Source organism: Hoplias malabaricus, chromosome 10 (genome assembly GCF_029633855.1).
Source record: "Hoplias malabaricus isolate fHopMal1 chromosome 10, fHopMal1.hap1, whole genome shotgun sequence".
NCBI classification, from domain to species: Eukaryota; Metazoa; Chordata; class Actinopteri; order Characiformes; family Erythrinidae; genus Hoplias; species Hoplias malabaricus.
In genome coordinates this window covers 21,808,026-21,880,114 of record NC_089809.1, presented here as the reverse complement: position 1 = coordinate 21,880,114, position 72,089 = coordinate 21,808,026, and the positions used below count along the sequence as shown (strand labels likewise).

Below are 72,089 nucleotides of genomic sequence, written 5' to 3'. Positions count from 1 at the left end.
ACTGGCACACACTGAATATGTGATGTATGGACTTCATTTCCACATGAATAAAATATATTACTTCGGCACAATTCCACAAACTGAAAAGCTAAATTGTTTGAAGTGGTATATATTATTCGTGTGGAAATGATATAGCCTAAGTTTGCAGGCACCTGTTTGCCCAGTGTTTCTTCTGGAATCAAAGAAATCAACAGATTTCTTATTGCAGCATCAGCTTGTCCTTTTTTGGGAACACTTTAAACTAGATGTTTTACAATTTGAGGAGTTGACTGAGTACAGCCATATAAACATTAACGAGGTCAGGTACTGATGGTGGATGATTAGTTCTGGATCTCAAACACCAATCTAACTCATCCTAGAGGCTTGAGATTGGGCTCATCATTCCACAAAACACAGTCCTGCTTTGAACCCCTCTGTCCAGTGCTTTGACATCAGCCATGGTAACCTTAAGCTCCTCTGTGGCTACTCCAAAATGACCTGATTTATTAGATAATGTTTGTCCACTAAAATTAAACTAGCAAATGATCACCTATGTTCACAGTTGTGGAATTCCCTAATTATTAGAGGTGTTTACAAACCTTGAACAAATAAGCACTACATTTTCACTGCAGGACTGCAGCCAGATTTGATGCTGCTTTCAGCAGGTCCTGGCCTCAGCAAACAACATCTTGCACGTCCAGGTGAACTTTCTCCTTCCTCTGCAGCCAGGAGAGAGAAACAAAAACATTCTCATTATTTTCTAAGTGGGTGATAGAGTCTATCACTGTCTGTGGGCAGCCATCAGATGGAGAGGAATGAACAGGCACTGCTCTTTTAGACTGATAAGCTCACTTAGAGAGTGATGGCGGCCCACAGCTGATGCCTTATCACCACGGACTGGCTCAATGATTTCTATCTCCTCTGAGAGTATCGTCTCATCAAGGGTAACACCAGATGAAGAGTTTAGGGGCAATAAAGACAAATGCTCCACTCTATGAAGGAAGCCACAGTGAAACAGAGTTAAGTTTGTTTGTTAGCGTTTGTGGTCGCAGTAGTGAAACCCCTCAATGAGCCTCAGTGAATCCCCCCAGAGAACCACTCACTTACAGTATTGTCTTAAACTGCAGTGTAAGGGTCACTGCACTCATGGGTCAGTGCTATGGCAACCCCATATGGGACAAGCCTGCAGTTAACAGTGTAACAGAGGCTCAATTTAGCCCTCACTGAGATTCATTCATCCATTGTCTGAAACCGCTTCTCCCTGAACGTTTGATTCCAGGGCACAAGGCCCTTCACAGGTCCTTCACAGGGCGACATGCACTCACACTTTCACTCACACACTTACACCTGTGGCCACTTTTGAATAGCCAATCTGCCTAATGTGTGATTTTAGAGTTGGGGGAAACTGTAGCACCCAAAGGAAACCCATGTGGACACTGAGTACACACCAAACTTCTCACAGTCACCTGGAGTGGGGCTCAAACCCATAACAAGGAGATGTGTGACAGTGACAGTGATACCTCACTGAGATTTTTTCCATTAAGGTTTCTGTACAGTTTTGTGGCAAAAAGAAGTGGCATTTACTTTTATAACATTACGCTACAATTTCTTCAGCTAAAAGGGATTTTTTTTTGCCTCTAGGGCTGTGCCATATTAATTATATACATTTTAATAATATTTAAAATGATTTAAAAAATCTATATTGCAGTAAAAGCAGTATTCTGAATTGTTTTTGTAATTATGTCATGCAGTTATGCATTATATGGAGAATGTTCATTACATGAGTTATTGATGGTGCTTTTCCACTACATTGGCTTGACTCGGCTCAACATGCTTTTTTCCCTGGTCACTTTTCCACCAGCACAGTTCCTCCACAGTGATGTGGCAAAAGCCAGTCTATAATGGGAACTGCGGGCTTTGAACAACGGTTGCGGTAATGTTAGGCGCTGTTTACTTATCATGTATTAACGTGTTTGTTTGTTTTTTTGTTTCTTTTTTTGACTAAACACAGCTCCACATCCCTGTTTTCATATCAGTTTTCCTTAATGCACGTCCGGCTTTTGTTTGAGTTTTCTGTTTGGCCACCAATCCAATTAGTGTTTCACATGTATGGCACTTTTCCACAGCATGGAGTCGTACCAGGAACAAGCATGGACTAAACAAGTACCCAGTTCCAGGGACCAGATGGAACAACACCTTTGGACAGAGCAACAAGTACTGTGGAAAGTGGCTCTGCAGTGGAAGTGTCTGTTCCAGAAAGAGGAGCAACTTTAGTAGTGTGGCGGTGGTTTGGTATTAAAATATAATCTGTACGACAAACCGTGGTAATATTTAAGATGTTTCACCACCTCAAGCAGAAGCACACAGAAAGTCAAAAATGCTGCAAAAAGTACAAAAGGCAGAGGTTTCTGGCTTTGCAGGTTTTTGAAACATAGCAGCATGACCTGACATCAGATTCAGACAACTAAGAGAGAGGGTAGAGATCTACATTTTGTTTTCTTAGATTTAGCAAATGCATTTAGCTCAGTGCCACATAAACCTATGTGGGAAGCCTTTGAATTTTTCCAGGTACCAGATAAAGTTACTAGACTTGTTAAAGCATATTCTGAGGACTTTCAGTTTTGATTTACTCTCAGTTTGTTATGTCATGGCAGTGGTTAGAAATAGGAATTGCTGGATGTATGATTTCACCATTAACATTTATGATGGTGATGGAGGTAGTAATCAGTGCCTCTAAGTGGGTCGTAGACAGGGAGAGGTTGCATGATGGTACTCGGCTTCTCCCAATCAGTGCTTACATGGACGACATGATGACACTGACGACTAGAATGCCTTGCACACGGTGGTTGCTGGGGAAGTTGAATGATAATCTATGGTTGGCTAGGCTGAAAGTTAAACCAAGCAAGTCTAGAAGTCTGTTGATTGTCAAAGGAAAACTTGTACAGAAACATTTTAGGGTGAAAAGAGAAATGATTCCTACAGTACTTGAGAGACTTCAGTAAAGAGTTTATGTAGATGGTATAGTGCAGCGCTAAATGATACAGACCAAGCTGTGGGGATAAAGGCTGAATTGGTGAAGGCTATTAATAGCATTGATAGATCATGTCTGCCAGGGAAGTTGAAATTGTGGTGCCTGCAGTTTGGCTTACTGCCTTGTATTAGATGGCTGTTTATGATGTTTCGATCACAGAAGTAGAGAGGATGGAAAGGGTTATGAACAAGTATATAAGGAAGTGGCTAGGGGTGCCACAGTGTTTATGTAGTGTGGCATGGTATGGGAGAGGGGTACTGGAGCTTCCACTCAAGTTTAGTTGAGGAATTTAAATGTGGAATAGTGAGCCGTGAGATGATTTTGTCAGGATTGAAGGATACAGTGGTTAAAGCAACAGCGATAGTCACAAAGCAGGAAGGAAGTGGAACCTATTAGTGGCAGTGCAAGTAGCCAGGAGCTCATTGGAGCTAAGGGATGTGATTGGCCAAGTGCAATGTGGAAGAGCATCAGGTGATGTCAGGAAAGTAAGGCCACATCACCAGAGAGAAGGCAAATGATGACTAGCTATATTTGTGATCAGGAAGAGGAGGCACAGTGTATAACAGCAGCTTCACAAGCAAAACAAGGCCAGTGGCTTGGCTGGCAGAATCTAGAGAAGCGGAAGATCACTTGACAAGAATTGTGGGCGATGGAGTAAACTCCACAAAATCTTGGACAGTGAGTAGGTGAAGACTAGTTGTAGATTATGTACAGGGGATGGCACACTGAAACATATTCTATCAAGCTTGTAAGGTTAGTTTGTCGCAGTGGAAGTATACATGGAAGCATAATCAGGTGCTAAGGGTTTTAGCATGTTTGTTGGACAGCAAACACTTAGAGGTAAATGTATTAACCAGTGGTTGTAGTAATAAAGTGATTAGGTTTGTGCTTGAGGGGGAACATATGCAAGAGTGTGCATAGGCTATAAATATTGGTAGATGGAGCGAAGCAAGAGATTGGAAATTGCTGGTGTATGTAGGCAAAAAAAACTGCAGATCCCAGAGTGCATTGCATTAACTACACTGAGGCCAGATATGGTGCTGTACTCTGAAAGTAAACGGATAGTTTATATCATAGAGTTAACAGTTCCATTTGTGGATGCAGTAGATGAAGCATTTGAAAGGAAGAAGCTGAAGAATGCGGACTTGGCGGCTGAGGTGAGGAAGCACAGGTGGCAAGCATGTGTAAGACCGGTGGAGATAGGTGTTAGGGTATTTGTAGTCAAGTCTGCCTCATCCCTGCTTGTGCAGTTCGGCATCATGGGCCAGAAACTATGGGCAGCTGTGAAGGAGAAACAGCTGAAAGGTCTAGTCAGTGGTTGTAGATAAGGAGAACACAGACTAGTTAGGGAAATGCACTGTAGAGGTGTGGTTGTGGTGGTTGGTGATGTAGCACGAAAAGACTACATTGAACTGGTGGCACTGAGCATACATTAACAGTGCCAGTGGGGCTAGGTACAGCCTTAGTCACCAGGGAGGCCAGTGTGGATTCACGTTTGTTGATGGTTAAAGGTAAAGAATGACTGTAAAGCTGGCTTGGAGGGGGAGGGGGGTGGGGGGTCTGTGATGCCAGACTTCACTGTTGAGACTTCTGGAGGTGTCGTGGGCTTAATTCAGCAAAACACTGACGAGGGGAGGTGACTACCTGATGACCCCTGTGAAGACCTAGTAATGCAGTGGGTTGTTTGGGTACTCGTGATGGGCGCAATGAGTAGATGTTAAGGGTAACTGGTAGCTGATTGGATCATAAACGGCCACAGCAAGCTTAGGGTGTAGCTTTAGGATTGGAACAAAAGAAATTATGTGGTTGCCAGTAGGAAGAGAGTAGGGTGGGCCCTATGTGAAGCTCTAATGAATTGGCATAGGATATTTTAAATCTTGTGTATGATTATAATAATCAGAATACAAACCAGCATCTTGGAAAGTTATTAATATTATTTTACAAAATAACCAAATATTTACAGAATGTTTTCTACTGAAAATTTGACACGATTACATTTATACATAAATAAAACTTCCACATTTATTTTGTTGCATTCGTATTTTCTTGGAATTAATTAAATATCTTTTACTGCTTTATCATATCTTCAAAATATCATTATCAGAAAAATACCCTGAAATATTTTATTATTATATTAGGGCCGTATTGCCCACCCCTATTTGGCAGCATTTGATAAAGCATGTCCAAACTACTAGCTATGAAACAAATCATTTGTTGGCAGAGCATGCATGGATCAGTAGAAATCTGAAGTCTTGGCATCATTCTGTAATTATGTCTAGATTAGGTACTCTGCCCCTGGTAAAAAACAAAACAAAACAAAAAAATTCTATACATGTATGTTTTTTTTCTCTGAATAATGTGAATCTTGATGCCTGCAAGGTAAAGTTGATGGGCATTAAATGTACATAAACAAGATATTTTGGCTGTAGTAATGCACAGTATGAGTAGATGTCATATCCGGTGACTGTGAGGGATGTACATAAAACATCTTAGGTCATTTTCAGAACTGATTTTCAAAAACAGTATTATTTTTACACAGACATGATATACCATATATGGATAAGACTGGCCACTAAAGAATGAAGCCCATGTAATATGCAATGAATTGCTATTTTAGGAGTAGTGTTGGTCGTAACACTGGAAGATTGTAAGTTTAACCCTGTTTGTTTTCACACCCATCCAAGACCAGAAGTCCCAGAGAGCTTAATTGGCCTCACTTTCTCTGGGTGAGTAGGAAGGCCCTCCCTTTCCCTCCATCATTAACTGTGATGCCAACACAGGCATGTTTGCTAAGACTGCAGAATTGGCAGTTAGTGTCCTCCATAAAGCATGTTGAGCTGTCCAATCACACTGTGTAAGAAATAGTTTGAAACAGTGTAGTGGTTTGAAAGCATCAGAAAGAAAATACATGTCCTCACCTTTTAAAATCTCTGTGATCTTGTAGCCTTATGGTGATTGAGGAGAGAAGCATGTGTGAGACTGACCAAGACTACAGTGGAAAAAAATTGGGTTAAAATGTTATAGAGAAAACATATAAAACTATATGTTTCAAATATTGTCTCCCTTGAATTAGAGTTGTTACCTTCATTCACATTCACTATAAATTCCGTTTCACCAGTGGCTTCACTCCTAAGAACCCGTTTTTGTGTTTTTTGTTGTTGTTTTTTTTTAATATTTGAGAGAAACTGGAGAAATTCAGGGTTTTCCATATTTTCCCTCTTTTTGATACTCACGCTTTCTGTGCTGTGGTGGCCCGTTGTCCCTGTTGCCATAAACAATCAGCATTTGGACTGAGAGAGCATGCTGCGTTTGTCTGCATGTGATTTGCCTAATGAATGATTGCCTTGATTATGCATGGAATATAATGAATAAACAGAGGGTGAATATGGATGATGAAATTAGTCGTGATAACGGCAAGAAAAACATGTATCCAAGAATAAATGTTGCAATATGCTCATAGATTTTTCCTTGCTGCCTTTAGAAGATAAATAAGCTCTTTATAAAAACGTGTTACCGACTTTGGAAGCAGAAATCCTGAAGTGTTATGATAAACATTAATATCAAACTGCATGTGTTGTCAACAACAGTTTAACAAAATATAAAACTTTATTTAAACTAAGTTTGCCATATTAGGGAAAGTTATTAGGACAGTTGTAAGGTCCTTTGACTGACAGGGCAAAAAAAATGTAAATATATAAATGAATATGTGTGTAAATAAATAAATTACAAATATTTTAAAATATTTGTATACATATTATACATATTTAGAAACTTAGACCCAAAATACAGAAATTTTCAATGGATAATTCCTTACTACAGATAAACCTTTTAGCTGGTCTATCCAGTTTTGCAAAGAACTGTTACAAAGAAAAGCTACAGATGACGCTGGCACGAAGTCCATTCATCCTAATGCAAAATCATCACGCTTTCTTTTTTTTCCCCTGTTTTAAACAGTCCACATACAGGCTGATTTATGTTTTTATGTAGCTATTACAAATTCCAACAAATCATTTTCCACCATACATATGGAATAAGATACAGATCGTGTTAATTTAAATTTTTTTTAAATGCCACTGTCCTGTAAAACTAGACACATTTACTATGCCAGTATACAGTGCTTGTCTCACATATACAATGCAGAAGAAAAGTTGTTTTAATAAGGATAACAATACAGCAGCAGTGTTAAATGAGAATGTAGAGGAATTTTTAAGGTAAATGGTTAAGTTTTGTTTAACACATGGCATTAACTTCATTAAGCCACTAGAAAAGGTACAATATAACCTTAACAACATACAGAAAACATACAAAAACTGTAGTTAAATCACATCATATGAGCAAATTATAACTTTACTCCCTACCTGTGCAACAGTAACTATACTGTAAAGTATATGTTATATTGTCAAAAGTATTTACTTTACCATCCAAATAATTGAATTCAGGTCTTCTAATCACTTCCATGACCACATGTGTATAAAACGAAGCACCTAAGCATGCAGACTGCTTCTACAACCATTTGTGAAAGTAGGGGTCACTCTTAGGATGTCACAAGTCCAGTCGTGAAATTTCCTCACTGCTAAATATTCCACAGTCAACTGTCAGTGGTACTATAAGTGGAAAAGATTGGGAATGATAGAAACTCAGCCACAAAATGATAGGCCATGTAAAATGGCAGAGCAGGGTCAGTGGATGCTGAGTCGCATAGTGCGCAGAGGTCTGCAACTTTCTGTGGAGTCAATCACGGTATGTTACACATACTTTGTGGAATGGGTTTCCATGACCGAGCAGCTACATCCAAGCCTTACATCACCAAGTGCAAAGCAAAGTATCAACATTCAGTTCACTGTAGAGTCATGCTCTGGGTTTGGCAGTTGCCAGAAGAATGGAATTAGTCTGACCGCATTTTGCAAAGTATAAAATTTGATGAAGGGGGTATTATGGTGCAGGGTTGTTTTTCAGGAGTTGGGTTTAGCCCCTTGGTTCCAGTGAAAGGAACAGCTTCAGCATACCAAGCAATTTTGAACAATTACAAGCTCCCAACTTTGTGGGGGCAGTTTGGGGATGGCCCTTTCTTGTTTGATCATAACTGTGCACCAGTGCACAAAGCAAGGTTCATAAAGCCATGGATGAGTGAGTTTGTTGTGGAAGAACTTGACTGGCTTGCAGAGTCCTGACATCAACTCAATAGAACACCTTTGGGATAAATTAAAGTAGAGACTGCGAGGCAGGCCTTCTTGTCCAACATCAGTGCCAGACCTCTCAAATGTGCTTCTGGAAGAATGGTCAAAATGTTTATAAACTCCCATAAACAAACTCTTAACCCTGTGGAAATCCTTCCCAGAAGGTTTAAAGTTATTATAGCTGCAAAGGCTGGGCCAACATTGTATTAAAACCTTTGAATTAAGAATGGAATTTCGCTCAAGTTCATATGCATGTGAAGGCAGATGAGCGAATACTTTTGGCAATATAGTATAGATTAAACAGCTAACATTAGCTTTTTCTTGAGGTTGTAAATTACCTATGTAAACATGCAAGTCAATCCTGAAAAAAAGCTTTTAGCCATTTTCTGTTTACAAATTTACAATTGGCAATTGATGGACGTTTAAAAAAAACAAGTACACAATGTGTCACTGATGCCTATAAAAATAGCTCCTGTTTTGGTACCAGCTCTCTGTGGTATTTTGCATCTACAAATTGGTAAATATTCTGATAAGGGCATAAAGTACATCTACATTAGAGTCATTGTAAGAGTCATTCATAAATGCTGTACAGTTTTCTCTACTATGACTGTCTAAATAAGGAATTGTAAGAAAGTTCTTTTTTTCTGTATGGATCTAAATCCAACATTTTTCATACATGAAAAATATTTTGAAAGTGTACAAAAGATCACTAATATCACTTGTTTGAAAAATGTTTTAATGGTTTGCAAATATGACATAAGTCTCTATTATCCCTGACAAAAACACGGGTGCTAGGATCCATTCAGCTGCATCGCTACAAGCTCATCAGTGTCTCATCAGCCTGACTGATGAGAAAGCCTTGCTGATGAGGAATTAAAACTGGATTTTCTGCAAGCTCTCCTTGACAATGGTGCTTAAAGAGAGTTTGGACAGATGATAGTGGTTTGGGACTAATTAATACGAGAAGTCTGTTAGGTGTGATGGGCCATTGCGGAAGGCAGACCTCATGCATTAAAAAGGTCAAGCCCACGCTCGTCCATCAGCACTCTCACACAGTGCCGCTCGGCAGATGTGTAGTATAGTGTGTGTGGTGGTGCTGGGGGTGGGTGGGGTGGGGGTTTGAATGGGGGAAGCCTGGGAGTTGGCAAAGCCTGTCTTCAGCAGAGCTACATTAACAGCACTGATTAACATGTGTGTCAGCATGAGGCTGCTAGAGAATTCCCTAATGCTCTTTGAATGGGAGCATGCTGAGAGGAGCCTGTGCTTTGTGGCTTCCTGAGCACTCCTTCCACTCAGGTGATGAGAGAGAAAACACTTTGATGCACCTTGATTCTAAAATGTGTCGACGTATTGGGAATGTGACGTACATGAATAATTTTTGAGAAAATGTATTAAACCAAGGCCAAGTAAAGCAGAGGTGTAAGTGGGGATGGGGGGAGGGAGGTGTTGTGGGCTGAGGGGTGGATAATGGTTAGGGATAGGTTTAGGAGGGCAAATGAATGAATATATATATATATATATATATATATATATATATATATATATATATATATATATGAAATAATTCCCACTATGAACTTTATTTTGGGGGGGAGTGGGGCTCAAAAATATCCTCATCTACAAAAGGGCAGGGCTGCAGAAAATGCTTGGGAACCACTTATATAATCATACAAAATATCTAGGACACAGCTTGCTCTATGTTGAGCTGCTAGTGAGCAAAGAGGGCTGAAAGGATATTATGTGAATAAAACCACACATCTCAAGAAAGACATCCATGCTGAGATTAAATCGATTACACCACTACACCAGACAGCAAAATTATTCTGGTCCAGGTCTGGTTCACATCCTCCATTGTCACTGGCCCACTTGCAATATGGATTGTTGCCACTTTGGTGATATCACCATATCACATATACACCAAAATTACAGCTCCATGTCAGCCAGACATCATTTTTGATCATTTTTAGCTCATGTCCAGTTTACCATGACCAGCAGAGAACATATCTTTGACAGAAGTGGATCAGATCATATGAATGAGCATTTTTAATTTGGGCCACTTTTGGTTTACAACAGTGGGCCTGCAGTAGATACTGCAGCTTTGCCAGAATTGGCTTACATCCACATACTGTCTAAAACTCTGAGACTTCAGAGCTTCTCTGAAATCTTCCAAAATGAAATTGCATTTTATAGCGATAAACTTTTGCAAGCTACTTCACACTGGTGCAGCTCACTACAAAAATAATCATTTATTAAAAGGTTTTCTCAGTGTTTTTCTGTTTCATATGAGTACTCTGAGAGAAAACTTTATGAGAAGATCTATAAAAGTGTTTTAACAAAGAACCTGTATTTGTTCAACCACCTCCTCTGTGGATCCTGTAAGAAATGACTGCAGAAGACGAGTGAATATGAATAAAAGTGTTCATGTTTCCATTAATAAACATCAGATGACATGATCAGGGAAAACACAACTACCAACCAGGGCAAAGATTACAAGCAAAGATAATAAACACAGGGACAGAGAAGATGCAGACAATCCAGAAATTAGCTTTTAGCCTAAATCTCTTGCATTGCTTAATAATTAACATGAAATTACATTATGCTTCTATTACTAATGACAACAACTGCCACTTACAGCAGACAAAAATGATACAAGTAATGATGATGATCAGGAGTGGAGACAAATCTGATTTTCTTCTTCTAAATAGCTCAATTATTCCTTTGTGCGTCCGGAGTCTACCCAGAATCATTGGGCACAAGGCACACCCTGGAGGGGGCGCAAGTCCTTCAAAGGGCAACACACATTCACTCACACACTCACACCTACAGACACTTTTGAGTCACCAATCCACCTACCAACGTGTGTTTTTGGACCAGGGGAGGAAACTGGAGCACCCAGAGGAAACCCACAATGACACAATGACACACCAAACTTCCTACAGACAGTCACCCAGATAGGGACTTGAACCCACAACCTCCAGGTCCCTGGAGCTGCGATTCCTCACTCTGCTGTAAGAGAGCACAGGTTTTAACAGAGCAAATAGGTAACATAGTTTGGAGCAGAATTGCCCACCTTTGTTCAAACTGGTGGCATCATGACACTTTGTATAACAGCAAGGACATAGGTGTAATCTCCATGAAGTCACCTTGCTGTGATTTGCATTGACTGCAGGGGCCTTGATCAGTTGAGCTCAAGCTAATTATCGGGATTCTAGGCAAAGCAACGCATTACTGCACCTCCTCATGAAGCGGGCAGCATGGCCCATACTAATTCGCTCTCCATCCGGCCCGCTGAGTGCTGCTGGTGATGAGGTTGCGGCCTCAAGATTTCGCCTTATTATGCAAAGCTTTGTGAGGTGACATGGATTAAGTCTAGATAGCGTACGACTGAGTAACCAACATGGGCTCTACGAGAGATGCAGATCTAATCTGACTGTGTGTCTATGGCAAGGACATTACAGTGTTGTATCTGTGAATCAAACTGAGTTGCAACATGAAAGAAAGAACAAGGTAATGACATGTGTTTCTGGGGAGACAGCAGTAATCAAAAAAAAAAAAAAGGATATAATCACTTTTTGGACAAAGGTTTTTAGATATCTGCTAATTTCTTATAAAACCTAAGGTACTAAAACATTTTTTTCATTAACCACCAGCACAACCACCACATCAAAGGTGTTGAATAGCACTCAATCACTCCATAGAATATAGGTCCACTGGTTCACAACATTGAAGGATGTTGGGAGGCTTTAGACTGCCCTCTAGTTAGAGGCATGATGACTTGAGGTTCATGCGTGCTGCCTCAGAGTGCTTTTGTATCGAGGTCAAAGGAGCTATGCACACCTTGGTTAACAACTGGTTCACACTGACATAGCAAATATTTCACATATACACGGTAGTATCGGTATCCGTAAAGTGATTAACTATTTTTCACCTAGAGGTGTCCTCAGAACACTACATATCTGTTCTTCAGGCACACTAGTTGAAGCCTTGAGAATGAGTTCTGTGAGCAATATCTGCAGTAGCTGATGATTGTGAGTGTGATTTCCCACAGTGTTGACCATCAGGTCCTGCACTATCATCAACACCTTGTACAGCAGCTTCACAACCAGCTCGGAGATTGCTCTTTATCTGATCCGCCTCCTGCTTGCACTTTTTTTTGTACCTTTCATTCTATTCACCCTCCCCCATATCTTTTTTCTCTCTCCTTCCATCTTTTCAAGGTGGTGTGACAAGCTGCCAGGATGAAAGAGAAGTGGAATGGGAGGAGAAAGGGGGCAGAATTGAGCAGAGCGCTGAATCTCCACACACCCAATCGCTCCTCCCAAGGTGCTGAATATCATCATCCCGCTCTGCTTCTGGGATTGATTTTAGCCATCGGGCACAAGCCCAGGGACATGAACAAAACTTCAGCGGCAAGGAGAGGGCATTTCCTCCTGATGTAATAAACTGAGAGACAAAGCCATTAAAATGACAGAAAAACCAGATTGCCTTCAGCACAGCCTATCCATTATAGCTCCCATGATGTCATTTTGGCTGAGGTGTTCCAAACAGAGACATCACAGTAAACTGCACCAAGAAAATAACACAGACAGGAACAACCTCAGCCCAACTTTAGCAGATCCGTTTATTTAGACAGGTTCTTGTCCTCAAACATGTCTGAGCATTAAAGACACACATGAAGCATCTGCAGCCTTGGACTTTGTGGCTCACTGAAGGTCCAGACCATGGAAATGTCCCATCGAAATACACAACAGTGTTCTTATGGTCCAGCTGCATACTGCGAGCATCTGTTGGTCCTACTTTTTATTAAGTGTCTCTAATAACAGAGTTGTTACACATGAACAACATATGCAACAACAGTGTAACTACTGATGAATTAGTACCTGTTACAGGTGGATTACAGTAGTAAAGTTTATGTAATTACATATGTGTATCAACTTCAGTTTTGAAGTAACACAAGCGGATCTTCATAGTGGTAACAGCATATTCTCTCTCATGTAATTACACAAGGAAAAACTGAAGTTGATACACATATGTAATTACGTAAGCTTTACTACTGTAATTCATCTTTAACAGGTACTAATTCATCAGTAGTTACACGGTTGTTGCATATAGGGGGCAGTGAGCACACATGCCTGGAGCAGTGGGCAGCCCTAGTCACACAGGAAGTAGTTGGGTGTTAGGTGCCTTGCTCAAGGGCACTTCAGTCATTACCTGCCGGCTCAGGGGATCGAACTGGCAACATTCTGGTTACAAGCCCAGTTCCCTTAGCACCAGGCCACGACTGCCCCAGCCATAGTTTCCCTGCCATAAAAAAGTTTACATTTACATCCCATTTTGGCTCCTGTTTTAACTCCCCTGAGTCAGGTTATCAATGAGCAGAGCTGGCTGGATCATCCCACTGAGCTGTGAACAGAAACTCAACAAAAATATAAACCACCTGGGGATCCTTCTAGAATGAGATGGGAACCTTTGCCCTAAGGCATGACTAAAGAACAACAGAGTTCCTCCCAGCACTCTCTTTTGTTTTGTCCCAGTGAGCATCCTCAGGGTGTGTATCCCAGCCCAGTATTCACACAGCAGGGCAGTCAGCTGGGGAGTGTGAGGAGGGAGAAATGCCTGGTGTGTCTGATACAGGCCACCTGCTGCCGTTGGACCGTTCTCACCCGGCTTATCTCCTTCTCCACTGTCTACAGGCTTAAGGGGGCTTTCACTGCTATTACACAGCAAGGCTGCAGCAGCGGTCTCAATTTATATTTGGCATTTGTTTGCAAATTCAGCTACATTTTCTTGGGGTAATGCAAGGTCTTTTTTAATTCTATGAAAAAAAGATGGCTACCAAGCATAACTTTAGGGATTAAAAAAGCGTCAGGAAGCATCTCATAGGCCCTAAGGCAATACAGCACATTCGTACAGCCACCTAATTACATAGTATACAGTAGCGCTGAACCTGCAGGATTTAACATGAGGGACAACTGCATCATAGAGGGCTGCCACTGGCGTCTTTGTGCTCTCCTCACTGCTGTTCTTTTGGCACCATTATTCAAGTGCACAGCCGTGGCAAGGAGAGAGCTAAATCCCTTTCCCATTGTTCACACACACACACATGCACCAGATTTTCTGTGTACTCCTTCCTTGTCATGTCTACCCCTCCCCCACAGCCCCCACCCCCCAAAAAATATTACAAGGTGATGGGCTTTGTGAATATGCATGAGTGTTTTGAGCAGAATAAATCCATGACATCACAAATCAAGACACGGTTTATGCTTTCTGACACTTATTTTCTTTGTAAGCCTGCACAAGTCTGATTTAAATTTGCACTATTCAATTAATGTTAAAAATTCAAGCAGTAAAAAGAGACGCTCATGGACGAAAACCCACTGAGACAGAGCTTACTTTGCTAATCATTTTGCAGCATAACTACAGTTGCATTGCATTTTATGGCACATTTACACAGCCTAGTAAAATTTACAGTACTGCATGCCCCATCATTTTGAATAAATCCCTGCTAGCTTTCCATTTAGTGTACCCTGTATGACTGTAGCTCATTATCCTGTTCTCCCTACTCTTTACACACTCCTCAAGAGCTCTCAGGCCAAATTGCACTGAAGTGCCTATTCAACATCTTAATGTTGTGATAGACCTACAAAGCAGAGAGGTACAAAGGCAGAGCAAGAGCCTCTTACACGTGCTTAATGACAAAAAGGCCGGCATGCTTTAAAAGCAGGCTGGCCTCAAAGCCACAAACAGGCAGCTTGGCACTTTAAAAGCAAGTCTCTTCACTTCCAGAGACCAATTACTTTCAAGACAAAAAAAAAATACGTGGGGAGATTTGAAGATGGGCTTCAGGCAACAGGGCTAGTACCAACCAAGCGAGGCTGCATTTTTCCCCCCCTCACAAATCATCTTCTTATGGGAAGAGGTAGTGGGCATTAACTCTGCCGATTATTGGCACCACGAGGTGAATATTTGTTGGGGAATCTAGATTTAATTTAGTCGCTATATCAAGCCCAAACAAATTTGCAGCCCTAGAGGTCTGACTTTGGCTGATAAGCTCTCCGCTAATCCTGATTACGGAGCCCCCTCATGTTCACACACACGTGCATGTACATCCACACACTCGCACTGAGACTAGTCTAGTATGAGGGTTTGGATATGAAAGTTGAAGATATACTGTACTGGGGATAAATCAGAGACCACCCACTTTTATTTAATGACCAGTTAGAACTTGCAGTTTTCAGGATCAGGAACAAAACGAAGAGCACAACATAAAATTGCTTTAAAGTCTAAATGTATATAAGCAGTTGCTCTGTGAAGGACTGGCGTCCCCTCCAGGGTGTATTCCCGCCTTGCGACCAATGATTCCAGGTAGGCTCTGAACCCACCGCGACCCTGAACTGGATGAGCGGTTACAGATAATGAATGAATGAATGAATAAAAGCACTTGTAAGACTAACTTATAAGTGTATTCTTAGATGTTGGTGGCATCTTCTCTTTTTCTAGATTCAATTATTGCATAACCATTCAGACCCAGAGTAGTGAAAGGTTCTCTCACAAGGATGGACAGAAGCACCTGTGGATAATTGTTTCAAATCTAAAATGAGGAATTTTAGTTAATTACACCTCTCAGAGAAAGATGAGAGCTTTAAGTTTTTTTGTTTTTTTTTTGGATGGTGATTGTGTTTTTGGTTTGCCAGGTCTTGCATTGTTCTTAAAAGTATCATTTTCTCTTTTTCTTTCTTTTTTTTCTATTTTATACTGAATTAGTTTGTATTGACTGGGAACTAAATGAATGAATGGTGGTCTGTAAATTTTACAGAGTACTGCATATCTCAGAAAAACAAGAAAGCCCAATAGTGTGTCTAAAATAAAGCCAAGGAAACAAAAGTGAAAAACAAACACCCAAACAATGCTTAGATTTCTATTAAAGAGGAAAAACTAAGAGACAATTATTCCAAAGAATAGATGAAGAGCCTTTTAGTTCTTCTGTGCTGGAGCTGGGTGTGTTGGGCTGATGGTTTAGAGTGACAGGGAAACATCAGGCATCCACTGCTCATTATCAGACGTGTGTGTGTGTGTTTGTGTTTGTGTGTGTCTTAATGTATTCATTCTGCCATGTGGATGAGTGTGACTGTGCATCTGCAGTCTAATGTATTTCAGCAGCCGATCTGAGTTTGTGTGTGTATGCGTGTTTGCATTAGGGTGATAGTGTGTGTGTGTGTGTGTGTGTGTGTGTGTGTCTGTTTGTGAGCATGAGTTTGTTTGGGCATGTGTGTGTATGTGTGTGTGAGGACCCTGATGTATTCCAGTTGCCATGTGGAAAGCTGAAGCACTTAGCATGCGCTACAGGTTCCTTTTGTCCCCAGAGACAGTGATGAACGAGCAGTTCACTCACATAAAGATCTGTGTGTCACATGCGCGTACACACACACACACACACACACACACAGTTGAACAAAGGTCTAAGCTCTAATTAAAATGGCTTTTAGACATCCATAAAGAATACAAGCCATCTACCTACAGAGACGTGGAGCAGTGGGTATGCACTCTCTATATTCTACCTGTCTCTCAGAGCACACATGTGTAACAATGAGACATACTGAAGTATATAAAAATTACACATTCCTATACATCGGCAAATAATATTTCAGCCCTGTTGATACTGTGCTCCACTATGCTATGATACATTAATAACCACGACAAGGTCTTTACTAACAGTGGTACTTCCATACAATCCTCAGTGACCACTGATGACCTCAGACACCTAAAGCAGACCATTAGGACAGTCTAGGCCCTCATCAAGGGAAGCAATTACTTATAGTCAGCTGTTCTGTTCACAGCAGTCTGTCTGTTCACTCTCTCCCTCTCACTCACTCCCTGGTTAGAGGTCTCTGCTGTAGCTGGTGAGGAGCAAAAAGCTGTGTGTTTTCATAATTAGCATGTGTGTTGTGGACATTATTGCAGAGCTGGGGGATGTTTTAATACCTGTGGTGGCGCTAACACACTCGAGTCTGCTAATAAGCTCTCCTCTGGCACAACATCTGGACGCACATTTATTTTTGTCTACAGCAGAGACACCGCTCTCACTAATTTGATCTCCCTTCCCATAGGAAAAAAAAAATCAAGGAAGCAATCTCCTTAATATCTCTATAGTTTCTCAGAGATGGAAAAAGAAAAATCTGAACAAGAAACACAAACAAGCTTTTAGCTGAAGACGCCCTCTGTTCAGAGAAGTCTCCTGAGAAAAAGAGCCCAGGACTCAAGTCTACTCTTCAGTTTCACCTGAAATCTCTGTTAATACTCAGAGTGTAATCAGATTTGTTGAGATGAACTAAACTCTCTTTTCCCTGTTGTATGTTTCTCCTTGTTTAATGCTGCCTCTCTTAATAATTTTTTATTTCTCCTCAGTAGAATTTGTCATTGCTAATTCTACCTGTTTCTATCTATACAAATTACACACAACACCACCCACCTGGGAGAAACAACAATAATACACCAGTGCATAGCTCAACACATTAGGAGAAGAATGCTAACTGCCCAGATCTGCTATGGCAGCTAACAAACAACTACATTGGCTAGCCTGATGCTTATTGGGTGATAAGGAGGGCTGTGCTACTAAAATGTGATTTGTATCTTGTATTCATTCATCAGATGTTGGTTCTATCAGTTTTTAATACTGTACCTAAAAATCTAAATGAAAAATGAGAATAACAGGATAAGGACTAGTATTGTTCTGTGTTGAGTAAATTTGTCCATAGTTTTGAAAGGGTTCAGTTTTGGTGGGTCATGAAAAGGGCCTACAATACTATTACAAGGGGATTCCACCCCGTTTTAATACACTTATTATTACTATTTTGGCAATAATTTAGTGATGTACATGTGAAGAGTTGATGAAGAGGATATTATCGTGGAAATCCTTAATAAGATTTTTGTACAGTGGTAGTGATCGAAACCAGGGGTCATGATTGATCAGGCCAGAGGTAATAAATAATTCATTCATTCATTATCTGTAACCGCTTATCCAGTTCAGGGTCGCGGTGGGTCCAGAGCCTACCTGGAGTCATTGGGCGCAAAGCAATACACCCTGGAGGGGGCGCCAGTCCTTCACAGGGCAACACACACACATTCACTCACACCTACGGACACTTTTGAGTCGCCAATCCACCTACCAACGTGTGTTTTTGGACTGTGGGAGGAAACCTGAGCACCCGGAGGAAACCCACGCGGACACAGGGAGAACACACCAACTCCTCACAGACAGTCACCCGGAGCAGGACTTGAACCCACACCCTCCAGATCCCTGGAGCTGTGTGACTGCGACACTAGCTGCTGCGCCACCGTGCCGCCCTAATAAATAATTTTAAATATATATTGATGAATTTATAAACCATTTCTAAAAACCACTGTAAACAGCATTTGAGGTATCAGGAAGCAACCTTATATTCATCCTGTGTAAAAGCTTTCTGTGAAGTAGCTAGAGTGGCATTAAATGTTTACAACATCTAGTTCCTATCTATAATATTGTGTACATTGCTGACACTGAAAGTTCTCTACAACACAGAATTTCACATCAGGCGACTGAATGACTTTCCCTTCTGTAGATTTGTATGTACAAGCTATGAACCACTGAAAAAAGTATATATTTAAGAGCTGTTCACTTATGATCTATGATCACCTTAAGACTACATGTATTTGACAGACTGATTTGAGCTACTTTCAGATGAATTTATAAATCAGATCAAGGTATTAAAAAAAAACAGCTCTCATTAGTCTTTAGTTAAGTGGGCTCTTAGAATCTTTTGATGTGATAGACAATTAAATGATGCGTGTGTGTTCTGCAGCCTTTCTGCCACCACTCCTCTCTCCACAGGATATCCTTTACTCCTGTTCTCACGCAAGATTCCGGGCAATTATTCCAATTAGTGCCAGTGTGAAGTGATTAAACATATGCAGCTATCACTGAGGGACGATTTCACCAGGTGTTCTTCCTTCTATACATACCTCTTTCTCTCACTCTCCAGCCAGTCTGTGTTGAAAAAGAAGTGGAATTCAGCGACTCCAACCTGTCTGTCTGAGGCTCTCAGGGAAAGCAGATGCTCCTGCTGTAATTATTTCCTGTTTGGAGGCTGATGGCTGACAGGGCAGATATGCATCAGTCTAAATTGGCGTGGAGTGACCTGTGGCCATGGAGGAGCACCAAGGGCCGACAGAGAGGGAAAGAGGGAGAGAGAGGGAGAAGGAGAGAGTGGGAGAAGGAGAGAGAGAGAGAGAGAGAGAGAGAGAGAGAGAGAGAGAGAGAGAGAGAGAGAGAGAGGGAGAAGGAGAGAGAGAAAGAGAGAGAGAGGGAGAGAGAGAGAGAGGGAGAAGGAGAGAGAGAGGGAGAGAAGGAGAGAGAGAGTGTGAGAGAGAGAGAGAGAGAGAGAGAGAGAGAGAGAGAGAATGGGAGACTGAGGTCTTAGTGCACTAACAAGCAGGCAGACTGGGACATGCAAAGCTGTTGGCACTGGCCAGACCGAGATGGGATTTATTCACTCTTGTTCTTTTCCTCATCTCTATTTCTCTAACAAGCAAGTCGACTGCAAAGGCAGGTTAGCCAGTATGGGAAGCACCAGGCCTGACCTTATATCCCCCCAATCTCATAGTGTCACAGGCCTAGTGTGTGTCTCTCTATGTCCTTTTCTCAGACTAATGACCATCAGATGTGAACACCAAAGGCCGTTTGCATCAGCCTGACCAGGCCTGACTTCCACTCATTCAACACATTCACACACATTCTCTCTCTCTCTGGCTATCACTGGGAGGATGGCTGATGCTGGAGAAGATCTGATATGACCGCTCTGTCGTCCACACTGTCTCTTCGCCACTATGACTAGTGAACAGCTACAGCCACACTAGGCCTCTTGCATCAGCGAGAACAAGCCAGGCTTCACTAACTCATTCCCTTTCCTCTCCACCTCATTCCCCCTTCAAGCTGGTTATAAGAAAGCACATAGAGCAGCTGGAATCATCCACACCAACTTCTTATAGTCTTTTCTGAATTCCTCCCCCACTTTTGCAATGATGCTTCTCTGTAATAGCACTCTTTCCACTAGATAGTGCCGTATGCTGCAGTATAGTAGCTAATCCAAATCAGCCTTAGCATCAGGAGACCATTTAGTGGAGCAATCATCATGCCCCACTAAACAGACTGGAATAAACAGCATAGAAATCAGAATAGCATTTAAATGTAAATAGCTTTAAATGTCAGTTATTTAAATGTATTATGCCTATGAAATTAATTAATTATATATATATATATATATATATATATATATATATATATATATATATATATATATATATATATATATATATATATTAGAAAATGACCTCAAATGGAGGTGGCTGGAACACCATGGCAGACATATTTTATGCACTATTTAATCACAGTTACTGGCTGGTACACAATTCGGTTATGCCTCTGACCAAATCAAAGCTTCACTGATATCACTGATATTTTAAAGTAGTCTGGTAGCAGTTAAGCTTTATGTACTGGTCAATGTAATAACAATGAACTTAGGCTTTCAATGGAGGAGAGACTTGTGGCTGCAATTATGAGTTAAACTTATTAATTTCATTATATTAAAAAAAAAAAAAGACAAATACTACACATCCAAATGATAGCTACGTTAGTTATTAACTATGAGGGACAACATTATCCAGCTAGATTCTAGTACATATGTCCATCCTCCTCTTACACATTCACATACATTGGCAAATAATATTTCAGCCCTGTTCATTTTAGTCTAGTTCATTTACTTCTGGCAAGAAGTTAAGGGCAATGAGTACAAGTACTCATTTGTGTTCATTAGTGAGTTCATTCTACATTCTATGGACAAAAGTATCAAGACACAGGGGCTTTTATGAATTCCTATTCTAAATCCAATTTAATTTGGAGTTAGTCCCACCTTTGTTGCTATAACAGCTTCCATTCTTCTGGGAAGACTTTTGACAGGATTTTGGAGTGTGTCAAACTTTTGTAGGAATTCTTGCCCTTTCATTCAGAAGAGCATTTGTGAGGTCAGATAGTGAAGTTGAACAAAGGATCCGGCTTACAATACCCATTCTAACTCCTCCTAAAAGTGTTAGATTTTGTTGAGGTCATGGCTCTGTGTGGGTCAGTCAAAATCTTTCACACCAAACTCACTGAAACAAGTCTTATGGAACTTGCTTTGTGCACTGGGGCACAGTAATGTGTCAAAAAAAGGACCTTAATCAAACTGTCCCTACAAATTTGGAAAAATACAATTACCTAATACATCTTGGTATCCTGAAGCATTCAGATTTCCTTTCACTAGAATCAAGGGACCTAGACAAATCCTCTGAAAAACACCCCCATAGCATTATCCCTCCTCTCTCAAACTTACTTATTCTGACATTCTCTTCTATCATACTGCCAGATAGAGAAGTGTGATCCATCACTCCAGAGAACACTTTTCCACTGCTGCAGAGTTCAGTGGCACAGTGCTTTACACCACTCCATCTGACGTTTGGCATTGTACTAGTGATGCAAGACTAGTCTAAAGAATGATGACGACTTTATACACACCATGTGCCTCTCTATAATTTTACATGTCCACCACTTCATAACTGAGTTGCTGTGGTTCTTAAATGCTTCACTTTTCAATAATACCACTCTGTGAAATACACTATAATGCCAAAAGTATTCACTTGTCTGCCTTTGCATGCAAATTAACTTGAGTGAATTCCCATTCCTAATCTATAGGGTTTAATATGATGTCAGCCTACCCTTTGCAGCTATAACAGCATCATTTTTTGGGAAGACTTTCCACAAAGTTTAGGAGTGTGTTTATGGGAATTTTTGACCATTCTTCCTGAATCACATTTGTGAGGTCAGTCACTGATGTTTTGACGAGCAAGCCTGGTTTGCAATCTCAGCTTAAATTCATCCCAAAATTTGAGGTAAGGGCTCTGGCAGGGCAGTCAATTTCTTCCACACCAAACTCGCTCATCCATGTCTTCATGGACCTTGCTTTATGCTCTCGTACACAATCATGTTAAAATGTCAAGTGGCCATTCCTAAACTGTTCCCACAAGTTTGGAGCAAGAAATTACCCAAAATCTCATGATATGCTGAAACATTAAGGGTTCCATTCACTGATAAAAATAAATTCCACAACATAATCTCAACCTAGCACAAATGCAGTCAAACTAGTACCACCAAACCCAGAGCCATCCATTGGATTGCCAGATGGAGAAGTGTGATTCATCACTACAGAGAACACATCTCCACTGCTCTAGTGCCCAGGACTGGAAATTTCAGGCCTGGACTTGTTTCACAGGTGGCATCTTATCATGGTACCACACTGGAATTCACTGAGATCCTGAGATCCACATTCTTTCACAAATGTTTGTAGAAGCCGTCTCCATGCTTAGGTGCTTGATATTTTAAACCTGTGGCAATGGGATGGAATCAAACACCTGATATCAATAGTTTAGTCTATGTGGAGTTGTGTGAAAATAATCACATGATCAAATTAAGGAGATCCTACAGACTTCAGTGCTTTAGCAGCATAATGCCAATACTGAAAATGGTACATTGGAACTTGAAAGAAGATGGCAAGAAGAACTTTTAATGTAAGTTAATGTAATTAAAGTAATGGCATCTGGGGAATTGTTACTGGTCTATTAATCATGAAAATTTTGCACTGTGTAAAAGACAGCTGCCAAGTTCAATAAAGTAAAGACATTAAAATAAAGGAATTGATAAACCGGGAGAAAGGAGGGTGTGAATGGGCCTGAACAATGAGAGTAAGCACTTATTCTGAGTTTTGTCATGGACATGCCTCAATAAACAATGGTGGATTTTGCGGTACTCTCTGTGCCACTTTAATAATGAAGTGAGGGCTCCCCTGTAGTTATTAGGCTGCTTCTCTGTCTGTTGGCTGGTCTCGGAAAGTCTAGTCATTCTCAAAGATGTGATCTGAGGGCACTCGTCCAAGCGAGAGAACAACAATCCTATCATCCTTAAGACACACACCCAATGAAGCTTCAATGCTCCCATTAAGGCAATTTTGCAGCTACTAATTTCTGTCACATCTGATGTGGATTTAAGACACATTTATGACTAGCCCTCCTCAGATCTTGACATCATTAGTATTAATGATAGATGATGAGGCAACACTCCTGAACTGTGATGAGTGTGGCCATCTGAGAGCAGAATTCATTAAATGACAGTTATTAACAAGCAGCGGCATGTCCTCTACTGCAATGACACTTTAAATTGATTCTGAGTGGATCAAGCAGACATTTAATTTGGAGAAGCAGACTAATTCTGCGAATGTCCTCTTGACAAAATAATTCCCCACTCTCCCGGAGGGACAGTACTTTTCTCCATCCACTAAAAACAATTTAAGAGCCGTTACGATTAAATGGTTCAAGTGGCGTTTAATTAGTTTAAAGAAGTGGGTGATTGGTAGTTAATTAAGACAGCATTAACAGCCAGTGATTCCTCATTAAGAACAGGACATTTTTAACCAGATAAGGCCAAGTACAGATGCAGTCGATTTAATACTAAGCTACAGCTCATAATGAATATGGATCAACTAATTATTCAAACAGAAAAAGTACCACAGGTCCCAAACTTTCTACAAACACACAGTGGCCTTTTATTCATTTATTCAGGAGGCAGGAGGCTTTCATTACTAACCTTCACGATGTCAATTAGATTAGCCAAGAAACGCCCTTGTTCATTTGGAGTGTATAAATGTAGCAGTCAGTGCAAGTGGTGGCAGCAGAAAGAACAAAGTTACTTTATAGGCAGCCAAATTCCAACTGTTCTGAAAGTGTGCACTCGAAATAGATTTCCCATTCTGGAAGAGAGGACAATCTGTTCTGGCCTGGGATTCCAGCCTCACGACAAGCAGTAAAGCAGCAGCATCAAACACAATGCAACTGGGGCTGAGGAGTGGATGTTCTCCCATCGCAGCCTGGCCTATCAACTGATGGGCACCATCACATGTGAGCCAAAGCAATCGAGCTCTAGATTAGACCCATATGTCCTCACACAGCCAGGTCAACTCCACATACACTCACACTCAGTCACATGCGCCTCCACTGACACACATGGCAATGAATAAGTGCAGTTTCATCAGAAGAGAAAGAGAGCGAGAGAGAGAAACTCTAATAGCACTTTTAAATGTATATATTCCGTAATGTATTATACCCTGTAGTGTATAGTGTAAATATTTTGAAGCGTATGAGATTACATTGCTGGAGAACAAACAGAAAAAGCAAGCAAGTATGTTTACATGAATTAAGTAGTGTTATAAGTGCAATTAAATACCAACAGGATCTGAGCTACAATTAGAGCCCTACAGTTTGTCATTTGTTTATTTGTTACTGTAAAGATGGCTACTGCGTTTCTTAGATCACAAAGGGTTGCAATACTAAAAGCATCAGAAGAGGAAACACTTGGTCATAAAGGCACGAAAGGGGGGAGGTGCAAAAAAAAAATCAATGAATGACAAATAGGAAGAAAATGGAAGCAAGAGTTCCATGGTTCTCCCATATATCTCTTAGATTTCGTTCATTTCATAATTGTTTCATCCTCTTAAGGTCTGGTATGTCTGAACTTCTTGGGCACATTGTAAGAACACACCCTGGACAGTGTGCCAGGGCATCACAGATAGGAGAATACAACCTACCAAAAGAGGAAACATAAAGCCGAATATCTTTTGTTACCATCTATGATTTAAAACGTCTTTAACCCAGACCAAGTTCGAAGATGGGGAAGTCTCCATTCCACAAAGTGTCCTCGAAGCTGCTTATTGAAACAGGTCATTCCCAACAGCCTTTAAAAAAGACTTGGACAAGCCCAACCCACTGTAATTCTCTTTGATTTCATAACTTCTTTCAGTTTAGGAACATGAAGCATTTAAGTTTGAAAATTAAGCATTTAAGAAGCAAGTTTTCCAGACAGCAGCGATGTCACCCTGATGTAATGTTGGTGAGACCTGAGCCTATTTCTGCCTGAATGAGTCAGTGCATTTGTATAGAGTGTTCCTAGACATGAGTTTGTTTCTACAGGTAATAAGGAGAGGGCTGGGGAAGCTTGGTCATGCCATGGTGTGCCACAGTGTGTCTGTCTCCAGCTATGAGAGGCTAATAAGGGCCAAAGTGAGAAGCATGGCCAGGATGTCGAGGTTAACACACCTATGCTTAGTGAAAAATGTCCAGGCGTTTTTAATGACCTCAGAGGATCAGCATCTTGCTTCAGACTGACAGTGAGCTTCACTGTTAACCCAACATTTAGCTCCAAGTTTGACAAGAGAAGATAGATGATCTGTTTTTCAGCACTTAGTATATCTTAACTTTCCTTTCTTTCTCCAGAGGTGGAGAAAAAAAAATACCTGAAATCTTCTACAGTTTTTTTTATCACCTTATTACTGTTTGTTTGCTGAATTTAACACAGTGGAGAAAAAGAAAACACAGTGTGGTCAGTCCAAAATATTAAAGTGACCTCTTTGTTTCTACACTCAGCCCCATTTCCCATATAGCTCTATATTTGAAGTTCTACAAATATAGATTGTTGTCCATCTGTTGCTCTGCTAACATTTTTAGCCCCCTTTCACCCTGTTTTAATGGTTAGGACACTGGTTAGGATATTACTTGTGTGGTGGATCATTATCTGTACTAGTGACACTAGTGTGTGGTGTGCTGGTACAAGTGGATCAGACACAGCAGTGCTGCTAGAGCTTCTGAACAAATCAAAGTCATTACTGGACTGAGAAAATGTCCACCAGTCAAAAACGTCTAGTAGGAAGTATTCTCTGACCACAGCTGAAAAACTAATCTGAACAACAGATGAGCTACTCTGCGTGTGTCTAATATAGTGGACACCGTTTATAAAAACTCTAGCAGCACTGCTGTGTTTGATCCATTCACGCCAGCCCAGCACACACTAACACACCACCACAAATACATCAGTGTCACTCCAGCTCTGTGAATAATCAACCACCCTAATAATACCTGCTCTGTGGTGGTCCTGTGGGTGTACTGACAATGGAAGAATAGGGTACATGGGGTCTTACAAAGTATGCAGAGCAACAACTGGACTACAGTTTGTAACTGTAGATTATACGCCCAGTGAAAAAGTAAAAACAAAAATCATTTATATATTTTTGACACATCTGTGCATTCTATGTAAATAACTGCAAAAATATGAAGTAATTTTAGTGTAAAAATGCAATTCCTACAGAGGACATTAAATCAATAAAACATGTTATTTGACCATGAATGTGCAAATAAAAATTGACAATAACTCAAAAGATCCATTTGGGTTTAAGCTAAAATTATAAGCGGTGGATTAAACGTAACTATATAAATATGAGGAATCTCATGAATATGCAATTAGTCCTCACCTCTATTTCCAACCTCATTTTCACCATGCACTTGTAGCTCAAGCGTCAACTGGAAAGCCCCACGTTAAAGGGATTGATCCCTAAGGTTTATGAAGTATGAAACTTTAGCTGCCTCTGTTTGAACACTAAAGTGGAAATGTTCAGCCATGGTGTTAACTGCTTATCTCACTCATGATACGCCTTCTCTTAAATAAACATCACCACACAGACGTTAACAGGTAAACACTTGTTTTTTTACTTTAGATAGTTACGTCTCAAGAAATTTATGAACAAATACCAGAGACTTTGCTGATTCTATTAAGGGGTGCGTAATTAAATCTCTATCAAGGTGCAAAACAAAATGAGCGCTAATCTCTGTGCTACAGAGAAGAGCAGTGGATATGATGCTGAGGGGAAGATGAGCTTAAGTGGAGAGTTGGGCAGTGAGACAGCAGCAGAGAAGTTTCCCCAGAAGCCCACTCTGCAGTCAGGCCTCACGTAGAGATCTGTTCCCATCCACCCTCTAATCTTCACTACGCCTTCATTTAGGATTAAAAAGCCTTCACTATTTGCCTACAAACGATAATGGCTTTGAATAAGGACAATCTGTGCCTAATCATTTAAAGCTTGACCTCTCGGCCCAGTGCGTTACTGCTGGATAAGTGATCTGATTCACGTTAATAACAGTCGCATTTAGAGCTATTCAACGCTCTTTAAAAGAACATTGAGGAAAAGTGCAGAGCAAGAGAAAAACAAAGACTGAAGGGTGAGCTTTAGGTCCATCTAGTGGTCAGAGCTCGCTGTTGAAGTTTTTGGTCCCTGGGAAGAACTTGGGCACCTCTAATTTAAACATTTCATCTGTTGCCTTTCTCAAGTTAGTGCATGGCTAAGTGCATGTCTTTTAGCCTCAAAAACTATTTACAAAGGTTATTAGTTCATGGGAATGGCATTAAGAATTGAGTATGAGCTTCAGAATTTACAATACACAACACATGAGCTACAATACCGTGAAGAATTCAGCGACCACCCTTATACATTTAATTTCACAGTACATTTCAAAGTACAAGTGGATAATTTTTTAACTTTAAAGATGAACAGAAAATTAGAAAATGTATTCAACAATAATTCCGGATTTACTGCAACCACTCTTTGCCTTTGTCAATCTGCCTCCTCCTCCCCTCCCCCCTCTTAGGTTTCATTGTTGGTGGACTACAATGCAAGGTTTGGAAGAGTCTAATTTCTTTTATATGTTACATTATTTTTGTAATTTCTCTTTTCTTTATACAAGAGTTATTGTATATCTGATCTCGGAGAAATATCCGATGTGTCCATTTTAAATGCAGATGAGAAAGAAGCCTTCAAGGTGGCAGTGGTGTGTTTGGGTAGTTATTTACATTAATGTACTCTGTTTGATGAAGAACAAAGTCACATATGGGAAGAGTTTTTGTAGAGGATAAAGCTGTAAATTCATTGATTTAAGACTGGAAGCATACACTGACACCAGGGGCACTAAAGTAAAGAGTGGACTAATGAAGCAGAGATGTGCAAAGCATTTTGTGTAAATTTCAGATAAACATTATTCTGGCTTTTTCCTGATGCAAAATGGGGTTCTCTAATTTCTTCACAGTAATGTATACTCTGTAATTACTCTCCTATCTAATCAACTCTAAGCTTTAATATTCCTCATCACACCCCATCTACAAACTCTGCATGTCAAATCTACTTTACTGAAGTGCTTTTCAGTGATCAAAATAACCCTCAATGACATTATGTAAAGAGGGTCAACTGAGAATTGAAATCACCCACATTTCCATATAAACGCTTGCAGGCTAAGCCTTTGTGAGACTCAGACAAAAAACTGTGTCCTTCAGGTCTATTTGGGTATGGGTTTGGCCTATTAGGCTGTTCCATTCTAACAGGTCGGACCGAAAGGCATGAGTTTATTATGCAGTTCTGTGATGCTGTAAAAACATTATTCATCTGGGATTTCACTAAATGCGTTTCATTAAATGTCATTACAATAAAATGACAATTCTTGTACCAAAGCATCTCCCAACTTGAGGCTTGAACAAACACACTGACTAGGAAAAGACAGTCTAAGACTAGCTTATAAATGTATAATAATGAAAAACTTTGTAAATCATTTCCAAAGTGTGCTGAACAATTTTTATTATTGTAACATCCCTGCAGGGAACATCATTATGAAATGCTGACAAATGACACTTGTTAACACAGAAGATGACCCAGCAAAAATAATCCCACCCCCCATAATGGGAATTAATATACCAGCACTGTGAGCGTAGTGCAAATAAAGTTTAAATCAATCCATTTGTTTAAAATAAAATGATTGCGGCCGTTTTAACTCCAGATTATCCAGCCCACATTAGATGAAAAATTCTTCTAAAATATTCACTTCTCAAAAAACAAATGTAATGAAAAGTTACACAAGGATGTAATCTTGCAATGATCTCTAAAGCAGCTCGCTTAAACCTGAGATCCAGAACCAGACTATAGCAATCTGGCCTTAACTGTACTTCCAGAACCACAAACAAGCAGTTTGAGGAATTTATGAATAAATCTTGAGTTAATTAGCAAAAGAAAGCACCTAATCACTGAATTTGGAATGAAAATCTAACTGGACACATTGTACAAAACATTAATCATGATAAAAACCATGGCATTGCGGTGCCAATCACCCAGTGTGCTGCACTTTACCGTGCACTGGACCACACATATAACATATAATGTCTGTTCATTTAACATCTGATAGTTTTACAGAAATACTGATCTATGATGAGTATAAACCATATTTTTTGTCATAGTCTGCTCCATGACATCTACCCAAAATTTAGTTCCAACCAAAATATAGACAATATTCACATTCCTGACTTCATGTAAGAGCTTGTATCCAACAGAAGGTTTAAGCCTAGCCCTTTACTACACAGTATTATGTATTCAGACTCTTCTTTATCAATAAAGTAGTCCAGGTGTAGACAAGGGAATATCCCTGACTAGGATAACCATTGTGTTAGATTAGCGCTAGAAACAATCTCGGCTGGACACACACTATAAACATTAATAATCCAAACCACTACATAAATACAGTGAAATTGATTTTAAACATGGTTAAACCACATCCTCTTCCAAATGCAACTTTACAAACAGTGGACAAAAAGTGCTAATGAAATTCCACCTGTGGTGGCTAAAGCTCACATTTTTTATTACAAAGGAAAGTGAAACATCTGCTGTTTCCTCCATTTAACAATTTATCTCACACAAATATAGGATTTTGGCACTGTTATGGCATCCCTTTGCCTGATGTCCACGAGTTTTACATGGGGTCAAGAGGAAGCACAACATACTTTTGTTCACCTTGGTAGGTGAATTTGTCATGATTGGTCACCTCAACAGCACAATGCTACAAAGCTAATTCTTGCTAATACTCTATCATTAACTGTACACTAAAGAAAGAGGAAGCATATGGCACCCTTCCTATACTTATTGCTATAGTCTTACCGTAGATCCATAGACACATGTAAGTTTACCAGTGAAGTTGGGAACTGAGAATAAAACCTCCATATATTAGGCCTACAGAACTGCTGATTCATCTGTGCTATGATCAGCTCAAGCTCATTTCTGAAGGCGCAGTTCATAGTATTATACCTAAAGATTGAAACTGAACACATTAAATAAAGGCTAGTTCTTGTACCATTTTAAAAGCCTGTGATTTAAAGGGTTTCCACTAGCTTTACAACCTTTACTCCCCACTAAGTACTGCAGTCTGTTAAAGACGAACAGGGACAAAATACACCATTACGCAACTTCCAAAAAGCTCTAAATGTCTATGTTCTATTTTCTTGTTTGTGTTAAGCTAGTGCACAGTCTTTGGTCACTAAAATTATTTAAAAGGTAATTCAAGTATGACATGTCGAGGTTTTTCTCCCTCTTCCATCACAAATAAAGGGCTGAATGCAGGGAACCTAGCATTCAGTGGAATCGGCCCATGGCTTCTGCTGCCTTCGCCCGGACCAAAGGATCTGGGTCCTGCAGTAGCATGACTAGACCTAGGACAGGGACAGAAAGAAGCGCTTAATCAACCCCATGTTACTTTTGCACTAATCAAATACATTCTCTGTAGTATAATATCCAGCCATTTATTACAAAATGCACAATTTTAAAAGCCAGTGGAATCCAAATTATGTTGTGCTCTATTAGAGATTGAAACAGCAGCAGAGGGAGAGAAGTTTAAGCCCTACATATGTTATATGTATAAAGCACTACATAAGCTTTCATATGAAAAATTATTGCATCTAAGGTTTAGATTATAGCATTTACAGCAGTATCAGAAGTGCATTATTTGTGTGTATGACAGTAAAATCATGCACCACCTTCATAGTCTACAGCTGTCCTCTCACTAATCCTGCATGTTCTACTTTTTCCCTGGTGAAAGGGAGACTTTAATAGGTTCTGCAACTGAATGCAAATGTCTTTCTTTTTGTGCCTGTAGGTCAGGGGTCTCTTTGGTTAAAAAAAAGAGTTTATTTTGGAAGCAAACCAACTAGACTGTAACTCACATATAAAATTGCTTCAAAAGAGTGCTACTGAATGATTCACATCAGTGATCCTGTGTGCCCTTTTTTCTAAATCAGTACCACTAAAGGTGTGACAAATCCTTGCTCTTGTTGTTTCGGTGGCCATAAGCATATATATTTTTACCTAAATGTAAACCGAATTTATGTCCTTTTTAAAGAGCACTGTGTATTGTGTAATAGACTCTGTAATAGAGGAGTTTACCCTTTGTTACTGTACCCATGTTCATATGGGAGAAATGCTCCTCAGGCAAGTTTCCCAATAGAAACCCTAGAATTCAAAAGACAAAGCAACATACAGAGGCATAACACACACACACACACACACACACACACACACACACACACACACACACACACACACACACACAATTAAACAATTGTACAAAGTTACATGATTTGTACCACACCTACATACAAGCCTTAAAATACAAAAACAAAAGGGAACATTTTTCTATTTTTCTTTTTCTGTATTTGGGGAATATAAAACAACAATGAATCTCACCTATGAACATAGCAGCACTGGCACGAATCTCTGCCCAATTGCTTTTAAAGAACTGAACAACTGAGACATGGTAGAAATTAAGCATGCCTGGGAAGTCCTGAATCTTTGAGGAAAAAAGACATTGTTTTTATACACAACTTTAGCTGCCAGTACATGAATATTAATGAGAACATGCAATGAAACAACAGGGCACCTTAATGATAATGTGAAAGCTTGCCATTTTAAAAAGCTGCCTTTTCAAACAAGAGCATTAAAACAAAACAATTAGCTTCATGCTCAAAAAATTACTATCCACCAGTATTTGCAAACCTATTTGATTTTAATTTGATTGAGGACTTATAGCATGTTCATAAACTATCCTTTGCCTGTTTACTTACTATGTATTTGATGAGGTCGTTGATAAATTCCCCATAGTGCAGACCCTTCTCCTCATGCAAATGCTTCTGAAACATGTCGTTGATTTGTTCAGAACCCACCACTGGAGCACACACGCGCATGGTATACTTGCATGCCTAGAAATACACCCAAACATATTTTATATTTTCAGACTCATTTAAAGTCTAAATATTTTTCACTGAAATCTAGAGCGGCAAAATCATGAATCTTGGTTACACTGAAAAAAGTGTAAAATGATACTGCATTCAATCTTTTCATTTTTTCACCCTCTTAAAAAAGTTATAGTACAGCTGGAAGAGATACGAGACCTCAAATGAGACTGAGACACTCACCTTGACCACCTGTGTGTTTGGGTCACTGAGGTGCAGGAGCAAACTGACCAGTACATTGTGGATCTGGTCTTTAAAAACAGGTTCCCCTGAGCCAAACTTTGACAGGTTCCCCAGGAGCATGATGGACGCACAGCGAATCTCATCATTCTCCTGCAGAACACACACCCACAACAGCAAAGCATATCAAAGACCCATTTAACACTGCAGTTTACAAAGAACCACGTGCATCATGCTGATATACCTGCGTAAACAGTTCTGAATCAAATAATGTAATTTTAATTGGATAAAGGAAATGGATTTAATACAGTTTAGAACAGCTGATATTGTTTCTCTTAAAGTGGTACTAACCATAATAAAATGTATATCTAAAGCTCAATACCACCAACAATTAACATGGGTAAAAAAAAACAAAAAGGGAGTCTTTAAAGCAGTTTGACTCTTAGGGAGGTGAATTAATATAAAAAAATATTCTTGTTGATTAGCTTCACAAAATTGCAAATTGATTACAGGGCTGAAATTTGGAAACCATTTATAAACAATATAAGTTGCTGTAATGAGCACAAAAATTCTAAGCAAATTAAAATAAAAAAAATAATAAATAAATAAAAAGGTCTGGCAAGTTGTCATTTGCACTTTATTCTTCTACATCAAAGGAAGACTTCCAACCCCATCGCTCTCAATCTGCTCAGTGTGAAAGTGGGTCTGTACTTCTGAATAATGGTCTGATTTCCCACTAGAAATTAACAGCATCAAAGCCTTCAAAGAATGATGCTCTGAAGCAGCTTTAAAGAAAAAAAAAAAGAAAAAAAAGGCAGCCCAATTCTTTATAATGCCTTGAATATTTTGTTGCTCAACTGTACCAACATGGCTCAACGAGTGCCAGATTGAAGTATGAAGTCCTGCTTGTACAACAATAATAAATATGTAATAACACATTTAATAATAATAATAAAAATACACACAGGTTCCAGACTTACATTCTCCAGGAAGGGTTTGATCTTCATAAAGATGTAAACAACTAGCAGGTGCACATTCTTCTGGTCCAAATAGAGCAGGACCTTGGACAGGCCAGACATGGCCTCCAAAGTGATGAGTTTACCTGGGTCGTCCTTCTCCTCCATCCCTGAACTCATCGCAGCCAACAGTTCTTTGGCATACTTATTCACCTAGACCAGGAGATTATAAAAGTAATTAAGCTATATTTCTACTACAGGAAATCACTTTACTGTAGCATTATAGTTTGGCATAACCTCAAGATTACCATTTTGCAAAATACACAGATTAACATGTTCAATGCTGAAACACCTAAAAATACTGGACATATTAAAGACAAGTATTAAAAATATTTGCCAGTTTATTTAAAGTATATGAAATATTTAGTGCTGAAAAACATTAAGCATATAACACATTAATTCTATGGCAATTTGTATCATCATTAATCATGCCATCAATTTACTCATTAACGTATTTATAATGTAGTTTGGCTTGAGCCTGCTTAGCAGTGAGTATTTCATATGGCATGAACCACAATGTAGCCAAAGCACTGTAGACCTACATATAGTGGTTTTGGTTCAAAACCATTAACTACTAGCTACATTAGTTTCATATCTAGTAACCTTTACCAGCCTGACCCAAATTCACATACTTCACTGTTATTTTCAGTACCTTTTCTGGTGAGCCAACAGCAATATTCCCCAGGCCTCTGATGGCCAACATGCGGACAGTACAACAGGGGTCTGAAATCCTCTCCATCATGTTGCTCATCAATATGTCCATCATCATTAGCTCTGTCACCACATGGTGGTTTAGCAGCTAGAGAGAGAGCGAGAGAGAGAGCGCAAGAGAGCATTCTCCTAGAATCACATGGGCCGTGCACTTTTAAAACTAGAGTTCCTTAATTAAATCTGGATTACAACACAGTCCTAAATCTGGCTTGTTATGTGTACTACTCTAGAACTAGAGAAGCAGCATGTTCTGCCCTTTCAATTATGTACAATTATTTATCTCTAAATTTCACTCCAATGTAGACATCCATCTCAGGCCATTTTAAGTAAAACAAACAACCAAACAAACAGACAGACAAAAAACAACAACAACAAACAAAAAAAATCCCACACATCTCCTTACCTCTGAGAAGAAAGCTGTGACTGTTATTCTCTGGCACTCATAGATACTGTTGAGGGACGGACACAAGCTCTCTACTATAGCAGGAAGACGAGGACCTGCATGCTTTGCCATTGCTCTGAGAAATAGAGGTTTGTTTTCAATAAAATACTCAATAAACTTAAAAAATGCATATGTCTTTTAAAAATAGCATCAAGACCATGGAATCTAAAGAAGAATTTCCTGCACAAACAGATCAACCTTACATGTAGGACTGTGTGTAATTCATAAAAAGATGGGGGCACACCTGGAGAGAAGAGTAACCCCTGCAGTGTGATGTTGTGTGTCCTTCATCTTGTCCCATGCTGTGTCCTGGTCTAGTGCCTTTACTATAGCATCCAGATGAGCTCGAGCCAGAAGAATGCGCAAGGCTTCAACAGCCACACTGGAAAAACAAAAAACCCCAGAGGTGACTCATTAATAACATGCATTACTCATAAAAAGTCATTAAAATGATCTATGAACAAGCTATTCAATTTAAAAATGGGCAATTCATTAGTGCAATAACGAACACAAATGCTCACGCTGTAGCTTTTGATTCAATCAAAAGGCACTGAATTCCACCAAGAAGAGAAAACAATATGAATGTTCTTTCCAAATAGTGTCATACTTTTTGTTAAAATATGTAACGGGATTATATATAAACCTTTAAAGAAAGAAAGAAAAATGCATACTCTGTGTTATTTGCTGCTGTCTGATGACACTCACCTACAGACATCAAAGTTAACAGTGTTGGATTTGCTGCTAGTTTTGCGATCCGCTCCAATGCTGTTGCTGTTGATGTCCTTGGGGAGCTGCACCCCAACACTGGAGCTCATACGCACCAGTAGAGAACTGAAGAGCTGTGGGAACAAGGCTACCACAGCCTCTTCAGTGTGGCCATTCAGCATCATCTCACGCAGGGCACATGTCATCTACACACATAATAAACAAATCAGATATGAGAAATCACATATGGAGAGTTGGACAGTCCCAATTAAGATGAGTCCCTTACATAGTTGGCTTTCATTAATTTTGACTGTTTCCACAGCAGACCCAAAGATTTTCAAAGTTTCAGACCAATTCTGATTTAATTTTTTTTTTTTTTGCTTGACTCATTATCTGACATTAGTATGAACAGAACACACTAGTATTTGGACTGCAGGTTTTATCCAAAGCATTTTCACTTTGAGAAGAAGGATGAGGGATTTGAAAACTGACTGGTATGTTGTTTTTGTTTTTTATTTAATTGTGTATTTATTGATTTATTTATTTATATAAATAAATGTTTATATTTATAATATTAAACATTTATTTTCAAATACGCGTTACAAAATGGAATTTGATAAAGTCAATGATTGGGATAAGAGTTTACAGACAATGAATAATTAAATTCCTAATACCAGTTTCCACATAGCCCTGTGAAGGCCTGGCACCCCCTCCAGGGTGTATTCCAGCCTTGCGCCCAATGATTCCAGGTAGGCTCTGGACCCACAGCGACCCTGAACTGGATAAGCGCTTACAGATAATGAATGACTTGAATGAGAGTTTCCACATATTACATGAAACAGGATTAACAAATCTGAAACAATTTTCATATCCCAATATTTTCTTTTAGAAATCGAAAATGCTGTGAATATTCCCTCTTTCCATAGGATTCCATGAATCCTTCAAATGTCACTTGTTAATTATGCAAGCCTTCCGATTTCCAGAAACCATTTTTTCCTTCAAACTGGTCAATATTCACCCTAAATATTATTATACACTTATTTTTAATGTCTCTTTTAGCGTCAAAAATTTACTTTGTGCTTCAACAAGTGCTATAAATGCTATCAAGTGGCTTGAGTTCAAAGCTGGAAGGATTTTAGGAACAATTTGGAAGTTAAGAATGGGGATTCCAAAACTCATTTTTCCCAGAACTCCTTCATCCCAGTGAATTTACTTACGGCTAAAGGTTGACTGGTCGCCACTTTTGTCATGCCTGGTTTCAACATGAACTCTTTCTTATCAACAAATGGCACCATGACATTCAACTTCTCGATGATCATCTCCATGATCTGACGAGCCACGGTGCTGTCAGCTCCCAGAGCTATCCACATCTCACAGGTCCAACTGAGGGCACATTAATAAGTCAGTTTTAATTTAAAATGTGGAGTTACTACATTTAGCAAAAGAACAGAAAGCCTTAGACAAGCTGACTAACTACAAAGCTCTCAACCTGTCAAATGGAAGCGGATAGGAAATGAGGGTGTTGATGACTGCCTGGAGGTGCTGTGTGGCAAGGATGAGGATGGACTGCGCAACTGCAACTTTCACCTGCTCTTCAGCAATAACTTGCAGCCGATTGTGTAACACCTCCAACATCTCAGGGACCTGATACATACACGAAGAAGAACAGGAAATAGAACAACAAACAATAATTTCAACAAATATGTTTGTACTGTGTATGCCTTTTCAACCCAGTAAAATGATTTTACAGCTCACTATAAGAGTAATTCTTTTTACCAGGTCTTGAAGTCCACCCCCTCTGTTTTTGAGTAGTGTGTTGAGAATGACACTGGAGGCTCTAGAACAGTTGGTCTGGGAGTCTACCAGTCCTTCAAAAAGCATGAATATCAATGTGTTCAGCTGCTGCTGAGGCAGACGCTTACTGATTATCTGCCATAAGAAAGAGACACAAATTATATGTAATACATGATTCACAAATCATCCAGTAAAATGGCCATCATTATCATTACTACAATAAAATAAAATGAAAGAAAATATTTGTGTTATTGTAGAGTAGCTGACATTTGCTTTGATTTCCCATTAGGAATGTTTACAAAGCATCTAAAAGAAGAATCAATTCAATATCAATATAACAGCCTTGAGGTAAGTGGAAAGTCATAAAAAATTTTCAAATCAATTTCTTTGATAATAACATAATGTGATGATGCTATTACACGAGGCATTTGTACCTTAGTGAGTTCAGAACAGGATTTGTAGAGGACGGAGTGGTCAGGGTCGTTCAGTTTCTCTCGCACGGTTAGCAAACTCTCAACTGCGTCATCTCTGTAGTCTAGCGAAAAGCCTGGAGAGCACAGAACACACACAACAAGGTATTTTAATTCAATTTCATAGGAAAATTGTGACTGTTCACACTAAATTAATGAATTATGCCATATTTGGACCAAGACAGTTCTACATCCAACAGAAACAAAAGGGACATAAAACCCTAGACTATTTTCTAAAACGTTACTAATGCGAGAAGTCAAGTATTACCTTCATAACGCAGCTGAATGTGTAAGAGAGTGTAGATACAATCTATGGCTGCTCGTCGTACACCAGGGTTGGGGTCTGTACAGCGTGGGGCCAGACGTCCCAAAAGGGCTCCAAGGTTATGGAATGTCACCAAGTTCTGTATAGTTATAAAAAGGTTCATTGAGATGTGCATAGCTTTTGTGTCCACTCAAACAGTTGTATATGAGTAACGAGTCCAGCAAAACCCACTATGACAGCACTAGCATTTCTTATATCTTACCTTGACATTGAGACTATCCAGGTAGAACTGCAAAATCTCAGCTGTGGTTTTCACTGCTCTCTCTCGCTCATGATCATTTCGGGAGCTCAGCCAGCTCTCTATGTGCTGGGAAAAGACAAATTTAACTCAGTAACCAGGGTTCAGACAAAGCTAACTGTCGGTGGTCAATTAACATAATGAGTGTAGAAGAAAGCTTACCTTAAAAACAGCCTGAAATCCATCCGGACTTAAATCTTTAGCCAGCACACTGCAGAGTAGTTCACGTAAAGCACTGAAGGTGTCTGTGTACAAGGCCTGGTGGACAGCAGACGCTGTTAGAAGGGTGCTGGTGCAGTTAAGACATTGCAACATGAGGCTTATCTGTAACCCACAGGCTACAAGTGCTTTTAGAAAAGCTGTATGCAGTTTTCCACTTGCAGAATTTGAATGGATAAAGCACTAAAATGGGTTCACAGACCTCTGACACTGGCTTCTTTCAAACCATATAAAACAAATATTCTAATTAGAAAAATCATTTTTAAGAATCCCATGATATGATTCATCCTACCAAGGAAAGATCCAGGACAAAGTGTTTATAACGATGCAGTCTCTACTATGTGAATTGATTTGGTGTGACATGATGCTTTTGTGAAATCAGATCCAAGTCCATCATTATACGTTGACTGGCCAGTCCTGAACTGCACATATTTATATGCACATCTACTTCCAAATGTTGTGCTCGTTGTGGCTAGTTTTCTTTGGATAAGAGAATAAGTCTTAATGCAGACGCCTCTAGTTACCCAAAAGCAATATATCTAATGGTATGATGAGTCTGGAAGCAAGTGAATGCAAATAGCAAAGATGGAAAAACCTCAGCGGCTCTTAACAATAATTCGCTGTTGTCCATTAATCACATTTTACAAGTAAGCCATTTGCAAAACAATATTCAAAGCCCCGTTGGACTTGAAGGGCTATAACTAACCAAGAAATCTCTCAAGCATATGTTTCTGAACAAAGTGAAGGTAAATCAGTCTGAATGTGTGTCTTAGGAAGGTTCAATTCCCACCTCTCTTTGCTGGGGATCCAGAGCCTCCTCATCCTTGACTTTTTCTGTGCTTTCTAATGGAGGAAGTCCATATACCCCATTTAAACATGCTTTTAACATGTCAAAATTTTCATTTTCCGTCAGTGATGGATCCAAGTTACTGAAAATTTGAGTCAAGTTATAAAATGCTTCCATGTATAGCATATCATAAAAAGAAATGAAAGACTATCACATATTTAAACAGTGAATAAGTAATGACCTCATTATTACATGTTGCTTTTTATGAATTTGATTGTGTACATTTTATGAAATAGTTTTTTTTAAAAACTCGCATTAGACAGATGTTTACTGAGGTTTGCGGGATGATATAACCTTGTTAATGTCAGGTGGAGAGTAGCTGAGGATTTGCTAATATGCAAGGATACATGAGGTTAGCAAAAGTGGTCATGACAAGATGGCGCACAGGTGTGCGAAGGACATCACTCGGCTCTGCCTTAATGAAATCCTGTCACAAAAAAAATATAAAGATTATTTAATATTTTGCCGTCACCTGATTCAATAGCTGCTAATTGCTGTTCAGTAAAACCAACTCATACATTCTGGATGCTTCAAAGAATCATGTTGAGAAACTGAGGTTCTTTGATCTGTAAATTATTTCCATTTTAAGTTGGATTAAAATAATATTCATGGTGTGAGTCAAGGATACTCACCATCATAACTCCCATGAGTTCCTGTTTGCGGTTGAAAAGGTAGCCTTGTTTTCGAACACAAGTACTAATGGCCTTAGCAATGAGTCCAACGCTTTGAATAAGACTCAGCTTCATTGTCAGATCCTGCAAATATTTTAAACACACACAAATATTCAAAACGTAATATTGTGTCATGTTTCCTGTTATCAAAGCAAAAGTTACTTCACACCACAGCCTCTAAGAAAGCCATATTCCAGATAAAAATTTTAAATTAGTATTCGAACAAGTTCAGATCTGGGTGGTGTTTCACAAATCAGTATGTCTCAGGTAAACACATTATAATGCTTACAACATAAAAGAGGATCTAAGGAACATTTCTGTACACAGTTCACATTTTTTGGTTTAAATTAGCAAGTTTACAAAGAAATCTTGATTTTGAAAACACCCTCTGGTAGATATGCTAGAAATCTATATTCTATTCCCTTGTTTCACCATGCTGTGCTTAAGTAATTTTAAGGTTTCAGCCCAGGAGTACCTTAAAGAGATCCAGCAAGACATTCAATATACTCTGCACATAATTTTTGCCAATGACAACATAGCATGCTCATTACACTGATCATTTAAGCCATTCAATTCCATCTGAAATAGTAACGTGATTAATGGCAGACAGAGGATGAATAAAATCACGGAAGATAAAAGTTGTTTGAGTGAAGCATACTTGTTGAATTAAACCACCTGAAGGTAAAGCAGGTCAGAAAACCAAGTCGGCAGAACCACTGCAACGATGTTTTAGTAAAAGAAGACATTTACAGGGTTAGTAGACAGGTGTTCCTTTTTAAACTTCCTGAACTTCTCTAAACAACAGAACCACATTTTTTCTAAAGTGGTTTTAAAATGCCAAGAGAATTTGATCTTCACATGATTTTGTATTTAGTACCTGAGCTTATCTAAATAAATATGGGGAAAGTCTTGCTGATTAAAATGTTTAATCTTTCCCTTATTTAATGTGACTGGACCACACTCTAACATATAGACAACTGAAATGCTTATTTGCTTTTCTGTACCTGGTTAGGGAAGTTCAGAAAGCCAAGAACCTTAGAAATTTCAATTGAGACCTTGAGAGCAAAGGAAGTTTTAGTGTAAGGTTTATAGGGCATAGTAAAGAAAGAGGTTCCTCATGGTACCTTGGTCTCTACTTTAATTCCAAGAACCTGTGCAACATAGAAGTATTCATGTAGTTTAATGAACAGTAGTATATTTAACATATTAAAGTATGCTATTTTATTGCAGAAAAAAAAAAGTAACCTACAGATGTGAGGGTAAAACAGCATATATCAATACATTAATTAGATATACTAATTTGCATGACTGAGAAACTGAAACATGTATTTACTGTATCTCAATGCAAAATTAAAAAAAAATAATAATAATTGAAGAATGATGACCATTGTTTAATTAATATTTGTAATTCTTTTACCAAAAATACTGGTGATGAGGTCTATGTTTTGATAACACCTCTCTAAAATTTACATCTAAAGTAAAAGATGTTTACATGCAAAAAGTCTCTCAAATGAATTGCATTAATCAAGACTTAATAACGTTTTGTGAGCTAAATCAATGAATTAACTTCAGAGTAAACGTTAAGAATGTTATGTACTATTCCACATTTCCTATTCTTTATAATAGGGAAGGGTTTTGCAAAATTTCTGATCTGGGCTTTCGGGGATCCCACTGACATGAGGTCATATAGAGTGAGTGCCAAGTTAAGCATGGCTGCCTCTCCAGCAGGCACTGGATTTCAAGTAAAATACTAAACCAAGGAGTTTTTTCTGCTCCATTTAGGAAAATATTACAACTTTCTGGTTAAAGCCACTGTACACCTCACTCATATTTCTTAACTAAATATAAGAATAAAAGATCATCCAAACAATAATATTTGCCCACCTGACACAAATTGAAAGTTTTATGAGGTTATGTTTGGACATACCTATAATGATTAGACACTATAATGTGTTTTAGACCCATACTACATTATTTCACTGGGCAACCACAGTCCGGATTGTTTATACTCTGAGTTCCCATTTTCTCTCACCCCATCAATGCTTTGCAAAACCGGAACTCTTAATTTTTTTTTTTTTGTACCTTGGTGTTGAAATGTTTGCTGATGTTGCGAAGTATGTCATTGTCGAGTCGCAGAAGAAGCTGTTCCTCCGGGGCATGCAATGCCACAAAGCCATAACACAAAATCAAAGTGCTCTTAATCTTCTCCACATCCACATCATTTTTATCCTGTTTAATGAGATAGGCAATCAAAAAAGCAGCAGGAACAAACTCAGTGATTATAATAAGCAAGTACACAATCAAATACATATAATATAAAAGAATAAAAACCTAAATATGATTTTATACATTAATGATTTCACTACAGTCATATATTTTAACCCAATTCTTTTGAATGATGTAGATGAACAAGTCTGTGGGTCTTTTATAGGCCTAAGAACTGCAAGTTTAAATGTTTCTTAATAGGAAGAAAAATCAGAACCTACTTTGAGTAGACCAAAGATCCCTGAGGCTTTCTTGAAGGCATCAGATTTCCCAAACTCATCCAGTTTGGCCAGAGTGCCATCCAGATGACTGCTGGCACACAGCCCAATACCCATCGCTACTCCCTGTGAAACAAATCATTCCCAATTACTCCCATTATTATCTATTAGTGGCTTTTAAATGGATGTTTAAGCCTCCGATTTCCAAACAGTAGATCAGTGTAATCATCAGCATGTACCCCTCTGCAATTAGGAACTGTCAGCCCAACAACCTCTAATCAAATCTATCAGTGATAAAGTTTAATGTTCACCAAAGGCCAGAAATTACAGGTTTGAGCTGAGGCATGACCTCCCTCTGAAAATAAACAGACAGGCTTAAATGCATTCTTGTCACAAGACCACATCTCACTGAGCATCTCACTGATATGCACAAAGGAGAGTCTGTGCTTTTAATTGTCAGCTCAAACAGGAAACTATATTGAAGGGCACACTAAAACACATGGGCAGATGAACTTACGAATACAGTTCAACACAGTGTCCGCAGCGCTCAAGATGGTGAACGAGAAGCCAGAGAGATGTGGACAGATAAAGGAGGTCAAAGCAAACAAAAGTAGTGATAGAGTTGTGCATAATGTGTTTTCTTTGCTGTACCGCTCTCTCAGTGGCGTCGTTATGGCGGGCACTGATCAGGATCTCCTGAAGCTGTTTTCTCACCAAATCCTTATTGGTGCAGTGCTGCAGAGTTACACCAATGCACTTATACAGGAAGCTCTAAAAAAAATAATAATAAAAAAAGGGGGGAAACCCAGAAGGGTTTAGGGAGGACCATTAAAGAACAAACCAAGAAAGCTGCCAAAAGAAAATTCCAAAAGAATAAACATAAGTCTCTATTACTTCAGTGCTTTGTCATGCAATAATGAATTCTTTACATCCAAGGCTGAGATAACTTTGTGTACATCAGTAGAGGTAGGGCTAGCCTGTTGTAGTTTACCCAAGTTAATTTCTGCCTGAGGAAAACTGACCTTTTCCTCCAGTAAGTTGTTGTAGGTAGGAAGATAACGGGTTGCCTCAACCGCTAACTGACAGCTCCATTGGCCATCATCAATGGTTAGCAGAGTTTTAGACAAGAACTTCACCAAAACAAACAATAACAGGTTTGTAAAAATACACCACAGGCAGAGCTGAAGAAATGTAGGTAAGACAATTCTATTACCATGAAAAAAAAAATCTACAGATATTTACCTGAAGGAGCATATCTTCCCAGTTATTTTTGTCAAGTGTTTCCTGTGTGGATTCTGTTTGTGGAAACAAAAAATATGGCCCATGAAAAGAAAAAACAGTAAACAACAACAAAAAAAATCCCATACAGGGATACATTCAATTCTTCTTTCCAAAGTTTTTGCTATTTAAAACCAGAGCAAATAATTTTGTAAGATAACAAAAAAATGTAAAATATGCCTTTCCCTTATTAAATTATGAAAGTTATTATATCCCACAGAGGCTTATGAAATTTTGGAAGAAAAAATCATGAAGCTGTAACATCCGACAATATGGTGGACATACTACTCAGAAGCTACACTGTGATTACAGCTTAATTGTGTAGGGCCTCCAAAACATTCTTTTTCACAGTCCATAATCTCAAACTAGCAGAGGTCAAATTAGCACCACTGACAACTTTTATGGGAGAATAATAATCTTCTCTTAGCCTTTAAAAGGCTATGTGGAGGTAAGCCACTGACCTTCCAGGCAACTAAGAAGTTGCGGAATTTCTGTGTTCCATAGTGCTTCTGCTTTAGGGTGGATGTTTGGACTAATGGCATGCAGTAGACTCAGAGAGGGAGCACCATGGCTTCGACAACGGAAAGGAAAGGCAGCATTCACCTGGTGCAGAAAAAAACCCTGAATTTTGGACAGTGTTCCATACATCAAAGTCATATATATGTATTACTGTGCAGAAGTCTTAGGAACCTCAGATAATCATATATATTTAAACTAATGCATTCTCAGCAAGCATGGTTCTTGTATAAAGTTATATATAATCATAGTAAATACAAAAGAATAATAGTATAAACCAAATAAGAAATATACATTTTTTTCTATAATGTGGTAGTAGGTGTGAGTGGGTTTTTGTTCAGATTCTCCTTGATTGCATGAATTTGTTAAATCAACAGAATACATTATTTAAAACATTATTTATTAACTGGTAAAAGTAGTTATTGGATGATAACCTCCAGTAATATGGACTGCCACGAGGAAAGAGTTGGAAAAAGTTAAACCAACACATTCACACACAGAATGTCACACTTACTGGAATAATTAGATTTGGTTTTATTTTAATTTTGTGCATTATTTATTGATGTTTTTAGCAAATAAACACTTAGTGCCCAGAAAAATAGCTTTTTAAACACACACACACACACAAAATGATGTTTTAATTAAAAAGTTTTAATTATTTAAAGTCATTTTGGAGCTGATTTGTAGGAAATGGGTGCTGCTAGGTGAGTGAGTGATTACTGAAATAATCTGTCTGACTCTTTAAAAACCCCCAAAAAATTAATGTACATTCACTTACCAACAGTCTTATCATTAGCACATACTGTGAGGGAAGGTTGGAACCTGCAGAAAAATAATTGGGAAAAATTTTAAGACAAGAAAAGGGCAGACTAGGGTAAGCCATCAACATAGGCTGCTGATCCAAAAGATTTACAATTAACGAGTAAATGATTAGCGAGCTAGGATGTTATTTATTCTACTAAGAGTCATGTTTAATCAACGCTGCTGCGAGGAACAATTATCGTCCCCTCTAGGACCCCAGTGCTTTATTCACATGATAAATATGGCTTTTCATTTGACTAATTAAAACCAGAGAGTATTGGCCAAGCAGACGACTGTTAATGAAAACTAAATGTCTGCAAGTAAAATTTCACTCCCAAAAAGCTATGGAAAAAAGAAAGCAAAAACATCTCCGGCCTGAGCTATGAGCTGCTGAAGAGAAAATGTGTGTTTATGCACTGGCCTCATGAACCGGTGCAGGATGGCTTAGCCAGTGGAAAAGCCCTCTGCACTTAAAGGCGTCTGGAGCTGTATTCATCAATGACATCATCCATGCACTTGTGTGCCTGTGCCTCTGTGTGTTTTTGTGTGTGCACATTATCTGTAGTTTTAATGTTTGTTCTCCTTTGTGTATGTGTGTGGGTTGTGTGTGGGTGTGTATGTTTCCCTATGGTATTCACCTGATACACAGAAGTCAATGATGAAATTTGGCTCCTGGGCAGCTCGCTTCTTATTGGCCAACAGGATGAGGCACTTGCAGAGTGGGGTGGTAGCATTGGAGTATTGGGCTGGGGTCAGGTAACACAGCAACATCGGCCACAGCACCTACAGCACACGCAATATTCAACACAGTGGCCTGTCAGCAAACCAGTACACAGCACTGAATGCTCTACTTATATATAAAACAGCAGTGGTCCAAAACCACAGACCCCCTGCCATCCCAACGATGTCAGATGATTAGTTGTGAATAACATATGCCAATCCAGCTCATCCTAATTGTATTAACTGAATTTCATCACTCAATAAAACAGTGCTCCACACCTCAATACTGACATTCGGCATCAAGCATAATGTCAGGAAGTGCTGTGATTTATTTTCAGTGAAAACACTTTTATATCTGGCTGCATTAAATACAATGTGGAAAAAATGACAGTGGTACTGAAATTACTGTGTCTAAACTCAGCTTCAAAAGCAAGTATCTAAATATATTCCAGCTTTTGTATGACTTGCCCTCGCTCTATATTTATTAACAGACAGCAGAGATCATCTCCACACCTTATAAACCCTCTGAGCACACTTGATGACAGAGTCCTGTCATCTGAGCAGTGTTAGGAACCACACAAAAAAGCTATTTCCAGACCAACACACAGGCAACAGTTGGAGAATGGTGATGATTTACTGCAAGACATGTTTATGAGGTCTCTCTCTCACTGTGACATGTAAACCAAGACTGCTAACAATTTAAATGACCCAAGCTTACTGTATAACACCCTGACGAATGTGTTATTAGCACAGTCCTATTTACAGGATTGCAGTGTTGAATTATTTACTGAATAGAATATAAAATTAATTGAAGTGCTTTAAAAAAAGAACTTGTAAAAGATGTCCAAAAACTATTGCAAAATAATTCTGTCTAGAATTAAGCACTTCAATGAAAATTATTACTGAATGTCTATGTATATGTAATGGTGCATGTGTGCGTTTCCTCACGTCAGTCAATCGGCCAACAGTGGTGGTGAAGAGATGAAGTGTGTTGTCACACATATTCCTCAGTGCCTCATTGGTCACTTCCTCTGGGTCTGGCGGACGTTGCCCCCGCTCCACATTAAAACAGCAGGTCAGGAACAGAGTCATACAGTCATTTATACCAAAATTAACAATAACAAACATTTTAGCAGACACCGCCTCTTCGAAGAATAGTTTTGCTGCTGAGGTATCAAATCTAATTTATTTGTATAGTGCTTTTTACAACTGATGTTGTCACAAAGCAGCTTCACAGAAATCCAGTAAGAAAGTTTTTACATGAAATGTACAAATTTAAAGAATGTAAAAGATGTAAAAATCCCCAGGTGAGCAAGCCATGGGTGACAGTTGAAAGCCATGGGTGGGGGGGTGGCTATTTTACACCTGATGTTGTAGCAAAGCAGCTTTCATGCAAGTCCAGTAGCAGCAGTAGTAGACAATAGAAAATTAACATGTGAAACAAAACATTAACATAACAAAATATTAATATTAATTTTTGCATTCTTTCTCATTTGCAGCTTACAGAAATAAGTGGAGAATGCATACAAGCACTTTGGGCACAATTTAATAAATTGGCAATAAATGGCAGTATTCAAGTAACAGGCAATTCTAGTGATGTATTTTTTTTCCATTTTTATAACCATGCTTAATGAAAGAGAACAACTGTCATTCTGGAAAATGTCACCCCTAATTACAGAAGAATTTTTAAGACTGTTCCAGATGTGTAAAAATGGTTAAAGAGTAAATCACATCAGTCTTGAATTACCCACTTTCACTTTGTAGACTCTGCATCAAGCTAATACGAATGATAAACACAGAATAATACAGTCGACAAGTTTGGCAGACAGAACTGGAATAGAGATACATACATAGTAAGTGTCAGGCAGAGCACAGTGCTGAATGATGAAGCGCACCAGCAGATCTCCGCCCTCCAGCTCCAGATAGCCATGATGAGCCATTGCACTGATCACCTGCACAACACTTTTCTTTACCTAGACAACAAACATGGGAAACACAGACATTTTCCATGTTCTTTATTTGAACAAATTGACAAATCTATTATTCATCTCAAGAGATGCTCACCTTATTGCTGTGGTCTGCCAGAGGCTGTCTTAAGCTGGCAAGTATGAGCAGCCTCTTAGTTTCCATTACGGAAGCTTTGAACATTACAAATTAAAGAGGCACAACAGAATATTTGTGAATGTGCTTGCATTAAAACAATTACATTTAAATAATAAGAATTCATGTCTTTTTCATTACAAAACATTTCAAAACATCCGTTGCAATGTCAGATAACACTGAATTGCTAAATCAGGACTCTAAGAAAAGCAACTGCCCTCTTAAGTTTGTTACTTCATGCTAAGTGTGAGTCTCACTTGTTGAGTTGATGAGGTGTCTAAGCACAGCTAAAGAGCCCATTCTGTTTCTCTCATTACTGTTTTCCAGTCTCTGCAGTACAAACACCATCAGCCGGTCTGGGAATGTGTTAGCTGTGTCAGAAACAGACAAACATAAAATATCACACTTACGTGAATTATGGTCTAGGATTTTAATACTGTGCTGTATTCCAAAACCCAGAAGACAGCAATCCATATAGACAGTTCCCCGTGTTATACGCTGCCTTAGACTAAATTATACAGTCAATGACAAATCTTCATGCAAAAAAACTTTAAGTTCTTCTGGGAAACAGGGCCAAGCTGTTTAATAGGCCCACAAAATGTAGAGTACATCCATCAAAATTATGATTTTGACTTTTGCATTTAAGTAATCCTTAAAGGTTATGCATGACCCCTCTTAGATATTTCACTGCGCTGATTAATTATAGGTTTACACCTTCTTTCACATGTAATTCATTCCTGCAAAGGAAACAGTCATATTTAAACATATCAGCTCAATCCATCAAAAATCACCATAACAATAAAATAAAAAAATAAATGCTACGAAAATGTGTCAGAATTGTACACTGGCAGTTTGCGCAGCAAATAAACCACAGCAAGAAAGTGACATCATTGAAAACCTCTATAAAAGTTGAAGGAAAGCCTAACAGCCGATCCAAACTCTTTGCGAAATGTAATTTCAGCATCTGCAGGAGCCAAGGTGCCCGAAGCTTAACTCAACATTAACATAATCCCCTTTCACCACGACTGAGGCATTACACAAGGCATCTGACTATGAACACCCACTGAACCCTCATCACGAAGAATCAGAATAAAAGTGTTTACGTATTCACATTCTAATCACCACATTCCTAATCATCAAACTAAAACTAGACCTATTGAGTGAAAAATAGTATTAATTTGCCTTATGTTAAAACAATTCATGTAAAAGTACAATAGAAAAGTACAATAGGTATAACAGATCATTTAATTCTGCTGAAAGTCAGAGACCATTTTTCAGTCTTTAAGTAGAAGACATTGTAAAGGGAATGTCTATGATTGTGGGGCGGCACGGTGGCGCAGCAGGTAGTGTCGCAGTCACACAGCTCCAGGGGCCTCCCGCTCCGGGTGACTGTCTGTGAGGAGTTGGTGTGTTCTCCCCGTGTCCGCGTGGGTTTCCTCCGGGTACTCCGGTTTCCTCCCACAGTCCAAAAACACACGTTGCAGGTGGATTGGTGACTCGAAAGTGTCCGTAGGTGTGAATGTGTGTGTGTCTGTGTTGCCCTGTGAAGGACTGGCGTCCCCTCCAGGGTGTATTCCCGCCTTGCGCCCGATGATTCCAGGTAGGCTCTGGACCCCCCGCGACCCTAAATTGGATAAGCGGTTACAGATAATGGATGGATGGATGTCTATGATTGTGGGGAACTGCAGTTCCATTTGTTTGTTTACGTTCGGAATCTCTGTGTCTTTTAAGGCGGAATGATATGTTTGAGGAGAAAAACAATCGTTGTTTGTATATGGCTGAAGTGCACCTTGTCTGTAAGTTTTTAGTTACTGTTTAAATTACCACAGAAATCTATTTGTAACCAAAGTTGTTTATTTTCCTTTAACAGTTTCAGTCTGATTATCTGAAGTTATCTGAAAAAATGAAAGCAGGACTCATTCTTGATGTTAGGAAGTATATACACATTTTCTTATAGTGGATTTAAATGGACATTAAACAAATCAATGGTGGTCTCCAACATTTGCACAGTACTATATTTCCATAAAATTATTATAGATAAATCATACCAAGTATGGTGAAGCATCTAAGTACTTCATTGTGATTTTTCACTGTTGGAAGGTTGTTAAAGTCCACAGGTGAACACACCTAAAAGAGTATATCAGGAATAAAAACAGATGAATATCTGTTGCAAATGCAAAATGCAACAATCTCTCTATTGTTGACTTTAATTTAAGAAGGTAAAATTCCCTTTTTTTCATCTGTAATATGACAGGAAACAGGAAAAACCTGTTCTATAATAGTAACACTGTAGAGCAAAGAACTTGCAAGAGTTATAGTCAGGTTTTTTTTTTGTTTTTTTTGAGAGAGAGAGAGAGAGAATGAGAATTAGTGGGGAAAAACAAAGGCTTTACCTGCTGGTGCAAAACAGAAAGAAGGTTGTCCATCTGAGTCTCAAGCACTCTGCTTCCCATATTCACAGAGGCATCCAACACCTGGCAAAGGCTCTGTAACACATACGATTTGTTAACATGTACACACACCCACACTAACTGTACAGACATACATAATAACAAAAATAATATTCCAATAATAGCAGTACTTAACTGATTTCCTATTCAGCAAAAATAAATCAATAATAAAAATCTTTGTTTGCAATCCTATTTTTTGTGTTTTGTTTCTTTTCTGGCTGGCTTTTTTATGGTTGCACATTATTAATTTTATTTATTTTTTTAATATCAGCTTCTGTAAAAGTTATTAGTCTTTTCAATGCCATCCTGCTGAGCAGATGTTATGTGAGTGGTGTATCATTTTAGAATGAGTACTCATCAGTTTAATGAGGTCATGAGGAGCAACACCTTGCTGATGATGTAGTGTTCAGGGTTTTTCTTGTACAGGCCAAGAATTGCGGGGATGAGTTTGGGCAGCTGTTCCTCCAGTTTATCATGGGCCATCAGGTGACTCATTGAACCCAGAGCCTCTGCTACAGTCAGACGCAACTGCAATATTAGCATACACACACACACACACACAAAGGAAAAAAATCCACATACTCAGAGTGAGTCATCACATGAAACAAAAGAACAGTTTACATTGGACTTAAACCAGTCAAAGTATGTTCGTAAATTTGGTCTCGCCTCTTAAATCGGCAGCTCTGAAGTGCTGCAGAATGAACCAAGATCCCTTCTAAACCTGTTCATGCTGTGTATCTTTTAGTGTCTTCCCAAACAAAACACACCTGATTCAACGTGTTCACTAATTCCCAAGCTCTTCCAAAGTGTGCTTACAGGAGTAACAGAAAACCAAATAAGGAAGACAAACATAAAAATGTGCAGCACACTGGGTTCCCAGAATCTGGCTTATACTTATTACAATGCCGCCTTATTGATAGTAAGCTCTGGGACTGACTTGTTGAGTAAGCAAATAGAACATTTCGCTAAGAACAGAGTGCATGATTAATAAAACAAAAAACAATACTAGATAAAAATGCCTTTTTTGTCCTCCTTTTATAGTAAAGCAGTGGCATCTGCATTACTTCTTCTACAGCTACTAAAATTTGCTTATTCTGGCTGTGGATACAGACTTCAGCTACTGCTTCCTTTAAAAATTTAAATCACTTCAAATCTTTAACATACATTCGACAGCCTGACTTTACTATCAGACTGAAAAAACAGGGCTAGCCTGAAGTGTCATGCCATCTTTTGCTAACAGGCTCTCTTTGACTAGCAAACTGAGTTAGTTTTAATTGGCTCCCTGCTTTGTCTCATTCAGTGTACCTTGGGTTCTCTGTTCTGTAGCCAGCTGTTGAAGAGTATGTCATAGGCGGCATAGATTTCACTGGAGAAGGTGTCCTTGCGAACAGTGGGGTCTGGGGCTTTGTCCAAGTTGGCTAGGTACTCAAGAATGCTCTCACTAAAGCGATAAAGAGCTAAAAGTACACAAAAACGGGCAGTTTTTATTAACAGCTCACTTAAACATACAAACGTAGTAATTAAAACATTACATAAAAAATAACACTCAGCCAGAATGGCTGAATCAACCAAGGGCCTGCAGTAAATTCTAACTACACATTCATTTTCTCAAATCTAAGTTGATTCTCATTTCAAAACTTTAAGGAAATAATATATAAGGTATAGAATTAATGGCAAGCTTACCAGTGGAGAAGACCAACTTCATGTTGTCCTGCCTGGCTATGCTCAACATTGGCAACATAGTTCCCAAGATTGCACTGAGGAACGGCACCATACCATAGACTGTAAATGCAAACAAGAAATTAACTTAGTCCTTGTGAGAAAGAAAATTTTAAATAAGTGAAACTATAAAAAAAAAAAGATAAATAAATTGGGCAAATAAATATATATAAATAACACTATAGTATGATAATCATCAGTCTGAGAAAGGAACAGAAACACAGGTTTCACTAACTGACTGGTAGGCTAAAAACAAATATTTATTCAATGTGTTAAATATTCAGCATTGGGGGCTTCTCTCATAGAAAGTGCAAACCCAACAAATAACATAAATCCAGCTTATGTTACCACATATACAGTGATTATAACAAGTATAAACACTTAAAGGATGTGTATCAGAGCTTGGATAATATATTTAACTGCATTTCAGTACAAGTTTTTGTGTTTGTTTGGTTTTTTTTTTCGTCTAAATACATTCTGGATCAAACAGACAATTTCCACGGAAAAATAGTTACCATTAGATTCAGAGAGACTGGCTAATGTTTGCACCACAAAAAAGTGAGGTAGAACCCCTGGCTGGAACTTGCTGAGGATCTCCTCCATGATGTCATTGATGTATTTGTTTCCTACAGCAACCAAAATATTACTGGCTGCTTGTTGCCAGTCAGCAGCAACTTCCTATACAGAAGAAAGAAGTAATAATGACTTCATGAAATACAATATTTTTCTAAAAACATTTTAAAGAAATTAAGAATTACTATAAACTATTTAGTTGCTTCGCTGTCCAAAGACAAACATGCATCTCAAAAATGGCAAATTCATAAGATAATTTTCCAAGTAATTTTGGAGCATTTCTATTGATCCACACAACAGAAATTTTCCACACAATATGAAGAATAGCTGCTGTGCTCAAATAATGTAGTAAATGAAGATACATGGTTTTCCTTGGACAGCAACAATTCTTAAAAAGAACAATTACCTTAGATCTTGTCATCTCATCTGAGGCTAACGTTATGATGCTCTTTATTTTGGGGTAACTGATGTCATCAGTTTTGCTTTTTACCACCAGCTCTATGGTCTGCAGAACTACCACTCTGTGCCCAGCTACAAGCTACACAAAAGAGAGACTCCTGTTAAACCTGAAAGAGAAAACTGTTCAAATATAAAATTCTCAGAAAATATCCCACAAAATGGTCAACTAAAATAAGGACCATAGCATAAAATAGGGCTTCGCATAATACACCATTCTAAGTGCTGTTCCTATAATTAGAGAATCAGCAAGATGATCCCTGGTGATACTGCAGCCAAAGGTCCAACACAAAACAACTGAATGGACCTCCTTCACAATATAGATGTCTGTTAGCTAGGGGTGGGTGATATGACCCTAAAATAATATCACAATATTTCAGGGTGTTTTGGCAACAATGATATTCTTGGCAATATGTCAGAACACACAAAAAAATACTTTTATTAATTTCAAGAACACTCTATTGAAACAAAATACATTTTATACTAATATAAATTTTATTACATTAAATATATATTAATTGTATAAAATGGTTATATGTATTAAAAGATTTTTTAATGCAAACATAACATTTTCAAACAGAAGTGACAAAAACCATATCTGTAAAGATTTACTTATTTTATAAAGAACAGCAACTTACCAAGATTCCGATTTTGTTTAAAATAAATAATATAGCATATAAGTCGACCATACAACAAAAGTTCAGAAAATTTAGAGTGTGCATAACAACAGCAATTGTAAACATGTATACAAAATGTAACCTTAAAGCTTCCCAGTAAATAACAAAACAAATACAGAATAGTTGTTATGCTGAGTCAAGATGTTAACAAGTCAGAATATCACAATTATAACAATGCTGAATAAAAATTATGATGATATTAACTCAATTATTTATATTATATTATATGGCATAGTCCTACTGTTAGCTGACATAACAGATCTGGGTTTATTATTTTCCATCAAGCACACTGAGCTTTCCAAGGATGTCAGAATCTGACATCATATGTTCCCAAGATTAGCATTGTTGACTTTCTATATCACAAAACCTAAACATAGTTTTCATGATTTGTAAAGTTTGAAAAGTAAACTTTGATATGGAAAATTGGATTTAGCTTTTTTCCCCGTTAACTACCATCCTATAAAATCTAGGTGAGAGTGGCAAAATATTTATCAATCCAGCCTACACCATTTTCTCAGTGAAAGAAGAGCAGGCTAGCCATATGATCGAAATAGCAGATGCACAAACATTGCAAGCCAGATCAGTCCATGTGATATCACGCAATAAAAACAGAACAAAGAATGTTGCTTAATGTGATGTAAAACATCAGTCACACCATCAGAGGGATCACATGCTGAGTCACATCAGTGAAAGAAGGAAATGATAGACTCTGTCCATGAAAAGGCTCATAGTAGGGCAGTCAGGTTATAGAAGCTCTGTTCAAAATGACCCGATTCTGTAAATTTGATTTTAAATGAGAATCACTCATTCATTGTCCGTAACTGCTTAGAGTCCGGAGCCTAGATGGACAAGTTTGTGAGAGTTAAGCATGCAGCAGATGATGAGTTTTCTTAAACCACAACTTCAAAAGGGAAAACAAGAAAATATTTTTGTTTTAATGTTTGGTGCCATTGTTGATTCAAGATTAGTTTCATGTTTTATCAAGATTTTAATTTCTGCTCTTACTTATTTGCAACTGTTTTCAGAATATGAGGCACCACAAAAAGCATTTGTGCTTAGGACACTCAAATGGCTAGCGCCGGCAACACACACTCGTAAATGAGTATCAATCACAGCTAAATTCAGGATGCAAGTCCAGCAGAGATTAAAAAGGAGCAGAACCACTGTTTTATAGTAATTTTCACTTGATTTCTTCTCTGTTCTAAATTTCACAACATTTAATCAGCACATTAATCTCTCTATGCTCACTGTGTTTGTTTTGCTCCTGTTTAACCTTGTCTTTGCATCCTGACATCTACGTAACACACGGCAAAAAATCAGAACTTCTCAATGTATCTGTTTTCAGATTTAGCCAGGAAAAATAAAACTGACTACATTGCTTTATTTCACACTGTGTGTTGGTAGTTGATTGGGTAGATCCTGAAATCAATGTACTAATAATGCTCAGAACATTTTTTTTAATTTCATGTCCAATTAAATGTAAATACATACAATTATTCAGCATACAATGCAAACATACAATTATTTTAATTAAATCTCCCGTTCTAATGACTACATCAATATTGGAGGAAAGGTGGAAAGGAGTAGTAAGAATATTCTGCTGCAGCAAGCCCTAATAATATCCTTGAATTTAAAACTCAAACCCAGCTTTTAATTATGAATACACAAGTCATTAAAGTCATCCAACCTTGGAATGTTTAACCAGGTAGTCTTGACAAATGGCAAGCACTTTATCTGGCTGCTGGTTCCCCAAAGTCAGGATGGATTTTCGGACCTGCTCCTGCACACCCACATCCTTGTCATTGGCTGCATCCAGTAGGGCCAGGGTCACCTCTGATTGAAAACATACACACCACAAAGTGTGAACTTGCAGGAAAAAGACCAGGCTAAACATCAAGATTAAAGCATCCCCATAAGATCCACAAGTGTTTAATGCTAAAAATATGTTTAAATATATTATGATGAGTTGGCAGTTAAGGTGCACATGTAAGCAAATAAATGTTACCCATGAAGACTGTAGAAGACAATATTCTTACTTAAATATGCAAAAAAATTATATATATATACCAAGCAGTATTATGTCTAAGATGCCAAAAGCTGCCATGTAGCAATTCCTCTGACTGCTAAGCCAAGAACGCTCTGAATTTCAATGGCATGTTAGTTCCTTCTCAGGGTTCCTGACAACAGGCCATGTGACCACCATCAGTAATGTGCTGTATAATTGTGACTTACACCCAAAATATATAGTCACAATATGTTCTGCTTTTTAAACAGTTCTAAAAAGAGTGAAGAAGCAGTCTTCTCACTAGAGGGCTAAAGCACTTAAGCATTTAACTGTGATCCACAGCCGGCTAAAATATTATAGATAAAAGTGCTCTTTAAAGCATACTACATAAAGAAAGACATTAACTACAAACGTTATCTGAATATCTGACATGCACACATACTCTGTATTCAATACCTCTTACAAGACCACCAGCTATTAATTCAACAAGACCTCCAGCAATTAATTTATGTCCATGTGTTACCGCTTCAGTGGCAGTTGTAACATTCAATTCTTTTTCGGGGAAATGCTTTAAAAACAAATAACTCACAGAGATAGGGAAATCATTACAACTGTTTAACAAACTTATTTGTTTCGCAAGGTGAAGGAAAGAATAATGCTGGCCTGTGGCACAAAACCTGCTTCAGTCCTAAGCTCTGTGGGTTGCTTTCCCAGATTTAGATTATGCCTAACCTACACAAGAACAGACTTTCAATAGTGAATAGCCACTGCCGAAGCAGTTGGAATTGGAATTTTCTCCAATTTAGGTTACACTTAATCCATGTTTTGATAAATATTCCACAAGGATCCTGCACCTGAGATAAAATGAGTCTGTGGTGCTGCAACTAGAAAATTAAAATACCCAGATGAATGGAAACCTTAATAAATATATGTGATTCTGTGCCAGATTATAAATGCTTAATGTTAAAATAACTCATGAACTAAGATAATTAGGTGTTCCAGTTCCTGTCATGTATCCATGATTATTACAAGAACACATTGTGTGATAAGTGTAGGAATTGAATCAGCTCAAATAATATTTATTTTTGGTTCCAGACAGGAAAGTATGACTTGGCCTGTTTCTGGTTTCATCTCTAAGTTTTGAGGTACATGTGTCACCATAAGTGAATAGGACTGAAAACCTTCAGAAAAATATGAACCTATAAGTTCTGGATTATATTTTATGCCATTTCTAATGTAAATAACAATGACATGCAGATTTTATCTTGGTTATCAGTGAAATCACAAACTCGCCTATTAAAATGAACTCGCTCAAATGGGAATTCATGGTTCCTAGGCATTAGGAGGCAAATTCTATTGCCAAAATACCGACTACCATGACACAGGTAATTACTAAGTGACATTTGCTGAAGATAAGTTAATGATAGTGGTACTCACGTTCCACATCAGTCTCTTCAATGATCCCCATTGCAAAAGAAGGGGATGTAATTCAGGGTTGCATCTGTGGTTTCCTAAGTTGGATACATACAAAAATAAAAATGTAATAATTTACGGTTGTGCAACATGGCTACATATTAAAATTATTGTGATAAATTATGGAACTCAATTTTCTATCACATCATTGGCACCATCAGTTTTGTGGACAAAAATGGGGCTGCTTGATAATACAAGTCATAAAAGAACAAATATCACAATTCATATTTTATATCTAGTAAAGTAAAGTGTGTTATTTTTGTAATATTGTCTAGACCCATTAAATTAGAGCAAACACTTTCTGCCAGGTCCAACTATGTGTGATTAGTATAGGTGTCCTTTAAGCTGTATTTAAGCAATTAAGCATGCTCAATATACACTGCTCAAAAAAATAAAGGGAACACTAAAATAACATATTCTAGATCTCAGTGAATGAATTATTCCAGTTGAAAATCTTTATTCATTACATAGCGGAATGCATTGAGAACAAAATATCATAAAAATGACCGTTGTAAATTATTATCCCAAAATTATTATCCCAGGTCTGGATTTGGACTCATACTCAGAATAAAAGTGGAAAATCAAATTCCAGGCTGATCCAACTTCTATGGAAATTCCTCAAGACAAGTTAAAATGAAGCTCAGTAGTGTGTGTGGCCTCCGTGTGCTGTATGACCTCCCTACAATGCCTGGGCATGCTCCTGATGAGGCGGCGGATGTTCTCCTGAGGGATCTCCTCCCAGATCTGGATTAAAGCATCAGCCAACTGCTGGACAGTCGGTGGTGCAACATGGCATTGGTGGATGATGTCCCAATTGTACTCAATTGGATTCAGATCTGAGGAATGGGCATAGCCTCAATGTTTTCATCATGCATGAACTGCTGACACACTTCAGTCACATGAGGCATAACATTGTCATGCATCACAATGAACCCAGGTCCCACTGCACCAGTATTTGGTCTCACAATGGGTCTGAGGATCTCATCCCAGTACCTAATGGCAGTCAGGGTACTTCTGGCTAGCACATGGAGGAAATGCCTCCCCAGACCATTACTGACCTACTGCCAAACTGGTCATGCTGGAGGATGTTGCAGGCAGAAGAACATTCTCCATGGCATCACCAGATTCTTTCACATGTGCTCAGTGTGAACCTGCTCTAATCTGTGAAGAGCACAGGGCACCAATGGTGAATCTGCCAATCTTGGTGTTCTCTTGAAAATACCGATCCTCCTGCATGGTGTTGGGCTGTAAGCGCACGCCCCACTTGTGGACGTCGGGCCCTTAAACCTCCCTTATGGAGTCTGTTTCTGCCATTTTGCGCAGAAACATGGATATTAAGGGCCTTTTATGCAGGGCTCTGGCACAGTTCCTCCTGTTCCTCCTTGCACAAAGGAGGAGGTAGCAGTCCTGCTGCTGTTGTTGCCCTCCTATGGCCCCCTCCACATCTCCTGGTATCTCCATGCTCTGGACATGTTGGCAAACACAGTAAACCTTCTTGCCACAGCTCACACTGATGTGCCATCCTGGATGAGCTGCATTACCTGAGCAACTTCTGTCAGTTGTAGATACCGCCTCATGCTACCTCTCTGGGTGAGAGCAGCCAGAAAGGATGAGAACAGAGAAAGTCTGTGGTCACCACCTGCAGAACCACTCCTTTATAGGGGTTGTCTTGCTAATTGCCTCTCATTTCTACCTGATGTCTGTTCCATTTGCACAAAAGCATATGAAATTGATTCACAATCAGTGTTGCTTCCTAACTGGACAGGTTGATTTCACAGAAGTGTGATTGACTTGGAGTTACATTGTGTTGCTTAAGTGTTCCCTTTATTTATTTATTTATTTTTAGCAGTGTGTATATATATGTGTGTGTGTATATATATATATATATATATATATATATATATATATATATATATTTGCACAGACATGCTCTTCTCACATACTGCCTATAGACATTCTAATCCACCTGACCCAACACCCTATCATTACCACAGCAGAACTAAATAAATAAATAAATAAATAATAATAAAAAAAATTCATTTACATTTCAGTTGTCACTATTTATACAGCCTGTTACATCTAGAATGACCATATGAAACAATTCACAGGCCACACATTAAACAGGGATCAGCTTCAATATGTCACTCTGATACCTATATTATAGACAGAACATGTTTTATTCATTAAAAAATTATTTACCCTGTAAATAAATAACATAATATCAACTAATGTACTCTTTCCATGAACGCTAGGGAACCACTTTCTTGTGTATTTTGATAATTCTGTGCTAAACCTCAGCCTTGTTAATTCAACTCATTTACATACTGTTAGAAATCACTGTTAAAACTTTCATTAATCGCTCACCATTTTGAAAAGTTAATGTGCGTTTCCTTAGACGGCATGTTAAAATGATAATCAACAGTAATGAGTTTGTTAAAGGGCTGACAGGCACAGTGACAACGAATATAATAGCTTCTATCTGGTGAGCTTTCATTGCTGATTTCCTCGTTTTTTCTGTCCACATTTATATCCATATGTCCATGTTATATGAACTTGAATAAAACAAATGCAGCTTAGCTTGAAGGCTAAATTTATAGCCAGCCGTTAGGCAGACTTTTGACAGCAGTTATAACAACTCTAAAGCGTCTTTAAACATAACGACTACAGTTTCCAGAGCTGAGCACGCGTCGTAGATATTGTTAAGTCACCTTTGAGCGTTCTCCTGGGTTTCGGCAGTGTTTTGACACAGTCCTTGGTCTAAATACAGGGCTAATGTTCAGCTTCTCCGCGCCGCTGAGTTCGCTCAAAGCTTCGTTTAAAGATCGTTTAAAGTTTTAATACATAAAAGCTAAAAATATCACACTCTGAGGGCGATGGACAGAGTACACAGCTCCATGTCGAAGTGAGGCGTAGAGCCGCAGGTAAACACCGAGAAGAGTCATGTGCCTGTGGTCAGCAGGGAAGGCTCAGGTGGGCGTGCCACAACTCTCCAAAAAACACAGAAGAACACGAACGAAAACAAACACACACGCACGCTCGCGCATGCATACATACATACATAAACACACACACACACACACGCACTCAAAATAAAAAAAATAAACGAAATTTATAAATCACTACCGTTTGTTTTGGACTTTTATTTTGTACACATAACCGTCTCCGCTATCGTCCTAAGTCGCACAATAAAAGTCCTAAAGCAGCAGCATTCGCTAAGCGTAAATTTGACACCAAATTATTAATTCAGTATTTTAAAGTAGTAATATCCAAATCCAAAGACACTGTGGTATCTAAGGCTCTATATATGAAACTATATTATATTATAAGATTTATTTAAACAGCATGAAATAAATTCGCTTAAAATAATTCTGAAATAATTAGTATATATATATATATATATATATATATATATATATATATATATATATATATATATATATATATATAATTATTTGAGGATTATTCTAATTATGTGTGTGTGTGTGTGTGTGTGTGTGTGTGTGTGTGTGTGTGTGCTGTTATAGCCCCGCCCAGGGGTTGTGGGGAAATTGTCTATGGGAAGCTGGGAGTGAAAGGGTGAGGAAGTCCAAGTTCGGGGAATAAAGTACTGGCTCGTTAAAAGCAACCTCAAGTTGTCTTGCAATTCACCCACGTTCATATAAAGAACCAAGAACACGACATGGTGTTAGAATAGGTCAAGAAGCAGTTTATTTTTTGGTGTTTGAATGCATGAACATTTTAACTGGTATTTTCAGCAGGTTTACTTAAACATACATCATTAATCAGGTTTCCTCTGCTAGCATAATGCTATTTCAACTAGTGCATCGGGGGCGTTTTCAGTTTGGTTCATTAATGATTGTAACAGGCATTCAATTAACATTTTTCTTTTTTTTTTTTTTGGCTTGAAATGACACTCGCCGTCAAGAAACTCCGCATACGTCGTGTGCGTAGGGTTGCCAACTTAATTAAAATAAGGAATGCAGAGGCCGGGGGACCAGTACGCACTTGTAAATCCTTTTCGAATCTAGTCAATCAAATAAAACATTTCTGTTGTCAGACATTTATTAAGCCAACTGCCATCAGAACTGTCAGTGCCTGTCAGTAGCCTTAAACAAGGGTAACGCAGAGTCTGTGACTCTGGTAAAGTTGGTTTCATATTTAGATTTCTTTTTCAATAACCTCTTATTTTTGGTCAATTTAACCATTAATGATCCATGGCGATGTGTTTTTGAGAATAAATTTTAATAGCTTTTGAACTTTTGATGATATTGTTTCTAAACAAGTTGTATTTCACCAACTGCATCCCACATGATATTACACCTGTTAAACTGATCTAAGGTAAATGCACAGCCATGTCTGTGTTTACTCAGAATGAAACAGAATAAATGAGCATTTATTTCTGTTTATTCGTAAAATATTTTTATATGAGTGCTTGAGCTCCTGTTCAGAATCCGGAGTACTAACATATTGAACCTATTCCATAACGACTGTTATGATTCAAATGCTCAAATTTTATTTTGATGATCAGAGTTAGTCTGTTTTTAACAAATTTCATATAGGCATTTTGTGTTACATGGTGTCAGAGAAAAGAGAAACCTGACAGACCATAAGGAGTGTGAGAGATGTTCCTTAACCTTTAATGAATGCAAATTTAATAAAGTTGTCATCTTTGTATTTTGTGAGGAAATGCGAATAATTAATTAAAAAAGCATTCATCATTATTAACAATCAGTAATAATGATTATAATAATAAATATTATTAGTATTAATAAACAAGAACAGGTGGAGTGACAAAAAATGTCAAAATGTTCTAATAGTATGCAGTTTCAGCAAAAAAATGTAACTATATGTTTAAATATTAGGAAAGGGGAAATTAATTAAATATGAGAGCTATTTAACGTTCATTATGTGTGATATTTAGCACATGCGGAGTCCCAAAGCCTAATAACACACACTTGCTGCCTGAGTCGGAACAACGTCCAGTGCACAGAGTTGTCACTCAAAAACTCATTAGCCAATAGGAAGGCACCACTGAGAAAACCTGCCCACGCGAGAGGTTGGTGCCAAAAATGCTCGCAAAACTCAGGGATCAGGTGTACAAAACTCGAATCTGAATCTGAATCTGAATTACAACAGACATGATAGAACGAGGGGCGGCACGGTGACGCAGCAGGTAGTGTTGCAGTCACACAGCTCCAGGAACCTGGAGGTTGTGGGTTCAATTCCCGCTCCGGGTGACTGTCTGTGAGGAGTTGGTGTGTTCTCCCTGTGTCCGCGTGGGTTTCCTCAGGGTGCTCCAGTTTCCTCCCGCAGTCCAAAAACACACGTTGCAGGTGGATTGGCGACTCAAAAGTGTCTGTAGGTGTGAGTGAACGTGTGAGTTTGTGTTGCCCTGTGAAGGGCGCCCCCTCCAGGGTGTATTCCTGCCTTACGCCCAATGATTCCAGGTAGGCTCTGGACCCACCGCAACCCTGAATTGGATAAGCACTTACAGATAATGAATGAATGATAGAAGGAATTAAAGTGCTCCTCAGTCATACTTTTAAATAATTACTAGCTTAGTTTAACCTTTTTCTTCTGCGTTGGCCGAGCTGTGCCTATATTGCTTTCACTAAACTGGGCTAAGTGGAGCTCTTTTCATTTTGAACTTGGGGCAATTGAGTCTGATTTAATCTTTAAATGAAGGCAAGTGGGTTTGTTTTACCTTGAAAAAAATGGACATTTGGGCTGTTTTACCTCGAATCGGGGAGGTGAGTTTACAGGCCTGGGGGAATATCGCCAGTGCGATGAAAGATGAAACGGCACGTTTTCCTCATTAAAAATTGGTATATTCGGACACTTTTGCATGGTTGGATGGTGAAACATGACATTTTTTTTGTGACATAGATTAAATAAACAGAGCGGTTGTGGCTGTCTAAAGAAGTCAGGGCGAAAGGTGTGTTTCTGATTTAAAACATTGACGAGGGCAGCGCCGATGTAGTGCCTGGGAAAGATGAAATAGCCTATTATTAGAGGGCTGTGCTGACACTTTAAAAAATAACTTTACAGTTATATACCACCAAAATTTTGTTCTCCATGTATTGTTGCATGTAAAACAGTCTTTCATCAATTAATTTTCAGTTTCATATAACACTATAATAAGGGCAGCACGGTGTTGTGGGTTCGATTGCCGTTCCGGGTGACTGTCTGTGCGGAGTTGGTGTGTTCTCCCTGTGTCCGCGTGGGATTCCTCCGGGTGCTCCGGTTTCCTCCCACAGTCCAAAAACACACGTTGGTAGGTGGATTGGCGACTCAAAAAGTGTCCGTAGGTGTGTGAGTGAATGTGTGTGTGTGTCTGTGTTGCCCTGTGAAGGACTGGCGCCCCCTCCAGGGTGTATTCCCGCCTTGCGCCCAATGATTCCAGGTAGGCTCTGGACCCACCGCAACCCTGAACTGGATAAGCGGTTACAGATAATGAATGAATGAATAACACTATAATATGTATACTGTGAAAGTATAAGATTGATTTGTCCCATTAACTTTTCTTTTGTTAGAGCAGCATGACTGAAAGGCGGAAGAGGCTCAACCCAAAGAACCATACGTGTAGTATTATTTCTTTGGGAACTGATCAGCAAAACATAACATAAATGCTTAATTGACATGTCAAAATATAAAATAAAGGTATAACTATGGAGAGAATTTTTTTCTCAAATTACTTTACAAATGCATAAATGTTAATCCACCAATTAAATAGAAGTCACAAATATGTTTCACAAATGAATTGATTCCAATGTAGTCTCACAGTCTGCAATTTTTACAAATACATTCTTACATACATTCATACTTACATTCATACATTTATGAATTTTACATTCATAAATACATGTTTTTGGTTTTCATAGATATATCACAATTTTATGTGAAAATAAAAACATTTGTTTAATTTACATTGCAAATATTTGTAAAGTCAAAGTCTCTAATCGAAAATATATTTGTAAAATGTAGAATCTGCGTTTGTGGATCAAGTCACTCACGTGTTTTCCGTGACGTGTCTTTGTTAATTTCCTCTCATGGGTTTTTGGATTTTGAGACTTACTTTTTACATTCGGCAACAGCCTGAAAACCCTGTCTCCCATAGTGCGGAGTGTGGTCCAGGGCTTTTGAAGGCAGTAAGTTTTGGTTGAACAGAGATGTCTTGAGGTCTTGCGGGGTAAAGAGCTTTTTGAGGTAGAGAGGGGTGTTTCCATGGAGACATTGGTAAGTGAGAAGACACCGTTTGTATTGGATTCTGCAGTGGATGGGTGGCCAGTGTAGAGTTTGTAAAACAGGTGTGATGTGATCATACTTGCGCCTCCTCATCAGGAACCTGACAGCACAGTTCTGAATCTGCTGAAGCTTCTGCAGGCTCCTGCTGGAAGTCCCAGCACGGAGGGCTTTGCAATAGTCCAGCCTGGAAGAGACATGGACCAGTTTTTCAGCGTCCGGTTGGGAGAGGGAAGTGTGGAGTTTTGCTATATTTTTGTGATGGAGGAAGGACACTTTGGAGAGATGGCGAATGTGATTGTCAAATGATAAATGTGAGTCAGGTTTGACACCTAGATTTGTGACAGAAGAAGAGAGGGGAATGGTGTGGTCAGAGACAGAAATATTACTAATGGAAGATGTTTGGATCTAATGTGGAGTATCGTTGAGAATGACATCTGTTTTGCCGATGTTTAACTGAAAAAACTTCTCAGACATTCATGCCTTTGTCTCGTCCAGGCATGCAGTAAGCACTGATGGTGTGGCTGGGGTGGAGATGGGATCTGTTTTGAAATAAAGCTGGGTTATCTGCATAAGAGTGAAATCCCATGTTTCCTGATGATGTTGCCCAGGAGGAGCATATAGACAGTAAACAGAGTTGGTCAATGCACTGAAACAGTGCATTGGTCAGTTAACGTTCATGCATTTGAGCATCCCTCATTTATTAATGTCTAGTATAATTTAAACATTTTGTTCATTGGTTTCCTGTTACTAGCAAACCAAGACTACTACTGAAGTAAATGTTAATTTAAGTGTTGTGACAAATGTTAAGTTCATCTCTGTAGATGTCAGAAGACAAGGTTCCGGTTACAACATTCTCAGAGAAGATCTCTGATTCATATTGACAGGTATTCCTGTAAAGCCGAAGGATATTTTCTGTGCTTAAACTGTGTCTAGTATTTGTCTAAATCCGCCAAGTGGTGTATGTGTGTAGCTGACTACTGGCTGGTGTGTGAGAACATGGTTGGGTTTGTAAGGGTTAAACATGGTATTGTTTATAGTGTATATTTAGACAAAATGTGTGATTGTTAAAATTTGCATGGTTTCATTTAGAATTACTTGTTTGTGTATGTGTGTACCTGACTAATGGCTGGTTTAAGAACATGATTTTGTTTCGTGTATTTATACTCAAACGCCATGAGCGTTAACTTTTTGCATGGTTTTATTTAGGATTACTTCTACCTGATATTTTTGCAGCAGTCATGCTGACATACTCTATAAGGATTGTGTTATGTCCTTTCCTCACTAGATAAATGCTGACCCTCCATTTGCTTCAAGAAATATCACAGTTACGGATCATCCAGAGTCAGACATCCTGGTAAATAAATTATTTAACTTTTTAATTAAAATTTTAAATTAAATATTTATTTAAATATTACATTTTTTGCAGTCTATACCTAAAGACTACCACGGTCATGGAATTTTAGCTGACAGTTAATTGCTGCATAAATAATTGCCCTCATCTCAAATAACTGCCATTAGTTAATTGTTGTTATAATTGTGGCTTCCTTTTAACAAGAACATAATTAGATATTCCACCATTGCTTCAAGGAATGTGACCTGTTGTGAAGGTCTGCAGTCAGACATATATATGCATGTATGTATGTATGTATGTATGTATAAAATAATGTTATCCTATTCTGTATTTGACTAGGTCAGTGCTGAGGGACGTTTTATAAAAACACTGTTTGGTTTGTGAGCACTTGGTACTTCAGTATACAGTGATTTTGTACAAATACAATGATCATTACAGTACTTTTTAATCTATAGATTTTGATATATACATTCATCATTTGTAGACCCAAATCTGGATAGTGGGATATTTATAAAGACATGCTCTTCAATAATTATTCTCTCTAAACTAACATGAGAGCTGTTTACAGTTTACAAATGCACTGATATTTAGAGTACTATATTCTAGTAATCTGTAACTTTTGCATTTGCACTGTGCTCTGTGTGATTGAATGTTCTAAGTAATTTATGTATGAGTAGTACTCATGGTGCTGCAATGAGATTATGGAAACATTCTTAATGTTTATTGAAGGAGCTGAAACAACTGTAAACCACAATTTTGGTGATAAAAGTAGATTTTACTATGACTTTAGGGAGACGATGATGCAGCAAAGACTTGTTGCCCATGCTGAACATAATGTGACCCTCATAAATATTCTACTTTTACCTCAAAACTACACTGATCATTGTACTGGTCACTTTAAAACTGTGCTACAGAGAATATTATTGCAACATAGACACGTGAATTGGGCTATGTTTTAAATGTTCAAGGTGTCATTGATGCCTGTAGTCAATGTGATTCCCATTACTGTACATAATCCCTAATATCTTGAGCATGTGTAAACAACTTCGAATGAGTGGAGGCCACATTCATGAGTAGGTTCAATTTAATTCTAAGCTGATCTACAAACTCACAAATCAAAGTTTGAAATTCAAAATTCACAAACCCATTTGGCCAGTTGTGTGGTGGAATATTATACAAGTAATACCCCAGTTGTAGCTATACATCGTTTTTATGTTATGTGTGATAGCACAACAGAGAAATTCTATGAACTTTTGAAATTTGAATATGAAAGAAAAAAGTTACGTTAAAACCAAGCACACCACTGTTTTGAAATGACCCTCTTCCCATTGAAATGACCCTCTTCCCGTTGAAAAAAAAAAACAAAAGTTGGATCCAGAATGGCCAACTTCAAAATGTCCACCATGGTCACCACCCATCTTGAAATCCCATATTATTAATATGCCACAAACAGGAAGTTAACATCACAAACCATTCCCATTTTATTATGGTGTATCCATATAAATGGCCCACCCTGTATTTTGCCATGAATATTAACATGCTTTCATGCTTTAAATCTAAATTATGAAAACTACACAAACAAATTGTCTGCCCTTAATCTTTCAACATATTTCTTGGAATAAATACATTTTAAAAGTTGCTGAATAATAACATAAAACATTAAAAAAATTCTCTCTCAACATATTAAGACACCCAAATTATTCAGCTTTTTAAAATGTAACCAACAACCATGACCTGCAGTGGACGTGTGTATGAGAAAAATTAAAATCAAATTAAATTTTTACTTGCTGTGACTGGAAAAAATGGTACATTTGTATGATGGCAATCTTTAATAGATATGTTCCGTGCTACAATATTAGGCCATTTGTACTTGCAGAAATTTGTTTCATGGATATAGATAGCTTGGGTTATTTAAGCACCCTCCAGCCTAAGTGCCTATTGCACAGGTCTGTGCTAAAGGCTTAAATCTAGTGCCCTGAAGCCCTCTTCCCCTCTATCATTGCATGCTGATGATGTAATCAAAATGTGGCTTTAGAGAACTGCAGGGATTAGGAAAGCTTTCAGGACAGGCTCTAAGTGTAACAGTTTAGCCCTAAGCACTTCCTCATAAAGATTAGTGCAGGTATGGAGCTGGTCCTAGACCAGCATCTGATCTGCCAATAGAAGCTTGAATCTGTTTGTTCAGCTGAATGCGCTAAGACAAATATTTCACATAGCACCTGTCCAGCTAATATCTGGGTAATAAGGTTGTTTGTTTTTGATTAGATGTCTAGGGCTTATTGTCTAATAGTATGAAATTGCATGCTTGATTTCATTGCACATGTCTGAAAATAAGACCCGTGAGGAAGTATTGATCACACTGTGGGAGAAATTATTCTATACCATTGCTTCTGGTGAATGTGCATGAATGCTCTGTGACATGGAGTGATTAAAGTGTGTTTGGCCTCCCAGCTGAAGCACTGAGGAAAGGAAAGATAAAACATAAACGACAAAAAGAGTTTACACTCATTGTTATATATTTTGACCCACTGCCCATAATTTATCACCCTCAAACTTACAACTACCACAGTTCTTTCCAAGAAGCGATGATCTTGTTGTTGTCACAAGCTGGAAACATACTCAAAGTTGCCTTTCAAGTCCCATTGTTGAGTTTGAAGGTAGAATTGACCTCGTACTAAAGTAATGAGATCGTGTTGTCACAGAGAATGGACCTCTGAGCACATTAATCTTACCATCACTTACTCTATCCACTGCTTTCTTGTAATTTAGTATTACCCTTAATCAAGAACAATATAAATAATTAAATAGTAAAAGTAAATGAATGCATTGCCAATAATATTAATAAGCAGGCCTTTTAAACACTTAAATTGTTTTGGAAGAAATTATAGCACAAATCTGATGCATTCTGTTGGCATCCAAGTTTAAAAATATAATTTATGGGCCACAGACCTTGGAAGTTAAATAGTGTTTGTGTAGTCAGTCATTGTCACATGTGCAATTCAATATAGTTAAACTGTGAAATGATATAAGGCAGAGGCATGGGCATTCATGCACTTTTCTTAATTTCAAGCAATTGTGGATCATGGAACTGACAGAAAACACTAGACGTCATAGAGGACTGACCCATGGCAAGTGTGCAGGGACTTTTGAGTAGAGTGATAGATGATGTAGCAGCGTGAACCAAGGTTAGAGCTCAAATAAACATTTGTGGAGTTTTTCACCATGTTCTTGCAGACAGGTCTATTCCACAGTCATTTTTCTCCTTTAGTTTGACTAGCAGCACTTGAAAATGTCAAGGTCATGTGCAGTACAACTTTCTTGACAGACAATGTGCTACTGTTGTCTAATGAAATATGGAGTCAATTATGAATTACAGCACAGGAGCATTGGTAATGCATGGATTTGAAAGCCCTGTGTCCTTTTGCAGTCTGCACTTGGCTGTACAAATTGATTGATAACCTTATTATTGGAGACATACATGTAGGCATTTAGACATTATAATAACCGATTTATTCCTAGTCGTTTGGGTAAATATCTTAATGTCATTCATTGTCAAGCATGGGCAACTGTATCGATCTGATACAGAGAATGTTTACAAAGTCATCCCTGGGCGCCATGGCTAGGGCTGTACATGAGTGAAGTGCACCTAATCCCCAATTGTTCCCTGGGTGCCAGGCCTAGGGCTGCCGACCGCGCCGGGCATATGTGCTCACTGCCCCTAGTGTGTTTCACTGCATGGATTGGGTTAAATGCAGAGATCAAAATCCTCTGTGTGCAAGCACATTGGCCACTTAAGGGATTCTAATCCTAACTCTGTAGTCACATCATAAAATTGGGTTTTAAAGAGTTTCATTGTTTAGAAAAGCATCTAGTATGGTGAATTCAAAATCTGGTACCTGGGACTGGATACTTTTTTAGTTCCTGCTTGCACTTGGTGCAAAGCAAGCAGAGTAGGTACCAGGCCCCCAGAAATAGCCTTCAAAAGCGTGCCACAGGAATTAAGATGAAGCCCTGCGAGAAGATCGTTTGAGATTAGCTCTCCATTCACTCCCAATTGAACTAATAATAAAGGTATCTCTGAGCCTTTTCCTATTGGGACATGGCCCTGGTTCTCTTCTGCAGAGAATGGACTTTTTGTCATTTGATCAAGTTGAACAAACTCTTCATAGTTTAGAAATTAACGTTATACTGAGAAGCACCATATATTCCAGATGCACAGAGATTGGCCCAGCGCTGCTCAAAATGGTTTGACAGGCTTGTGACAATGAAAAATTATTAATTCTCTTAATAGTGGTCAAAATGGTATATATATTTTTTAATACAACTGTAAAATACTTCTTGATTATATGAGGTCAGCTTCTGTTTATTTCATGAATCCTATTAATCCTTGTGTTATTTCTCATAATCTTTGATTGACTTGAAGTTGTGCTTTCTTATGTGACATTCAAATATTCAAACCCTAAATCCATCTGATTCTTAATATATATTCATTTCTAGTTTATATGTAAACTAGACAGTAGTTTATATATAACTACAGCTCCTACAGACAGTCAGTTGTTACTGACATTTACAGTGTTCATTGACCGAAAAGCTGATGATGAAGTGACAAGATTGACCACAGTCATCCTCACTGAAAACAGCAGAATCACCGGGTCCAAACAACTGTAATGTCTGTAGGTGCTGCGCTATTAAATGGGGGTTTGTGATGTCACTGTCTACCTTTCTCAGGGGAACGACAAGTGACCAGGGAACAATACATCAAACTGTGCTAAACCAAGTCCACATGATTCCATGCACTGGAAAAGCAAGGCAAGTCCAAGTTCAAGTCTCTCATCACAAGCCAAGTCAAGTCTCCTATGGTTTAAAAGCATGAATGCCACCTGATCTGGCCAATTTATTTTTTGTGAGTTTAAAGCATGTACTGTACTGTCATTTATTAGCATACACTATAGTATAAAAAAACTGATTAGTTATATGATCACTTTTAAAAGTCTATAATGTGTAGAAACCCACAAAGATTTAGTTTAGTTTTTAATTTGAGCAAAAAAATAATAATTATTCACTATTGGATACTATTAACTCTGTATTGGTATCCTAAGTAAAATACACACACACATTCATTTTTTTCCTTATTGAAACATGATACAGCATGGGTTTCCTCTAGGTGCTCCAGTTTCCTCCCACAGTCCAAAAATACACGCTGGTAAGTGGATTGGTAACTCAAATGTGTCCATAGGTGTGAGTGAGTTTGTGTCACCTGGGAATCTTTCTCTTCCTCACAGCACAACTTGCACAAACAACTGTAGCTGCGTTGATTGGAATTGTTCGGTTACTCCGTCTCTCCCTTGCAGTGCGGGCCACGTTCCTGGCCAAAGCGAGTGGAGTTTGGTAGCTCCAACGGCACCGAGTGGATTCCAGCTGTGCTGAGCAGTGTTATTCCATTATTCTGTCTCTCCCTACAGCCGAAGCGTCACAAGAGCATTCTCTCCTTACTCTGATGCTCACATTGAGGCTAAGAGATGACTTCGCTCTCTCCTTGCTCGCTCTGTGCTAGAACTGAGGCTAAAGTGTGCACTCAGTTAGCTTCAAAACTTATCCCAAGATGTGATGTCTTTGTTGTGGAATTCTCCTCTGCCTTCTCCTCCACAGCCCACCTATTCAGGTGTTAGCTCGCTCAAAAGGGCTTTGGGGACCATGAAGGATGCTACCTCCCTTGGCCTTGATCATATGCCCTCTGTGGACAACTGCATGGCATCTGGTGGTTTCCCCATATGAGGCTGTACACCCTGAGATCCAGTGTCCTAACAAGGCCTTCAGCACAAACGACAATCTTGTTAAGGCCTACAATCATGCTGCACTCCTTGGCCTGATTGATAACACAATGTCAAATCTTCTGTTAGCAATGGAGGATGCAGTGTGACCGTTAGGGATGGAAGATTCTGGACATGGGAGAGGTGGCTCATTACCTTTCTCAGGAGTTAGCACTGTTTATGGCCTATCTTGTACATGCATGCAGGCAGGTCTGGCTGTCTCAGACACCCCTGCCAGAGACTTGTAAGCTTACTCTGCACAACCTCCCTTTTGTCTCTTGTCACTTGTTCGGACCAGCCGCTAAGGATGCCCTGGTTTGCCAGACACTTGTATCGGAGTTACACCAGCAGCAGTTGAGTGTGCCTTGCTCTTCACACTCCTGTCCCCCTCCACATCATCAGCAACATAGGAGTTGCCCTGAACCATGTGCACTGTCCTTTCCACAGAGGGCACACAGAAAATGCCCTCAACAAGGTCCTGACATTCATCGCCTGCTACCAGCTTCACAGCAGTGCCTACCCAAACCCCCCCACCCCCATCTGCTGGCACAAAGCTTTGTCATGCATCTCGCTGAGGGTCACGGACCCTC

At 38.7% G+C, this 72,089-nt stretch overlaps 1 protein-coding gene across 4 annotated transcripts; it reads right to left on the bottom strand.

The window, feature by feature from the left end:
• Positions 1-29,164: 29,164 nt before the first annotated feature.
• On the bottom strand, positions 29,165-60,037 carry mroh1 (maestro heat-like repeat family member 1). 4 transcript variants are annotated; one of them, XM_066682972.1, is made up of 43 exons: positions 59,802-60,037; positions 57,058-57,131; positions 55,303-55,448; positions 52,889-53,020; positions 52,425-52,587; positions 51,874-51,972; positions 51,496-51,647; positions 50,578-50,718; positions 50,134-50,226; positions 49,789-49,867; positions 47,998-48,111; positions 47,705-47,778; positions 47,491-47,613; positions 46,589-46,696; positions 45,559-45,703; positions 44,898-44,941; positions 44,065-44,206; positions 43,568-43,620; positions 43,348-43,455; positions 42,977-43,096; positions 42,329-42,451; positions 41,925-42,071; positions 40,967-40,993; positions 39,804-39,926; positions 39,519-39,598; positions 39,115-39,253; positions 38,268-38,363; positions 38,070-38,174; positions 37,811-37,946; positions 37,507-37,619; positions 37,055-37,207; positions 36,768-36,922; positions 36,496-36,661; positions 35,279-35,484; positions 34,818-34,955; positions 34,535-34,649; positions 34,073-34,219; positions 33,385-33,573; positions 32,408-32,557; positions 32,057-32,191; positions 31,680-31,782; positions 31,380-31,445; positions 29,165-30,649 (listed from the first exon to the last, which is right to left on the bottom strand). In XM_066682972.1, exons 2-43 carry the CDS (start codon positions 57,086-57,088, stop codon positions 30,573-30,575), a joined length of 4,956 nt encoding a protein of 1,651 aa, XP_066539069.1. In that variant the 5' UTR covers positions 57,089-57,131; positions 59,802-60,037; the 3' UTR covers positions 29,165-30,572. The 4 variants fall into 4 exon arrangements, with proteins under 4 accessions (XP_066539069.1, XP_066539070.1, XP_066539068.1 ...); XM_066682973.1 differs by lacking the exon at positions 59,802-60,037 and adding an exon at positions 59,458-59,473; XM_066682971.1 differs by lacking the exons at positions 57,058-57,131; positions 59,802-60,037 and adding an exon at positions 55,683-55,724.
• Between the last annotated feature and the right edge of the window lie 12,052 nt (positions 60,038-72,089).

Excerpts from the sequence above, each read along its gene's own strand:
- mroh1 (XM_066682971.1), bottom strand. The coding sequence starts at position 55,719 with ATGGCAGCTTTTGGCATCTTAGACATAATACTGCTTG. Across the intron at positions 35,485-36,495 it reads CGACCAGTCAACCTTTAGCC|ATGACATGTGCCCTGCGTGA; the intron begins GTAAGTAAATTC and ends TTATGTGTGTAG. Across the intron at positions 31,446-31,679 it reads CAGTGCTGCTATGTTCATAG|GGTTTCTATTGGGAAACTTG; the intron begins GTGAGATTCATT and ends TTTGAATTCTAG.